Source organism: Erinaceus europaeus, chromosome 12, assembly GCF_950295315.1.
Source record: "Erinaceus europaeus chromosome 12, mEriEur2.1, whole genome shotgun sequence".
Classification (NCBI taxonomy): Eukaryota; Metazoa; Chordata; class Mammalia; order Eulipotyphla; family Erinaceidae; genus Erinaceus; species Erinaceus europaeus.
Window position 1 is genome coordinate 88,740,515 of NC_080173.1, and position 60,804 is coordinate 88,801,318.

Below are 60,804 nucleotides of genomic sequence, written 5' to 3' on the forward strand. Positions count from 1 at the left end.
GTTCTTGGTGGAGATAAGGCAGGAAGTATCTGTCCTGTTTATATAGGAACTAACATGCTGATGCTGCAGCTACCTCCTCTTTGTTAGGGCAAGATATTTGGCAACATGAATCCTCAGCATAATTTGTACTGACATTTGGCATGTTCGGATATAATTAGAAGTATTCATACCATTTTGAGTATGTGAACCAATCTCCTATAAATAATTTGACAAGGACCATTCTGCTGGCATGGAATACTTTCTAGTTTGCTGGGAAGGTAATTTTTGACACTGCTGGTAGGGCCTCAAAGCAAGTTCCTAACAGCTATATTCGATTTGGCAAGCTCTTTGTTGCATGCCTGTGGTAACCCTATGATCAGATACGCAGCAACACGCTGTTGTCAGGGCCCTGACCAACTTTTCTTTATTTGCTACCACGGGAACCCTCTACTTCAACCCCTTGGGTTGTTTCCAAGGCTCATCCTTGGAATCTGTGCTTGGGCACCAGAGCCAGTGTGCAAGGTTCTATACTGAGTCTCCACCACTGGACATGGACTGTCCACTTGTACTCAGCATTGAAGAAAGATTATTTCACTAGAAAATAATACTATGTAGGAAAGTAAGCAAGAGAAAAATATCCATGATTCTACTAGAGATAAAATACACAGGGACATATAAGTAAGGTCAAACTATATGTAGTGGTTGTATTCATTATGTCCTTATTCTTTAAACAAGTCATATTTTAGTCATTTTATTAATTAAAATCCTTTTTAAGGGTATGTATAAATGGTTGTAATTTTCATATGGTAAAAGCAACTTTCTTAAAAGGTAAAAATTGCATGGGAGGTTTTTTTTTCTTTCTTTTTCTTTTTTTTTCCACCAGGGTTATCACTTGGGGCTTGGTGCTGGCACTATGAATTCACTGCTCTTGGTAACCTTTTCTTTGCTTCTCTTTCTTTCTTTCTTTTTATTATTATTATTTTTTTTGCCTCTAGGGTTATTGCTGGGGCTTAGTACCAGCACTTCAAATCCACTGCTCCTGGTTCTCCCCCCTTTTTTCCCATTTATGTTGTTGTTGGATAGGACAGAGAGAAATTGAGAGAGGAGGGGGAGACAGAGAGGAAGAGAGAAAGACAGACACCTGCAGACCTGCTTCACCACCTGTGAAACGACCCCTCTGCAGGTGGTGGTGGGAAAGCTGGGGCCTCCAACCAGGATCCTTTCACAGGTCCTTGTGCTTCGTACTATATGCATTTAATCTGGAGTACATTTTTTACTACATAGGACAGAGAGAAACTGAGAAAGGGTGTGGAGATAGAGAAAGAAAGATAGACACTGCAGACCTGCTACTCTGCTCATGAAGACCTGCTGGGGTATGGGGGCTTGAACTCAGGTCCTCAACTTGGTAATATGTGTGCTTAACTAAGTGTACCCCCAACCACCCTGTTTTTACTTTTATTTATATATTTGATTTAGTTTATTGGAGGATAATGGTTTATAGTATTGCCTTTTGAAATACATTTTTATTTGTTCTAAATAGTTTGCTACAAGAATGTAAGATGACAACGTCTAGTCCCACACCACACCTGCCACCAAGGTTCTGTAACCTCACCCTACCAGCTCCTGAAGAGAACCACCAGAGTTCTCACAAGTCTTATAAGCAGTTTGCTTACTTCTGTTTTTTTTTTTTTTTTGGCAAATTTATGTAAATCAGATCTCTAGACTCCACATATGAGTGAGACCATATGGTAGTTGTCTTTCATTTCTTTACTTATTTTGCTAAGCATAATCACCTCCAGTTCTATCCATTTTGTCCCAAAGGATACAATGCCATCTTTACTGACTGCAGAGTAATATTCCATGGAATGAATATATATCTCCCATAACTTCTTTAGACAGTCATCTGATGATTGACACTTAGGCTGCTTCCATTCTTTGGCTACTGTGAATAATGCAGCTGTGAACATAGTTGTTATTGCTGTGTTCCTGGTTCTATTCTAAAACTATCATCTATCTCATTAAAAGTTGGAATTTCTTCACTTCTTTTCATGTGGGACTCCTCTCAATAATTTTTGCAAGACAGGTTTGGTAGTGGCAAATTCCTTCAGTTTCTGAATGTTTGGAAAAAAAATCTTCATTTTCCCCTTGTATTTGAATTATAATTTAGTAGGATACAGAATTCATGCCTAACAATTCTTATCTTTTAATACTTCGAATATGCCACCCCACTCCCTCCTTGCTTTCAGGATTTTCGATGAGAAATTGGCTCTGTCTTTGTATATGACTTTCTCTCTTTCTTTTTTTTTTTTTGCCCCCCCCCCCCCGGGAGCCTGAAATATTTTTTTTCTTATCTCTGGTTTGGACAGATTTATAATTATGTGTCTTGGTGGGTGTCATTTTGGATTTAAAAAAATAGGTGTGCATTTACCTTCTTGGATTTGTATATTTTGAACGTTGCTCAGGTATAGACATTTTTCTGTTAAAATTTCTTTCACTGTGTTCTCTACTCCTCTCTGCCTCTCTTCTTCTTCAAAGATCCCAATAATTTGTCTTTCTGATGGAGTCTGCTATTTCATAGAGAAGTGCTTCATTTTTCTTAAATCTTTCCTCACCAAGAGTTATAAATTCCGAGTGTTGAGATGACACTCTCTCCTCCACCTGATTGAGTCTATTTCTGAGGTCTCTTATGTCAACTTGAACTGCCTTCAAAGTGTCCTTTAGACCCTGCAGTTCTTTTTTTATATTTATCTACTTATTTATGTTCCCTTCTATTGCCCTTTTTATTGTTGTAGTTATTTTTTTATATTTATTTTATTTTCCCTTTTGTTGCCTTTGGTTTTTTATTGTTGTTGTAGTTATTAGATAAGACAGAGAGAAATGGAGAGAGGAGGGGAAGACAGAGAACAGTTATTGTGGCTACTAAGGAGAACAGTTTAATTATACCTTTTTTATATATACCTATACAAGATTTTTATATATACCTATACAAGATTAGTGATCTTTCCTTTGATATTAACTCTAACTGTATCTGATCTAACATTTTATCAAGTATAATATTTGTTGCATACCTAATAATGTACATTTTATTGATGGTTTTATCATAAAAATGAATTAAACTGACCCATTTTTAGATATTTGAACTGAAGTCATATACAAGAATTTGCACACAGATACTTATAGCAGTTAAATAGACAAAAATCTCCTTAGTATCCACAAAAGCCCAAATATCCATAATAGAGATGTATGGATAAACAAAAAACATATCCAAGCAATAAAATATTATTCAGTCATAAAAATGAATAAGCTGCAGTTATTTGTTACAAAGTGGGTGGTCTTTGAACATAAAATGCTAAGTAACAAAAGTCAGACATAAATGATTCCATTTACAAAAAACATATCAAGAATAGGAAAATCCATAGAGACAGAAAGTTGATTAATGATTGCCAGATGATGTTCTAGAGAGTGCAGAAGGAGAGAGCGAGAGAACTAGAGAAGACTCCATAGAACCAGAGCTTCCTTCTCTAGTTCTGATACTTCCAGGTGGTGCCAGGACTTGAACATGGGTCATGCACATGGCAAAGTCGGTGCCTACCATCTCTTGAAGCCCCCTTTTAGAAAATGTGTATTTTCTTAGAAAAATTGCACATTTAATGTGACTTTTTAGATGTTTTGATGTTCTTATTTCTATATGTAGTTTTTTTAAAAAAAAATTGTGACTCATATTTGCCAGTTTTGTCCTGGTCTTTAATTTTACCAGCCAACCTTTTCCCTATTCTATTACATTCTGCTTTTAAAAAAAATACTTACATAAGAATTTTCTGTTGTATTTGACAAGAGGAAAAATAAAAATAAATCATCTATCGATTAGACCTCCATCAGAGTTCAGCTCCTACCCTCCTAACCCCTTCCAGAAGCCTCATTTCTCTTGTCAAAATACATCTACTTATTTTTGTTTTCTCTGATCATTTGCTTTGCTTCTTTATGCACTGTGTGAGATTGTTTGATATTTGGTTTTTTTTTCCCCTCCTGGTTTATTTCATTTAGCATAATCCTTTGTAGCTTGGTTTTTTTTTTCCATTTTGCTGCATATAGTAAAATCTCATCTTTTCCTTACCATTGACTAATCTGCTAGTATGTAAATATACCCCAGCTTATTCTACTTATCTGTTCATGGGCATTTAAGCTGTTTCCACGTTTCAGTTATGTTAAGTTCCAGGATCTCACTACTCAGCCCCCTCCCAGGCCACTTGACTATTGTGAATAGTACTATAATAAACATAGGGGTGCATATGTCTCTTTGAGAAAATAACTTCATACTGTCTGGATAGATACTCAGAAGTGGGCTTTCTTGATCACATGCTAGTTCTATTTGTAGTTTCTCAAGAAACTTCCATGTAGTTCTCTAAAATGGTGATACCAATGTATTCCCTCTAAAAATGTATGAGTGTTCTTTCTCCACACCTTGTCAATACTCGTGGTTATTAGACTTTGTTGTATAGACCATTTCCACAGGTCTGATCTGCTATATCATTGTGGATTTGATTTGCACCCATTCTAATATAAATGACAGTAAACATTTTTGTGTATCAGACATTTATAAGCCCATGTGTTAGTAATCTTTCCTTGAGTTTGATAACTAATATGGGGAGGGAATAGAAATACTATGTGGGAAGACAATGTCAGAGTTGATAATAGAATTAGGAAGCAAGATTAGGGCAGAGAGTTGCTAGCAAACTTGAAGAAAATATGTAAATGTAATTAACTATTTACCACAGTGATCTAACCTGGAGCCCATATCTCTTCATATTTAGCACTGGAGCCTGTACAACCTCTGAGTTCCTGTCAGTGTGAGCTCATAGTTCATGGTCACAGCTGGGAACATTATTTTTTTTAAAAAAGATTTTTTAATATTTATTTATTCCCTTTTTTGTTGACCTTGTTTTTTATTGCTGTAGTTATTACTGTTGTTAATGATGATGTTGTTGGATAGGACAGAGAGAAATGGAGACAGGAGGGGAAGACAGAGAGCAAGAGAAAGATAGACATCTGCAGACCTGCTTCACCACCTGTGAAGTGACCCCTCTGCAGGTGGAGAGCCGGGGTCTTGAACTAGGATCCTTATGCCAGGTCCTTGTGCTTTGCGCCCCGTGTGCTTAACCCGCTGCGCTACCGCCGGACTCCCTTGCTGGGAATATTCTACGCTACACTCACTTGAGAATCAGTCTTCCGTGACTGGCAGAGTAGGATGGCCCAACTTTCCTTTGGAGAGTGGGGCAGTCCCTACCATTACTACTTCATAGTGAGGGTGTGGTCCTCAAGAAGCCTACAAAAAGGTTTATAATGATGTTCCCAATGGAAGTGATGGAGGAGAGAGGGGTCTATTAGAGATCTAGGTCCATATTATGCTTGGGAGAATGCAAGCAATCTCTGTCTAGGACCCCAGGTGATGAGGTGGCCTATTAGTGGCCAGAAAGACCATCATCAGTTGAGTCAGTTTCTTGCCCTTACCCAGCTTTTGTAGTCTCTTCTTTATTTGACAAGCTTAGACTTTCTCCCAGTTGGTAAAGTGTTGAGTGTCATTTGTTATATCCAAACCACTATTAGATTTATGGAGTCTGGCCTCAAGTTAGGGAGGAAATAGATCTAGGATTTTAGTGGGATTTTAGTTAGCCTCCAGTTTTTCTGCTTTTACTTCTTTCATAGTTCTAACAAAGAATATCATAGGGACAGTAATTGCCCTTGACTTGACATATAATTTTTGCCAGTGTATCTCTTGGCCAGTTGGATGCCGTGTTTCTTCCAAAGCTTCTCAAGGGGTGACAGTAATGCTGATGGTCTGTCAGAAGAGATTAAAGGATAGAACATCATATCTTACTTACTTTCTTTTGTATAGTGAATCGTGTAGATGAGTGATGACGAAAAATGAAATAGGAGGTAGAGAGAGGAAGGTGTCTAGGACTAAATAGTAAATACAAAATAAAGTCAGAGAATTCCTGAGGCCATTCTACTAGATTTTCAGGCTTATTAGGTCTAAGTCTAATCACAGAGGGCTAGTAAGGACTTTAACTTTGAGGTATATAATTGCCCCTTACTCGTGGATACTTGTTCTCTAGGCCCTAGACTGTATTTAGTATCTGTGACTGTGTTAGGAAATGTGCCATCTGAGAGGGAACAAGGTAGTCCCATGTGTTAGGAAAGATCTCTCCAGATTAAAGGAGTTGGGAGGCTTGGCATCTCTAGAGACAATCTGTAGTAACAAGGCTGTCACAGCATAATGTGGCCCATATGGTGGCACCAGTAGTATCGATTTAGCTGAGGTCAACAGAGGCAGTATAACAGGATAAGGGATTAAAGGGAAAAAAAACACATCAGGAAATACAAGCAAAGCCCCAGAGGCTCCAGGATGAGACAAAATGAGGATTTTAAAGAGAATGGGAAAGGTTCCTTATGTAGTCTTTGAAAGAGTTTGAAATAGCAATTAGTAATTATTATTAAAACCAAATTAGTTGGGAGTTTGTTTTTCTTCAGCAATTCAATAGTTAGGACTTACTGTCATCTACTTGACCTCACTATGCTTTATACTATTTAAGGACATCTGCTAGTAACATTATCTGGCAGGACCAAGGGATTTTGATCTATCTGGCATAAGGTTGTAGGTTATGTAGGCATTTTAGTGAAGCCATGACAATGACCAAAAATAAAGATATTGCCACAGAGATTGATATGGAGAAGGGAAATCCAGCAGCAATAATATACCAGGTTTGCTTGCAAGAGGCCTCAGGTTTGACCTCTAGTAACATTAATAGCCATTACTGTGTATTAATCTGGGGGTGTGTGTGTGAAGGGAAGAACAGAAAGGAAAAGAAAAATAAGAGAGAAGGAAAAGAAAAAAGACAGACATTTGCAGGCTTCATCGTCCTTGGCCCCACCCTATACCAAAGTCGAACAGTGCATTTCTTTTAGTCTTTCATGAAAAGAAATTGAATCTTATTTTTTTTTAAAGATAGAACAATATTCCTATTATGAGATATCATTAGAAACTTTTATGGAGTTATATTCTGAATATATAACATGTATTATAACTGTATATGGAGTATAAGTATATATACCAGGAGTACTGTATATTATTACAGCTTTATAACATATTAATATGTAATTATACATGATAATAGATCATGTATAATTACATAGATAATTGCAGATAGATACTACATTTGATATAATATTACACAATATTTTACCATATTATATTATACAATACTGCATGATATATTACAGTACACACCAGTGTAAAATATAATGTAGGTTATATCCCAAGCATATATATTTGAAGAAGACATATGTCTTCTCTAAGTCCAGAAGGAGATATGCAGCAAATAGAAAAAAAAATTTAACAAGATAAATAGACCTTTCTTGGAAGAGGCAATGCCAGTAACTATTAAATTTGAAAACAAACTCAACTTCAGGAGGTACAGGATCAAATTACAGTTGGCATCTTTCAACCATGAGGATAACAAAAACTTCATACAACACACAAGGCTCTAGAGAAGTGGATTCTCTTGTAAGCTGTGGGTACAGGCTGTAAATTCCGTGGAGATTTGTCGCATCTTTGCAACTTTAAAATTGTTGGATTTTGCCTACATTTAGCGTTTCTTATAATAACACATTTAGAAACAGCCTAAAATGCTCATTCAGTCACACTGAGATTTAAGCAGGCAGCCACCTGTTAAATGGTGGCGCTCTGACTATGTGGTCAGTGCTTGAAACTTGACACTCACGTTAAGCTGAGATTGGATTGACCAGTTGAGAACATTTTTCACTTTTTGATTGTTTTTTTTTTCCCCCTTTGAAGGGTAGCACTTGAAGTGAAAATTCTTACTGAAGGAAACTTAACTGTGGCATACATTTCACCACAGCCAGTTTATTGATGTGTCAAAACTCTTCTCCAATGTACAGATATTTCTTAACACACGTCTCATGTGACAACTCATTTCTTCTAATTTAGAATCAAAGCTCTTCCAAGATCTGGCTTATATGCCTTGACCTTGTTCTTCTTGCCAATACCTGCTTACAGTTAGGCCAAGGGTAAGCATTAAGTTACCATACCTAATGATCCTTCTGCTCTAAGAGATCTAGCCAAAATTAGCTTACCATTCCTAAAGTTCCCTTGTCCTAAGAATTTTTTTTCCTTGTTCATAGGGACTATCCAGACTATTGCCCTTTTTCTGTTTTCTTCGTCCATTGAATAATTACAAATTGTGGTAACTTAAGGCACTGTTGCCTTATTTAATACAAAATTCTCTAATTAACTCATCTTCAACTCACCTTTCAGAAGACTCAAGCCAAAGAGGGATTAATTTAAGTTCTTGTATGTAGTTCATGTATTTTTATTCTCTCTCTCTCCCTCTCTCTTTCTCTCTCTCTCTGTCTCTGTCTCTCTCTCTCTGATAGAGACAGCAAGAGATTAAGGAAGGGGGAAATAGAAAGGGAAAGAGAGACAACTGTAACACTGCTTCATAGCTCCTTTAACTTCTGCCTAGCAGGTGGGAGCTGGGGGTTTGAACCTCCCCACCTTGCTCTAGGTAATGTGTGCTCTTTTCCAGGTATGCCACTGCCCAGCCCCCTAGATACTTTTCTGTAGAGCCACAGAATCCTTGTGCTAATTCATCTCCTCATCCCCCCCATCCCTTGCTTCCCTGTTACTCAAATTGAGTTATTCCTATTGGTTTTTTTAAAAAAAATTTATATTATTTTTCCCTTTTTGTTGCCCTTTTTATTATTGTTGTAGTTATTGTTGTAGTTGATGTCGTTGTTGTTAGGACAGAGAGAAATGGAGAGAGGAGAGGAAGACAGAGGGGGGAGAGAAAGATAGACACCTGCAGACCTGCTTCACCACCTGTGAAGGGACTTCCCTGCTTGTGGGAAGCCAGGGGCTCGAACCGGGATTCTTAGCAGGTCCTTGCGCTTTGCACCACATGAGCTTAACCTGCTGCACTACCGCAGGACTCCCAATTCCTATTGTTTTATGCTCCATATCACTGGCTCTTTCCTTTGTCATTCCATTTTCCTTTTTCATTTCTAGAATTTCCATTTCTTTCCTAAGTTCACTCTTGCTTTTTCAAACTCAGACTTTGTGTTTTTCATTTGTTTCAAGCATGCTGAGAACTTCTTGAAATATGTATATTACGCTTTATAAATTTTGTCAGATAATTCTACCATTTCTGTCATCTTACTTTTGACTTTTTCCACTTATCCTTTTTCATCCAGTGTGAGATCCAGATATGATGAATGCTTTCCAGTTTTGTAGTATGTCCTGAACTCTGACTTGCTATAACAACGCTGCTCTGTCAAGGGAAGAAGGGTGGTGTCACTTTGCTAAGAAGAGGTGCAGATTCTTCTTCTAAAAGCCAAGAGGGGGGCTTCCTTATTATTCCTCAGTGTACCGAGCCTTCTGGGCCCCTGTTATCTCTCTTACACTATAATTGTGTGAATGGCAGCCTCTTTACCACTGGTGTGATGGTGAAAGTGTGGACTTTCCACTTGGGCTCATCTGAAAACTGAGGACAAATAGTGTATTGTTACTTCCACATAGTCAGGAATCATGCTTTTTAAATTTTTTTTTTTAAACTCAGAGCACTACTCATCTCCAGCTTTGATGCTTAAGAAATAAATGTCTAACCATTACGCTATCTCCCCAGTCCTCCTGCCATCTCTACTGACATCGTTACAAGAGCTCAGATGTGAAAGTCTCACTTTTCTGCTGGTCTCTCCTGATAACTACCCCCGTAGAGAACTGGGAGCACACAGTAACAGCCTCAAGAAGGCAGAAATGAAGGCTTTCCATTCGGTTTTTACTACAGCTAGCGCCAGACTACTGTTTTATCTATGTATGATTACTAGAATAAATCAGTACCCACCTAAAAGTTTGCATTTTGGCTAGCGAGAAGGCTTTTGGGAACTTTTTTATCTACAACCTCTTTATAATTTTGAGTTGCTACTTCTCTAACTTTTGCAAGTGAGGCAAAAGCCAAAACCAAAGAACTTGCCTAATTAGTCCATCTTTTCTCCACCTTTCAGAATTTCTTATGTTTTATGTATAATATCCAAGGGGTTTTGTTTGTATTTAATGGGAGAAATTGAGAAAAGTGGGTCAGTTTTATCTTTCCTTAAGTAGAAGCCTCCCTACTGATTTATTATTTTTTTTTAGTTCTGTCAACTCCTGAAAAAGATATGTGAAAATATCCTGTGCATTAAAATTCCTTTTTGACTCACTCTTGCTACTATAGTATAATCATCTACTTCTTTCCATGTCAAAAAATACTCTTTTTTTTTGTATAGTAAGAAAGTAAAACACCTAATATTAGACATGTCAAAGATGAAGTTCTCACTAACTTTATTTATCTGTTTATTTATTGTTGCTATGCTAGAGATGGATCCAAGGCCTTGCACATGTGCATTAACACATGTTATCTCCCTGGCCCAATTTTTAAGAAAATTCTCTATATTTTAAAGACTGAAGAAAAAAAAAAAAAAAGGAGGGCAGGCATGGTGCACCTGGTTCTGTGCACACATCCCCGTGCTCATACACCTAGATTGAAGTCCCTGCTCCCCACCTGCAGGGGGTGCACTTAACAAGTGGTGAAGCAGGTCTACAGGTGTCTATCCACCTCCCTCCCTCCCTCTCTCTCTCTCTCTCTCTCTGTGTTTCTTTTTTTCTGTCTGTCTCCCCAGCCCTCTCAATTTCTCTCTGTCCTGTCAAATAAAAAAGAAAGGGGAGAAAAAGTAAAAATTCTGCTGGGAGCCATGGATTCATTATGTATGCACCAAGCCCCAGTTATAACCCTGAAGAAGAAAGAGAGAAAGAGAGAAAGAGAGGTAGAGAGAAAGAAAGACAGAAAGAAAGAAAGAAATAGAGAGAAGGGAGGAAGAAAGGAAGGAAGGAAAGAAGGAAGTCAGGAAGGAAGGAAGAAGGGAAAGAAGAAAGAAGAGGCTGGGGTGGGGAGGAGGCTAGGGCTAGGGGAGACAACAAAGCCCCACCACGCTGTTCATGGAACTCCACCTATTTGGGTCCTTTGCGCTGGCCATGGTGCACTGTGTGGTGCCATAGGTGCAGCCCAGGAATTCATACGCAGAAGGCAGATATGTGCTTTACCCACTGAAACCCCTTGTGGGTTAAGTGCTTATTAACTTATTCATTAATTTAACAAAATTGTTTTGAGGTCTTGTTGAGTGCCACATTAGCTATGGTGAGATTTAAAGGTGTAAAATCTATCATTGGCAGGGCAAGGAGAAATGGTAACTTCTACTAAAGTATCATTTGACCAGAACCCTGCAGATTTGTAAGAGTAAACCATAAGGATATCCAAGTGCAAGAAAGGGGTCTTTGCTTCTTCTAGTGAAAGGACAGCATGTTGGTCTTGTTTCTAAAGGAAGAATGTCACAAAGCCTTTCACTGATATGATTAGGATGGAAGTCCAGGGCAGTGCATTGCATCTGGCATAAAGATTTAAAGATTTTTCCTTGAAGAAGTTTTCTGATTCCAGATTTCCTAATACTTGTTACTGGAAATTTTACTGTTACTTTTGCATCTATCTTTGCAAAATATATGTTTTTGCTTGTTATTTTTCTATAAGGTACATTCTTTTTTTATTTATTTAAGAAAGGAGTCATTAACAAAACCATAGAATAAGAGGGGTACAATTCCGCACAATTCCCATAACCCGATCTCCATATCCCACCCCCTCCCCTGATAGCCTTCCCATTCTCTATCTCTCTGGGAGTATGGATCCAGGGTCGTTGTGGGTTGCAGAGGGTGGAAGGTCTGGCTTCTGTAATTGCTTCCCCGCTGAACATGGGCGTTGACTGGTCGATCCATACTCCCAGTCTGCCTCTCTCTTTCCCTAGTAGGGTGGGGCTCTGAGGAAGTGTAGCGCCAGTACACATTGATGGGGTCATCTGTCCAGGGAAGTCTGGTCAGCATCTTGCTGGCATCAGGAACCTGGTGGCTGAAAAAAGAGTTAACATACAAAGCCAAACAAATTGTTGAACAATCATGGACCTAAAGACTGGAATAGTGCAGATGAGGTGTTGGGGGTATTCCCTGCATGCTCTTGTGTACTTCTGCTTTCAGGTATATATTTTTCCCCTAGTTTATGGGAACGTGTGAACCTATGCTCTATCTCAGGGGACCTGGACTATATCTAGGTTTGGGGACTTTATTGGGAAGTGAACCACCTGGAATGGATTCAGAGAATACTATGAAAGGAAAGGTCTCACCCAAGTGATGAAGCTGAAGGGTTGTCATTCCACACCTGAAGTCTCTGGTCACTGTTTTAAGTGAAGCATGCTGGGGTGGCACTCGTTGCATTGATTAGGTTGCGATCCACGGATGCAATATTATTTGATTTGAATTGAGAGCAGCATGCAGAAAAGAGGTACATTCTTTTGAATAATACACCATGAGGCCTGTTTCAGGCTCTGTCCCGTTATCACCAAATCTTACTCCAAGGTGAAGTCTAGATATTTCATAGATTTCTGCCCACGGGCGGTAGAGGGTTGTATTGCCACAATCAATCACCCATAACTCTGATGTATGGCTGCTGCTCTGAGGGCCTGGTGATTGTGCATAGGACAACTAGAATAAACTCAGTATCTTACGGTATCAAAGGAATGTACCTGACATAATGACATTTGATAATGTCAACTTTAAGCACCCTTACCTTGATGTTTTCTCCCTTAGAAATGTATTGTGATCTGTGTCTATGGGATGTATAACAATTTGTTATTTGCACCTTAATGAATAATCTTGAAAGCTTGGGATGAAGGGGTACACACTCGGCACTGTCCTACCTAGGGATGCATATGTGTCATACCTGACCTCTTCTGATCAACTTTATGGTGACTGGGATGACTAATCTCAGGGCCCTGGCAACTGGCTAAGGTTCTCTCCACCTGTGTATTCTCCAAAGATTTGGCTCTGAGTTTGAGGGCGTCATTTGTTAATGATACAACTTTTGACAAACTGCTATCCTCGTTGTATCTCAGGCCCCAAAGAAAAGGATGTGAGGTTCTGTCTATCTCACATCATTTTAAGTATCCAGGGATGGACAATTAGTATATGAAAGGATTTTGCAAGTAAAAAAAAGGTTTCTAGAAAGGCAATTTATTCTAGTTGTATTATCAATGACAGTGCTGTACAGCTTGGACTCAGTGACATTTTCGATGATATTTCAGTGACTGTATAGAGCAGCTTCTTTGTTTTAAGGGTGAATAAACTGAGATCCAGAGAAGCCTTGCTAACTAGGTGTAAACATGGGGTGGCAGGATGTCACATGCAATTCTTTGGTGAAAGATTGATACTAATCTAAAACTACAATTTTCAGGATATAGTCCCTGGATTAGTAACAGCAGCATCATCTTGGAACTGCTCAGATCTACAGGGGTGCAGAGGTCACATAGGCTCCTAAGCTGAATATGAGCCCCAGACCACAGCAAATTGATGGGGGTTACAGTCAACAATATTTATACACCTTTCCCGTATTTGGGAGCTACTCTCTTCCCTGATCCAGCTTTTGGTCCTTTTTCTAGCCATGACATCATCTCCCCTGACAATAACTTGGATCCACTTGCATATCAGATTTCAGGCTCAGGGGGAAAAAAAATCTAGTATAGCCACAGGCCCTTTGGAATATAACTAAAATATGCCTACTAGCTATCTACAGAACTGAGACCACACACACACCCCCAACTCTTCATCTGCACTATTCCAGCCTTTAGGTTCATGACTGGCCAACAGTTTGTTTGGCTTTGTATGTTAGCTCTCTTTGCAGCCACCAGGTTCCAGATGCTACCATGATGCCAACCAACCAGACTTCCCTGGACAGACAACCCCACCAATGTATCCTGGAGCTCCAATTCCCCAGAACCCTGCCCCACTAGGGAAAAAGAGAGACAGGCTGGGAGTATGGATCGAACTGTCAATGACTATATTCAGTGGGGAAGCAATTACAAAAGCCAGACCTTCCACCTTCTGCACTCCCACAGGGTTAAAGAGTAGAAAAGTTATCAAGGGAGGGGATGGGATATGAAATTCTGGTGGTGGGAATTCTGTGGAGTTGTACCCCCCTTATCCTATGGTTTTGTCAGTGTTTCCTTTTTATAAATAAAAAAAATAATAAAAATGAAAATGAAAACTTTAGGCCCCAACCTAGAGTTACTGAATTAGAAATCCTGGAGGTGGGGCCCAATAATCTAGTTAGCAAGATTTCCAGGTGATTCTGAAAAATGTTAAATTTGATTACCACTGGTGTGGTGATTCATATAACCTCAGGACTCGTAAGGAATGAATGATACTGGAAGTCTTAATACTCACACTTAGCTCTCAGCAACATTGTGAGTGAATGAATCACCCCTGCAGTGGTGGTTTGTCTTTGTTCCCTGTTCCTACTTGAGCTTTCCTTTCTGGATAGATCTCAAGAGACCTCTTTCTGAATATGTGTTCTTGATTGGTTAATTCTACCTAGTGTGTTAGTTGAAAATAGAATAACTTTAATAAGAGATTAAATAAAGTGAACACACTCCAGGATGCATCTTAGTCCCTAGCAGGAAGAGATTTAAATCTGAAAAATAGAGCAAGAAGCAGTGTTTTAGAGTGAAGTGATTCTGAGATTTCTTCTGTTTTGATGCATTACTGATTATTTGAATATATTTGACTTGAGGGAAAATAATTCATATTCCCCAGTATCAACCAGTATGTTGAGAGTCCCAGAATTCATGTTAGTAACGAGAGTCTTTCATGCTCTTGGGAACATAGGAAAATAATAAATTGACCTTATCAGATAGGGTTCTTTAAAGGTATTGTTAGTCTTAAAATGCTTAATTGGATACCAAAAACACTAGGGCCTGATTATCTTCGTCAAATTCCCTGTGTTTACATTTTAATACATTTATCTATTAGTTAAAGGAAAGTCCCTGGCCCTTGGTAGCATTTTATAATGTTCCAGTCTTTATTTGCTTTCATCACAGTAAGTCACAATACTTACTTATCATGGTGGAATCAAGCTCTAAGGATTGTTCTCAGAGACAGGCTCCTCCCTTTTCTTTGCATACACACTGTTTGGATTCTCAAATCCAGCATCGGTTGGCTAGAAACAGTTCTTAAATTTCAATGACAAAACAGTTAAAGAAAAGAAAAAGATATAAGCATATCTAGATCATTTGGTTGTAGGAGATAAGGAGGTAAATCCATTACCACCTGACCTGTAAGGTAAGAAAGACTATTAATTAAAAGAAGCTTGACTCTAAACCCTTGCTGCTCTAACCAGGAACTCCAGAATAATTGACCCATTAGAGTGAAATCCACATCCAGCACTCTTCATAAGCAATTGTTTAAATAGTTAGGAGACAGACTAATAAAGCAATTTCCCTGTGCTTTTGAGGTCAGTAAGTTAGCTCTACAGAGTTTAATTAAATTTTGATAATAAATACCTACCATAGGAAGAATCTTTCATTATTCTTCAGCATGGCCTAAGTGAACTATTCCTCATAATTACTTTCTACGCCTTTTTAAATCCTCGTCTCATGAAGCAGATGTCTCATTACTAATTAGAATACCCACTTTGGAGAAGGAGATTCCCTGAAACAGCTTCTTCATTAGAAACAAAAATCCTACACTATGAAAAAAAAAATGTTTTTTTTTTTTTAATCTATTACTATCTTACTCTTAAATGAAACCGAAGGCAAACTTTTGAAAAATTTCAGACCACAGGAAAACTGCTTTGGCATTGGTCATGATAAAATTTAAGTCACAAGACATTTCAGTCATATTCTTCTCACATTAAGGAATGCATTTCTTAAAATATGTATGGTACTCAGAAGCCTTAAATCCCTTGGTAATCAGAATTGTACTTAGAAATTAGAATGTCAACTGGAAGATTTAAAGAAATTCTGTCTGTTTCATGTCAGGGAGGAAGTTCAGAGGAAACAGGCAAGACTGAAATGCTGTTTGAAATTCTTCTGCCCTCAAGCCCTTCCTTTTAAAACATTCTTTTATTTCTTTTTTAAAAATTTTTATTGATAAAAGGGAAACACTGACAAAACCATAGGATAAGAGGGGTACTACTCCACAAAACTCCTACCACCAGAACTCTGTATCCCATCCCCTCCCCTCATAGCTTTCCTATTCTTTATCCCTCTGGAAGTATGGGCCAAGGGTCATTATGGGGTACAGAAGGTGGAAAGTCTGCCTTCTGTAATTGATTCCCCGCTGAACATGGGCATTGACAGTTTGATCCATACTCCAAGCCTGTCTCTCTATTTCCCTAGTGAGGGTGGGCTCTGGGGAAGCGGGGCTCCAGGACATATTGGTGGGGTCGTCTGCCCAGGGAAGTCCGGTTGACATCATGCTAGCATCTGGAACCTGGTGGCTGAAAGAAAAGTTAACATTTAAAGCCAAATAAATTGTTGTCTAATCATGAACTTAAAAGCTGGATTAGTGCAGATGAAGATTTGGGGTCTCTGTTTTGAAGATAGCTAGTAGGCCTATTTTAGTTATTTTTCAAAGGGCCCATGACTATACTAGTTTGTTTTTTTCTTTACACAACACTGAGGAAAGTATGTGTGATATCTTTGACTGACCTCTTTGACCCAATTTTTAAACATTTCATATCCCTTGGAGAGAGGAGAAAGGCAGAGACAGAGAGGAAAGTGAGAGAGAGAGAGAGAGAGAGAGAGAGATTGAGAGAGAGAGAGAGAGAGAGAGAGACTGGTTGACTAAGGCATCCTGCCACCATCCTCTCTGGTGCTACACATGATGTTCCCATGTGGTGCCAGGGGTCAAAATCAGACCACATATATGGTAAAGCATTTGTCTTACCTGCCTAATGATCTTATGACTTTTTATGGCTTCTGCTTTATACCCCTATTAAAACCCTCCTTTCGGCTGGGAGTGTGGATCGAACTGCCAACTGTTCAACAGGGAAGCAATTACGGAAGCCAGACCTCCCACCTTCTGCACCCCATAATGATTCTGGGTCCATACTCCCAGAGGGATAAAGAATAGGAAAGCTTTCAAGGGAGAGGATGGGACACGGAGTTGTGGTGGTGGGAACTATGTGGAGTTGTACCCCTCTTATCCTATGGTCTTGTCAATATTTCCACTTATTAAAAATTAATTAAAAAAACCTTTTTTCATTCTTATTCTGGTTCCTTTCAATCACAATTGTCTCTTATTTGGACTGTTTTCATATCCTTTTTAATAAATACCCTTTCCAGGCTCTCATCTTTCCTACCTTCTATCCTCCTGCCAGTATTGTGCCAACTCCCTGCCTCAGAAAATTCAACCATTGTTGTAATGTAAAAAAGAAAAAAAAAAACTAAATCATGATACATTGAAGATTTCAAACTGTTATTTTAGTGTTGTATTATATACAAAGCAGACCGTAAATAATGATAAACTAGAGTCTTTTGGAAATTTATGTATGACAACTATTTGCAGTCAATTTCATTCAGAAGGGCACCCATTACAAATATATATGTACATTCAAATTTAAGAAACTAAAAAGTAAAATTTAGAAGGATGATTATGGGATGATCTCACTCTTAGCCAGAAGTTGAAAAATAAAATCAGAAGAGAAAACACAAGTAGAACCTGAACTGGATTTGGCATATTGCACCAAAGTCAAAGACGCTGAGGTGGGTGGTGGTGTTGTGGGGGGGTGGGGTGGAGAATACAGGTTCAAGAAGGATGACAGAGGACCTAGTGGGGGTTGTATTGTTATATGGAAAACTGAGAAATGTTATGCATGTACAAACTATTGTATTTACTGTCAAATGTAAAGCATTAATTTCCCAATAAAGAAAATTAAAAAAATAAAGAGTAAAATTTAAGTACGCCATTTCAAACGCTCATAGAATATCAAGAGTATTCCTTTTTCTGTTTTTTTTTAAATAAAAAACTGAAATAACTTTTAAAAGATTTTTTGAAAATTCAGTCAGTTCAATGCATATCCCAATTCCTTTACCCTTTATGGGAGTCTGGTCCCTTCTAGTTAGCTCTTAACATCCATCTCTGGGCTCACCTGACACTTTTAGCTCTTGAAGCCCACATGGTTTTTTTGTGTGTTTTTTTCTCCTCTTACAATAACTGTTTCTTTTTCTTTCTCATGTGGCAACTATATTTCACTTTTAGAAATGAGTTCATAATTCCTTTCGAGAAGCCTTTCTGGATTCTCCAAGTTACTAGCTCATTCTTTTTTTTTATCACACGTTGTCTCCATAATTCCTTTAGAGACTGCGCAGTGTACTAGGATATGGTTGAACTACAGACTCTACCACTGACATGAGCTTCTTTAAAGCAAGGATGATTGCATTACTCTTGGCTTCCCGTTTCTGTGCACATGTGTACTTGGCACTTGGGAAAACTGAACTGGTTCAATGGAACTGTGGTGCATAAGCCACGTTTGAACTTCATTTCGTTTGCCTTCTATTAAAGTTAGCTCACTTACTGCCCAGATTCTATTTTTTCATAATCTTTATATATAGTAGGAATTAAATATTGAAAACAAATAATTTCTAAAGGTAAAATAGCTATATAGACCTTATAATGAGGAGACAGATGCATAGTTTTAGATTGCAAAATGGTTTAGATTTTATTATCTTGACATTACAGTGACAAAGAACTTCACATACTGTGCTTTTCACTGGTCACCTCTCAGTATTAGATGGGATCACTCTTCACTGATGATTTTAGTGTGAACCTCCCGGCTCTTCACCCGCAGCTTGTTGACCTGGGACTCCGCAATGTCAGCCCGTTCCTCGGCCTCCTCCAGCTCGTGCTGGATCTTGCGGAATTTGGCAAGGTTGACATTGGATTGTTCCTCCTGAGAAAAGAAGAGCATTTGAGCGATCAAGAAAGCACGCCATTTCCTGATTCTTTTTCTTTTCTGCCTTTGTTACTTTGCACGATTATAGAATTTGTTGCATGAATGAGACAGTCAATAGCAAATGACTTTAGTATTTGGTGACACACTATTTTGTGATTAGTAGATCACAGAGAGTAGATCCCATGGCCTTCTCTCAATGAATGGATGTGCTTACAAGCCCTCTTTAGTCTCCCTCACTTGACTCTCCCTGGAAAGCTTGACGTCAAAGATGTCAAAGCAGCAGGAATCAGAATCAAATTGTTTCCACGAAACTAATGTTAAAAGTAGCATTGGATAGAGAGTCTTAAAGGTTTCATTCATGGAATGAGCAAGACAACTGCAAACCAAATGAAAAAAAAAAAGTCCTGAAATGGATTTATTTGATACTCATATAAAAGTGATATATGAGGCACCATTTGCACTGCTCCCAATGAGAGCTCACTGGGAATTGTAGAGTGTTTTCTCTAGAGAAACAGATGGCTTGTAGCCAACAAGCACTTCTGTGTAAAAATGTCGGAAGATTGCTTAAAGAGGTCTCAGAAGAAATAAGCCCAGGTCTCTAAGTTTTCATCTGTTAGTGGTCAACTTTTCACAGTCAAAATAGCTATTTTCACACCTACCTTTGTATTCCCACTTTTCTATTCTTTGCCTCAAGAGGGCCTCTTAAATTCTACAAACTTCAGGCTCCACAAAATCTGACCCTGCTCCTGAACCTTTCTCTCACTCTGAAGATACTCACAGCCTCTTCCGCTTGTCTCTTGTAGGCTTTAACTTTGGCTTGTAACTTGTCTACCAAGTCCTGCAGCCTGAGAACATTCTTGCGGTCCTCCTCAGTCTGAAATGAAAGAGGCATCAAATAGATAGCATCCTTAACCTGAACACGGCTCGTTATTTCTGTTGGCTGAAAGCAGTAGGAGAGGCGACCATAGAAATACTAGTCACCTGGTACGTGAGTTCCTTCACTCTTCTTTCATGTTTGCGAAGACCCTTGACAGCTTCAATGTTGCGTTTCTGTTCATTTTCAACCTCGTTTTCAAGCTCCCTTACCTAGAAAAGAATACAGGTTTGTTTTCTTTTTTTCCGTTCTCTCTTTCTTTCTTCCTCTCTCTCTCTCTCTTTCTTAATTACTTTTTAAAACAATTAGCAGTCACTTGCTGCCTATATAGGTTGGGAATTGGTTGAAGTGGTAAAGACACACCCTGGCCTCCAGTTTCTGGATCTGCTTCTTCCCACCCTTCAGGGCCAGCTGCTCAGCCTCGTCCAGTCGGAGCTGCAGGTCCTTCACCGTCTGCTCCAGATTCTTCTTCATCCGCTCCAGGTGGGCGCTGGTGTCCTGCTCCTTCTTCAGCTCCTCAGCCATCATGGCTGCCTGGTGAGCAAATAAACCAAGTCGGTTAGGAGAGTGGAAATAGCACCTCAAGTTGACTACCCCCCCACCCCCCGCATCACCCTCTGCTCACATCGGTGATGGCCTTCTTGGCCTTCTCTTCTGCATTGCGGGCTTCCTGGACAATGTCCTCCATCTCTCCCTGGATTTGGGAAATGTCTGTCTCCAGCTTCTTCTTGGTGTTGATCAGGCTGGTGTTCTATTTTTAAATTAGCAAAAAAAAAAAAACCAACAAAAAAACGAGGAGGGGGAGAGACATTAAACTTAAGTATTTACATTGTCATTTACTAGTCTTTATAGGTATAAATTATTGACCTAAGAAATGTTCAGAATAAAAGCCAAATCAAACATTGACTCTAAATGTGTTGCTTCGCTTTATTTTGTCCATATTTCAACTGATAAAAAATAAAGTCTCAATTAGTTCCAGGTGAAATTGAATATGTTTTAGCAAATCTGGGGACCTTGTGGATTCATGTTTTCTCTGTTCCTATGATGACTTCTTTTCTTTTTTCTTTATTTTTCCCCTCTCATATTAATTAAATGGTGATTTATATGACTACAAGTTAATAGTAGTGAACATAAACATCATTCCCACCACCAAAAGACTGTCCCATCCTCTGCCCCTACCCTCTACCCCCCAGTAAAACTGAACATCTACTCTCACCCTCCACCCAGAGAGTTTTACTTTGGTGTCCTATTCCAAACTCAGTAAGATCCTGCTTTGAGTTTCCCTTTCTGTTATGACTTATTTTGTTCAGATAGAGAGAGAGAGGGAAAAGGAGAGACACCATAGCACTGGGGCCCACCCTGATCCCCCGGTATTCCACACTGTACAGGATTCAAACTTGGATCATGTGCATGGCAAGTACATGTCCTATCCTGTGAATGTACCTTTTGATATCAGAGATATTTGATTATTACCATGGTCTGCAAAGAACACAGCCACCACCACAAAATAAAATGCTGGGCCATGTAGATGTGTCACATGCTAATTGGATTATTAAATTTTACCAGTTCATTTGTGTGTGTTGCCTCTATATTTAAAGATGGCTCAGATATAGAGGCCTGAATCTCACCTGGGTGTGCAGGAGTTGTACACGCTCACTAGCATCCAGAAGTTCTTGTTCTGCTATCTTTCTGCTCCTTTCGGTCTGTTCGAGGGAAACCCTTAGTTCTTCAATCTCTGCTTGCATCAGATTAGCTCTGCGTTCTACCATTGCCAGTTGTTCTTTGAGGTCATCTTGGCCTCTGATGGCATCATCCAAATGTAGCTGAGTGTCCTGTACAGAAAGAGAAAATGATTATTTTTTTTCTTCTTTTTCTTATTATTGTAGTTATTATTGTTGTTATTGATGTCATCGTTGTTGGATAGGACAGAGAGAAATGGAGAGAGGAGGAGGAGACAGAGATGGGGAGAAAAAGATAGACACCCACAGACCTGCTTCACTGCTTGTGAAGCAACTCCCCTGCAGGTGGGGAGTTGGGGGCTCGAACCGGGATCCTTACTCCGATCCTTGCACTTTGCACCACGTACACTTAACCCACTGCGCTACCACCCGACTCCCAAGAGAAAATGCTTCTTACTCATGTTGTTATTAAAACAAATGTAAATTTAGGTCACATTCAGATTATGCCTAAATAGGAAAAAAATCTCTAAATTCCTTTAGTGGCCCATTCTCTATAACCGAGGGTAACTTTCTACATAAAAGAACATGATAAGTGTTACTTTAGATCATGGTTATTGACCATTACCAATGAAGCTATAAAATATTGGATTGCAAAGGTATCCTTTAGAATCAACTAAGGTAATAGTGTTATATATAGTGAAAAAGTGAATTCTACACATGAAGTGATCCATACAGTGCATGTGATTAGCTTATCACTTCCTCCTTCCTCCACACCTCTAGACTTTCATCCTCTCAGATGACTAAGTAAAGCGTACTAAGCTTTTCAGAGCTAAATTACTTTTTCTTCAGTTGTGTGCTTAAAATTTACAACTGATTCTGATTTTTATGGTTATAAAGTACATGATTTACTGTTAGATTATTATTTTGGTGGTTAGCTCAAATTAAGATTTGAGCTACACAGTGATAGTGACATCTTCATAGCCATGTGTGTTTATTCCAAAGTACCTTTAGTATGCCTTGTGTGTTTCTAAGGTTCCTTATTGCTTCTGTAGCCTGGCGGTTAGCATGGTTCAGCTGGATTTCCATTTCATTGAGATCTCCCTCCATCTTTTTCTTGATCCTCAGGGCATCATTTCTGCTCCTAATCTCAGCATCCAGGGTGCTCTGCATTGAGTCTACAACCCTGAGATGATTCCTCTTTAACTGGTCGATTTCTTCATCTTTTTCAGCAATTTTATGGTCAATCTCAGATTTCACCTGGTTTAACTCAAGTTGGATGCGAAGAATCTTGCCTTCTTCATGTTCAAGAGATCCCTGAAAGGAAGAAAGAGAGAAAGAAAGAAAGAAAGAAAGAAAGAAAGAAAGAAAGAAAGAAAGAAGGAAATAGAGAGAAAGAAACATCCACATTACTGAAAGTACTTTTTCTTTGCACATTAAGATTGTTTCTTCAAGAAGAGATTAAGAAATGCCACAAATCTTCATACATTTTAATTTAGCCTAGTAATTCTGCATTCACCAGATTAAATTCAGTATTTTTCACTGAATTACTTGAGTTGCTCCCTGAAGTTTTGCAACATGAGAGTTCTCAATTGCAATTAATTGTTCAATGTATGTATAAAGCATAAGTATGGGGAATACAAAATACATACCTCTGCTTCCTCCAGGGCAGCCTGGAGTTCACTCTTCTCTTGATCTATTTGTTTCTTTATTTTCTCCAGTTCATGAATGTGCTTTCCTCCCTCAGCAATCTGTTCTGTCAGGTCAGAAATCTCCTCTATAGTTGAATAATTAAATGTAAAATTCAGTTGAGATAGATGAAACATTGAAAAGTGAGCCACTTACCATTCTTGAAATCAAATTAATTCAGTCAAACTCACGTTGTAAGTTCTTGTTCTCTCTCTTGAGGGTTTCCAGATGATCTAAGGACTCCTCATAGGAATTCTTCACCTTGAATAGCTCAGTGCTGAGAGAACGGGACTCTTTCTGAGAAGCCTCAAGTTCAGCTTGAGTTTCCTCGTACTTCTGTTTCCATTCTGATAGGACCTAAAAGTACATAGGTATTAAGTCTCTGTAAGCATAAGGACCATGCCATTTTCCCTCTAGGGAGTGAGTCCCTGTGGGGCTACCTTGTCAAAGTTCCTCTGCTTCTTATCTAGAGCTGCACAGGCTGCATTTGTCCTCTCCACATCAAGCATGAGGTCCTCCACCTCATTCTGGAGCCGCTGCTTTGTCTTCTCAAGAGACGCACATTTGGCGTTCACTGCTTCCACGTGTTCCTCGGCGTCCTGCAGACGCTGGGCCAGCTTCTTCCTGAGCAGTTAGTTAGTGTTATAATACTGCTGATAAAAGGGGGAAAAAAAGCATGCTTTCCCTAAAATTTCTGCTCCTGTGTCCACAAGTTGTTAAAGCTTTCTTAAATATCTTTTCATTATCTAGCTGTGTCTTCTAGAATTCTGTCTTCCTACCTAAGTTCTTATCTTTGTCTTTGAGATTAATAGGAGGAGGCTATTGCTTTATGTTCATGTACTAGTAGGTGTGTGTGTCTAAGAGATAGAATGTTAATAAACGGGAGTCTGACGGTAGCGCAGCAGCTTAAACGCACGTGGCACAAAGCGCAAGGAGCGTTCTAAGGATCCCGGTTCAAGCCCCCGACTACCCTGGGGAGTCGCTTCACAGGCGGTGAAACAGGTCTACAGGTGTCTTTCTCTCCCCCCTCTGTCTTCCCCTCCTCTCTCCATTTCTCTCTGTCCTATCCAACAACGACATCAATAGCAACTACAACAATAAAACGACAAGGGCAAAGAAAGGGAATGAATAAATAAATATTTTTTAAAAAGAGTGTTAATAAGCAAGAAGCACTTTAGCCGATTAAGTAGTGTATGAATGTGAAGGTGAGGAAAAAGTGACAACTATGGATATAAAAAATATCATCAAAGGATGTTAATTTCTATTAGGATCCTTAAACTTTTTTTTTTTTTGCTACTATAGTTATTGTTGGGACTTGAATCCACTGTTTCCAGCAGCCATTTTTTTCTTTCTATTTTTCATTTGAGGTGACAGAGAGAAATTGAGAGGAGAAGGAGATAGAAAGGGGGAGAGAAAGAGAGACACCTGCAAACCTGCTTCACCATTCATGAAGCATTCCTTTTGCAGGTGGGGAGCAGGGGCTCGAACCAGGTTCCTTGCACTTGCTGATATGTGCACCCAACCAGGTGTGTCACCATCTGCCCCGCCCCTAAACATTTTCTAATGTGGTCCTCTTTGTAAGTGAAGAAGTTGACTCAGGTTATTCAGTTAATCAGTTTCTTTTGGGGTTTGGTACTTTAGGCCATTAATATACTTTCTAAATGCCCTCTCAAGTCTCCTTGTTCTCTTCTACAGTCCACCTAACTCATGACGTCTCAGAGCTTAAACGCTTATCTGAAAGACTCCCTCTGCAAACTCCTGCCAGTCCTTCTCATTCTGCTTAACTCTAGCATAGACTGAGATAAGTCAGATGTAGACTTTCCTTCACTAGGAATGTAATAACAATTTTTCTTCTATGTGCATTTCCCATGAATTTTATTCCAAGTGGGAATAATTAGCTTGTTAGATAAGTGATGACAGAGTAGCATAGTCTGGTCTTAACTTTCAGTATAATATTACTGTGGATATTATAATTAACAACAATCATATCAGCTTATCTGAACAATATACCAGGTTATTGGGGCCGACTGGTGGCGCACCTGGTTGATCGCACCTATTACAGTGCTCAAGGATCCGGGTTTAAGTCCCCGTCCCCATCTGTAGTGCTGCAGGTGTCTCTCTGTCTCTCCAGCTCTCTGTCTCCCCCTTCCTCTCAATTTATGTCTATCAAATAAAGTTAAATAAAAAATTAAAAATAAATAAATAAGTAAAACTATTAAAAAACAATATACCATATTATATCAATGTCTCCTTATATTGAAGGACACTAAGCCTAGTTAGTTAATAAAGTATATGCTGATAATTTATATTGGGTGAAAGAAACATAAGATCCTTTTGTAATAGTCCAGGAGAGAGGCTTCTAGTTCTGCTCAACGTTACAATGAGCGTATATCAAACTGTGAACAGAAAATATGGTGGAATTCACCACTGAAGAATCAAATAGGCCAAAATTCTTCTTCTCTCTCCAGGAATAGAATATTCTCTGCTTATATGCCAACTTTTCTCTACCGCCTATGTGCCCATACTTGGCCTCCTCCAGTTCTTCTGTGCGCTGAATAGCGTCTGTCTCGTATTTGGTCCTCCACTGGGCAACTTCACTATTGGCTTTGGACATCGCTCTCTGCAGCTCAGCTTTGGCTTCCTGCTCTTCTTCATACTGTTCCCGCAAAAGGTCACAGTCGTGACGGGCTGACTGCAGGGCATGGGCCAGGGCATTCTTGGCCTGGAATGAGCAACAAGTGTGCAATGTAAGTTTTCATGTTCTCATCAGTAATAGTTGGTCGCTGCTCAGCACTAAACCTTGCAGCCTGGTGCGCTCATGACAAGTGTTTGGAAACTTCGGTGGGAGAATTCTCACCTTAGTCTCTTCTTCTAGCTGCCTCTTTAACTCCTCAATCTGTTGTGTAAATGCTTGTTTGCCTCGTGATAGCTGAGAAACCATCGCATCTTTCTCATCTAGCTGTCGTGAAAGCTCCCCTATGGAGACAAAAAAAAAAAAAAGTTAGTTCTGTATTATAGATGAAGAATAAACTAAGAATGTAATGTCACTACAATTCCCTTATCTCGTATGATGAAAAAGACAAGCTCAGCCTGATTAAGAAGGTTATTTTTTTCAAAATTGTAAGAGGTTTAAGGATCTGGGCTTGAGCTGGTTTCTTTATCTTTTGTCAAAGTATTGTTGAGGTTAACAGGTCTCTCCTTACCCCAGTGTCACTAATTTTCTTCTATTCATAGTTTATTAATATTTATTTATTTATTTATTGGATAGAGATAGTCAGAAATTGAGAGGGATAGAGAGACAGAGAGACACCTACAGACCTACATCACCACTTATGAAGCTTTCCCTCTGTAGGTGGGGACTGGAGCCTCGAACCCCAGTCCTTGCGTTTTGTAACGTGTGCTCAACCAGGGGTGCAACCACCTGGCCTCTCTAGTCATAGTTTATAATCTTAACTTTTACCCTCTCACAGTGAAAAGATACAGTGGCAAATATATATATATAATTGTCTCCACCTGCAGGGGGAAAGCTTCACGAGTAGTGAAACAGGGCTGCAGGTGTCTCTCTTTTTATCTCTCTATCTCCCCCTTCTTTTTCAATTTCTCTCTGTCTCTATCCAATAATAAATATATAAATAAACATTTAAAAATATGTCATGAAGGGGGTACATAACCCAAGAATTGATCTGTGTTTGGTAGGTATAGAGTCAATGCATTACATAGCACTGCTTCTGTTAACGACAGTCTGTGTGCAAGTTGGTGGTCCTTTTGTATCTATCCTAAGCATATAGTTGTCTATACCACCTGTATGTGTATAGTACTGTTATAACACTTACACACAAAATTGCATAAGGAGGCATTTCTCAGAACTTCTTTCCGGAGTTACATAACACATGACCTTATTGTTATGTAACAGAAGTGACTTCTGTTCATTCCCAACTCTTTCCAAATTGCCATATTGATTTACTGACCTGATTCTGTATGTAAGCGTGCCTTCTGGGTTGACAATTCATTTATTAAGCGTTGTTGCTCTTCTTCCTTTGTTTTCACTTCACTCAGCTGGTCCTCTAGGGTTCGACACATTTTCTCAAGGTTTCCCTGGGGTTTAAAGTAGAGGACAGGAAAAGGTTATACATTTGTATTGACAAGTCTGAGATTTAGAAATCTGTAGCTATTCATGGGAACTGAGTCTTACTAAATGTTCTGTGTACTTCAAAGCACTGCACAGTGCTGTTGTAAGAGACACATAATTCTGGCTAGAAGAATGAATGAGTGATTGAAAAAAATGAGATCCTTTTTATTTCAATTTAAATTCTGCATAATGTAGAGTATGGAATCTTACATTTATTGTCTATAATTTCATTCTTTGTGGCACTAGTTTAATGTGTTATCTACAAATAAGATTTTAAGTATGGAGTGATTCAATTCTATGTATAATCTCTATTCAGAATGATTTTAAAATTTGAGGTGCCATTTTTAAAGTTTATTAGATATTATATTATTAGATATCATTATATCTAACCTTGACTGTTTTGAGTTACACATTTAGTAGTAATTACTGCATATAATTAATAATTATCAATGCTATAACAAAGGCCATAGTTATCAGTGCTACAGTATTATATGCTATTGCATACTATAATTTTTTTTTTAACCAGAGGGATTAGCCTCTGGCTTCTGGTGAGATCAGGGTTTGACCTTGAAGCCCTTCTGCCTCAGAGCCATTACACCAGGTCAGCACTCTGCACATACTATAATCTTAAGCTATTAATGTAATTAGATATTGGTACTAATATGCATTTTCAATCAATATATATTAAGGGTTAAAAGAGGACTAGTTCATGAAGACCTTGGCTTTGGAGACAGTCTCCATGTTACTAGCAAGGTCATCGATCTCCATCTTCATTTCGCTCTTCTCCTTCTCCAGCTTCTGCTTGACCCTCTGCAGGTTGTCAATCTGCTCCCCCAGCTCAGCCACACTGTCCGCGTGCTTCTTCCTCAGGGTGGCCGCTGTGGCTTCGTGCTGCAGGGTGGCCTCCTCCAGGTCCCTGCGCATCTTCTGGAACTCGGCCTCCCGCTTCTTGTTCATCTCAATCTGGGCCGAAGTCGCCCCACCGGCTTCTTCCAGCCTCTCACTGATCTCCTCCAGTTCCCGGGAGAGGTCGGAGCGCTGCTTCTCTGCTTTGGCCCTGGAGGCCCGCTCTGCTTCAATCTCTTCCTCCAGCTCCTCAATGCGGGCCTGTGAATGACAGGTCACAACATCCATGTGAATTCGTGGCAACTTTGATTCCTGTGGTGCTCAGAGAAGCTGAAGTTTATGATGTACCTGCAACTCCTTGATCTTTTTCTGTAGCTGCATCCCGAGGGCTTGTTCATCTTCAATCTTGCTTTGCAGATTGCTCATTTCAAACTCTTTCCTGTTAGAAGAGTAACACAGTAGCTCACAAGCATTTTTCTTAACATTGTTCTTTTTAAACATACAATTCAATGTCATTATGGTGCTGGCATTAAAGCCACCGATAGTTCATGTTTCACGATTCAATAATATAACATTTTTGTTAAGTAAGAAAGGTGTCATTATTTGGTTTTCTCATATGCCATGATGTAATGTTTTAGAGATTTTTTCTTTAAAAACTTGAGCCTGAATTAGCATACAACAGGCAAGTTACAACTGATTCATAGTATGCTTACTTTTTAAGTTTCTCATCAAGTTGCTGTTTGTCGTTTTCTATGTCCATTGTGGATTCTTGTGCCAGTTTAAGATCTCCCTCCAGTTTCCTCTTGGCTCTCTCTAAATCCATGCGGAGTTTCTTTTCTTGCTCCAGAGACCCTTCAAGCTAAATTTATAATGGGTTATTTATTTTCCTGTCTATTCCAGTTCTTTTGTTATACAGGAGATTTTTTTAATCTTTAAAAAAATATTTATTTATTTATTCCCTTTTGTTGCCCTTGTTGTTATATTGTTGTAGTTATTATTGCTGTCATTGTTGTTGGATAGGACAGAGAGAAATGGAGAGAGGAGGGGAAGACAGAGAGGGGGAGAGAAAGACAGACACTTGCAGACCTGTTTCACCACTTGTGAAGCGACTCCCCTGCAGGTGGGGAGCCGGGGGCTCGAACCTGGATTCTTAAGCCGGTCCTTGTGCTTCGCGCCACCTTCTCTTAACCCGCTGCACTATAGCCCAACTCCCAGGAGATTTTTTTAAAGAGATGTATTAAGTAGTATGAGAACTTTATTATTTCCAAATTAATAGTTAAAGACTGAATGTCACTGATGGTTGTACATCACAACTGTTTATCGCATCTTAAGGCACAACTCTTATGTTTATTTGTTTCACACTTACATCATCCACTTGTTGTTCCAACTTGGTTTTTGCTTTGGTCAGGGTGTTGACTTTGTCCTCCTCTGCCTGAAGGTCATCCAGGGTCTGCTGGTGGGCCTCCTGGAGGGCTTTCTTCTCTTTGGTCAGCTTGGCAATACTTTCATCCAGGCCTGCCATCTCTTCTGTGAGGTTTTTCACCTTTAGATTTAAACAAAGACTATTATTGGCATTTTATTCTCTTGATGAGAAATGTAACATCTAAAGGACAATGCCACTCTAAGATGGGAAATGAAACTAGAAACTAACTTGAGCCTATGTAGTTAAAAATATGGGCAGAACTGGTCAAGGTGGAAAGAAATAGCGAAGACTACAAAGATGGCATTGTTATTACAGAATTTTCCTTTTCCTTTTAGGATCAATAGCTTATTTAATTTTAATTGCAGCACTTCATTAGCAATTGTAAAGACTCTAAATTACTTCACGATTTATACCTTGTTCTCTGTGGCATGCTTCTCCTTTTCCACCTTGGCCAATGTCAACTCAAGGTCATCAATGTCTTTCTTGAGCTCTGAGCATTCATCCTCCAGTTTCCTCTTCTTGGCTGTCAGCTCAGCATTGATCTCTTCCTCATCCTCAGCTCTCTCAGTAACCTCTTTGATTTTGGCCTCCAGCTGGATTTTGGTTTTAATCAACTGATCACATCTTTCTTCTGCATCAGCCAAGCCATCTGCTTCCTAAAGCAATTAAGTAAATAGTTTTACTTTACAAGTTATCTCTGCAAATACACAGTCATCTAAAAGAAGTGGAACCTTCAGCAACATCCATTTGGTCAACATATATGGCAACTAGCTAACTTGCAAATTAAAAAAAAATCAAATATATAACTTATCTCAATCTCCTAAGTACTATAATAACAAAGATTATCTTCAGATATCTATTTCTAGGGAAATAAAGTCAGATAAACTAATTTTTTGAAGAAGAAATTTAACCTTTGCTTCTTTGGAATGATTATTTATTTCCCCCAATTTTCTCACATTTAAATAGGAATTAATTTAACCTTTTTCTCACATTTAAATAGGAATTAATTTAACCTTTTTCTTCACTGGTAAGAACAAAGTAAATTATATGTTATAAGCAAAACTAGGGAAAGACAAATGTAAGAACAGTGTCTATAAAGAAAGTGTAACTACTTTTCAGACTTTGCTTTTGATGATGAAACTATGTATGAATGTGCATATGTGAACACAATCATCATAATCTGTGACTTTTTAATACTGGTTCTTTATGTCTGAGTCTTAGTAATTTAGAAAGGTAGGCAGTTACAAGAAGTCTTTCGGTGGAAGACATTTCTTTATTCTTTATTTATTTATGTATTTATTTTTCCAGTTATTGCTGGGAATCAGTGCCTGCATGACAACTTCACTGTTCCTGGCAATCATTCCTACCCACCCTCCCCGTTTTGGTAAAGTGATATATATATATATATATATATATATATATATATATATATATGATAGAGACAGATAAAGAGAGAGAGAGAAAAAGGGGAGTATATATGGAGAGAGAGAGAGAGAGACTTAGAGCACTGTTTACTGCTCATGAAACTTCTCCTCTGCAAATGGGGACCAGAAACATGAACCTTAGTCTTCAAGCATGTGTATACTCTACTGAGTGCAGCACTACCCAGCCCCTCACTTCTTTATAAACTGTAAATTAAAAAGAATTCTCTTATCAGTCATATATTTATTGTAGAATGAGATGTGATTGTGCAATGTAATATATAATACTTACAGATTGGACTTGGAGTTGTAAGTCATTCTTCTCTTGCATCAGAGCTACCATTTTCTCTTCAAGTTCTTTCCTTTTTGCCTCTGACTTAGCCAACTCTTCTTTAGTCTTCTCAAAATCTTCCTTCATGTTGGCCATCTCCTTTTCTGTCTCTGCACTCTTAAGGAGGGGTTTGATCTTGAAGTATAGCTTCATCCAGGGCCAGTGCTTCACATTCATGAAGGCGCGGACATTGTATTGGATGCAGAAGACGGACTCTCTATAGGGAGGGAAGGAGGGAAGGAAGGAAGGAAGGAAGGAAGGAAGGAAGGAAGGAAGAAAGAAAGAAAGAAAGAAAGAAAGAAAGAAAGAAAGAAAGAAAGAAAGAAAGAAATATAGTGAACAATGGTTATTACTCATCAAAAGCAATTGCTGCCTTGGACAAAAGCGTGGGCATATAGAGAAAAGGGGCTTGTCTATAGTCCCTTACCTCCTCTCCATCATCTTCTTGAATTCCACCCTCATTAGGTAACCTCTGCACACAGCTTGAGTACGGGTGATGAGTTGAGCTAGCTTGTCATCTCGCATCTCCTCTAGAGTTCCCAGCAAGCCAGCTTTAAAGAAGACCTTGCAAATTAACAAGTCAGATATGTTACTTCCACTCATGAGAAGGTGATGAATTTATAATGAATGAAAATCTGAGTTGGTGGTACCTTGGTATGACCAAATTTGTACTGGGTGTGGTCAATGTCAATAGACCCTAGAAGTTTCTCAGAAGCCTTCTTGCTGTCAATGAACTGACCCTCTGGGATGGCACTTGCATTTAGAACCTTGTATCTGGGAGAAGGAGAAGGAGAAGGAGGAGGAGGAGGAGGATGGATGGATTATGGAGGAGGAAAAGAAGAATATTAAAATGTGCATTTTCTTCACTACAACATAAAGTAGAGCTCTTGGTGGCTATCAGTGAGGTAAACGTTAGATTCTGTTTTGGAGGGGGAAAGATCCACTAAGATAATCAGACGGTGCTGTGTGTAAATCTTGGTAAGTTATGATAAAAGAAAACATGACAGTTGTGAATCAAACCTTCTTTTTTTTACGATCACTTTCAGATTATTGCATTTCACTGTTAAGGCTTTAAAAGTGTTTGTACACTGGTTCTGATATCGCCTAACATTAAAAGAGAAAAATAATGAGCCACCAACCTCTGTTTGAAGTCTGCGTAAAGGATTCTGCTCGGGAAGCCTTTCCTGCAGATGCGGATGCCTTCCAGCACACCATTACACCTCAGCTGGTGCAGGACCAGTTCGTGCTCCATGGCCCCTAAACAAAGATACTTTTTCTACACCAGTCCAGTAAGAAATCACAAAGGAGTCTTTCTTGGCTATCAGAAATCTCTTACCAGGCGTTTTAGTTTCATTGGGAATGAGACAGCGTACAAAGTGGGGGTGAGTGCTCTTCAAGTTGGTCATCAGCTTATTTAAATTCTCCTATAAAACCATGTAAAGAATTTTATTTTATTTTTTCTTGTTATAGCTACACGAGTTTCTCTATCAGTGATCTGTAGTGAATGTGCTCACATTTCATGGTTTGTTTATTTAAAACTATGTGCTTGTGTGTGTGAGAGAGAGAGATGGGGGGAGGGCGGGGAGGGAGCTCTTTCAGACTGCTCACCTCTACCATATGACAGTGCCAGAGATTGAACCTAGGGTCTCTGGGGCTTCAGCAAACAGTGAACCTGCTGATCTCTCTACAGAATCTGCGCTGTGACACTGCACTGTCTCCCTGGACCTGTTTCCATGCTGTTGCGAGTAAAGAACTAATCATGACCCCACAGGGGAGGTGGCTCAGTGGCAGAGGGCAGAGCTTGCATGCACGAGGCCCCATTTCAACCCCAAGTACCTCTGTCTAGAGCAGAGCAGAGAGGCTATCTGTCCTCTCTTACTCATGAAACAAGAAAATCATATAAATAACATTAAAGAGGAAAGTATGATGGGACAGTCACAGGAAATAATCCAAATGGAGTATAGACAGGAAATTATGCATTATGGACTCATTGTTCTCAAACACTGCCAGTCAGAGAAAATTTGCCTTTAGACTTTGGACATACAGAATAGATATAACTAGTGGTTGCTTTTAAGAAAGAGTTTGATTTCGTGTGAAACATGTTTAATATCAGATATTTTAGATTTAGGGCTGAATAGGGGAATTCATGTATTATAAGATTTGATGTGAAGAAACAAACTTTTGATACTTTTTTAATTAAAACTTCCCCAAGGCATTTCAGGCTTTTTAAAAAAAGTATATCACTATTTGTTTTTTTTAGTTGTTCCTTAAAGCTCCTTGAAAAATACTTAAAATAATAAAAGTTATAATTATTTATAAAAGTAATCCTTTGGAATTCAAGAATATACTGTACCCTGAAAAGAGCTGACACTGTCTGGAAAGAAGAACCCTTCTTCTTGCCACCTTTCTTTCCACCGCCGCCACTTTCTGAAAAAATAACACAGATACATTCCAGACATTTATAACAGCCTCTCCACAGACATCCAGACTGCTGACATCTCCTGGGGGAGGCAAATTTTCACTCATTTGCTTTTGTCATTCACAGCATTTTAATTTTCCCCTTCCTTCAACTGTAGCTTAAGAAATGTAAGCACTGGGAGTCGGGCAGTAACACAGCGAGTTAAGCGCACATGGCACAAAGCACACATGGCATAAGGATCCCGGTTTGAACCCCTGGCTCCCCACCTGCAAGGGCGTCACTTCATAGGCAGTGAAGCAGGTCTGCAGGTGTCTATCTTTCTCTCCCCCTCTTTGTCTTCCCTTCCTCTCTCCATTTCTCTCTCTCCTATCCAACAACAATGACACCAATAACAACAAATAATAATAGCTACAACAATAAAACAAGGGCAACAAAAGGAAATAAATACATATTTTTAAAAAAATTTAAAAAGCAAATCTAGGCACTGACATACATTATATGCTTTTGAGAGCAATATTAGAAACAGCTGTGGGTGAAATGGGTAGACGTGGGGAAGATATGAATTGCTCTACTCCAAGTAACAATATCCAAGGTCTAAAGGGAGTTTAGACCTGTGAGATAGAAGAGTAAGGCATCTTCAGAGCATACATCCCCAGAGAAGACAGGCAAAATGTGTGACTGGTCCCAGCTAGGTGTTCCTCTGCTAATCTGCAGGGAAGTCCTACTTCCTATATTTGTTTATACTGTTACTTGCATAACTGGACTTAAGAGACCTAAGAAAGCAGAATTGCCAATTGCTCCAACATGAGTGTCCTAACATAACTTTTCCTTATCACCAATTTAACAGGATCGCCAATTTAACAGGATCCTGGACAGAGCCAATCCCATTACAATGGTTTAAGTGAACTGCCTAACCTTGAGCAAGTCATTTAGCCTCTTAGTCTCTTCTTGTAATTGGTGAAATAAGCCTGTTGGTCTAAATGATCCACAGTGCTAATTTTAACTTTGAAAGTCTATATGACTATAAGATGGTACCACATTTATTAAATGTATTTATTTTTTACTATACCTGTGTTGGCTAATATTCTCATGTTAGACTTTATATCTATGATAAATAGTCTATCTCTATTTTGTGACTATAGTCACTTATTAATGTTATTTAAAAATGACCTGCTTCAGCAGCTTGTCCTCCAGCGAAGAGGAATGCCAGAGTCTTCAGTCCAGACTTCTGGTAGAGCCCCACCACAGTCTCATTCAGGGGGTCCTTGTTCTTGTCCAGCCAGCCAGCAATGTTGTAGTCCACGGTGCCAGCGTAGTGCACCAGCGAGAAGTGGGCCTCAGCCTTGCCTTTGGCAGGTTTGGGCTTCTGGAAGTTGTTGGATTTTCCAAGATGTTGTTCATAAAGTTTGTTCTTGAAGGAGGTGTCTGTGGCCTTAGGGAACATGCACTCCTCCTCCAGGATGGAGAAGATGCCCATGGGCTGAAAGAGTGAAAGGAATGATAATGAGTCCATCAGGGAAAAACAAAACAATATAACAACAACAACAGCAACATCAAAACAGGCATACTCAAGTATCTTATGTACCTGTAGAAATCTAAACACACAGTGTTCCAAAAGACAGCTCAGGAAAAAAAAAAAAAAACTTAAACGGACATGATTCTACTCTGTTTCCTATTTATAGCTGTTCTGTGAAACTATTATGTACCTAGGACATCTGGGAATACTTTTGCTAGGAAGACATGGTTTAAAAAAAAAAAATACCCATCTGTGCTATTTGGCAAACTTTATATTCAGAATGTAGACTTTAATTCTGAAACTGTCATTTCAAATTGAGTTCTTTACATCTAACTACTGTTGTCCTCATAATGTAGCTTCCTCCACTTCAAATCTACAGATGACCAAAGTGTGAAGATAAGAGTCATTATGGATGATAACAAACAATGATCCATTTCCAATAGAAAAGTGCATAATGCCATGTTGTACCATTAAAACTTCCCATACTCTTTAAGTTGTCTTTCTCACCACTGTGGACCTAAGGGGATGGTAGTTTAATTCTGCTTTATAAGCAGATTAACTCATTTCAGTGGAAAATTTGATATGAAAAATTGAAAGAGAATCTAACATTGATGATTTTGCTTTAATCACAAACTATCTCCCCAACATCATTTGATGTTGCAGAAACTGAAGTGCTAGACAGGGAAATAAATGTCTTTTCTGAAAACAACATCATTGTTATAAAGAATAGATACTGTATCCCCAAGCTAAAAAGAATTTAAAAAAATAGTTGCCTAAAGTGGGCACACTGAATCTGCTTTGACACTCATCTTTAGTGCATTAACGAATTTTGACATGAGTATTTGAAGTTTTCCTGGATGGAAATTGCATTTACTTCTCCCTGTCAATTCCCCAAGCTGGGGACTTCATTGGCATTCACCGGTTCTTGATTGGTTCCCAAGATACTCTTGAAAATGTTTGAGATTGCTTTGAAGCGTTTTTAACATTATTCAGAACTGACACGTAAATACACCAATTGTTAATGGGGGATTCAAGGCTCATTTTCCAGGTAAGACCATAGAAAGACTTGCTGCTTGTTCAGTAGTCATCACAGTCTTACTACATAGTCTTGATAAGACTGTCTTGAGATTCAGGATGGCACTCCACAATACCACATCATGGGTTCACCAAGAATAAATACACAATTTGCGACTAACTGTACTTTGATTCCTTTATCTCATGTACTTGGAATCATCTAGTAACAAAAGTGAGGGAGAGGTGGTGCCAGGTGGTAGCGCAGTGGGTTAAGCGCACATGTCACTAAGAGCAAGGACCAGTAAAAGGATCCCGGTTCAAGCCCCTGGCTCCCCACCTGCAGGGGGGGGGCACCTCACAGGTGGTGAAGCAGGTCTGCAGGTGTCTATCTTTCTCTCCCCTTCTCTGTCTTTCCCTCCTCTCTCGATTTATCTCTGCCCTATCCAACAATAATACTAACAATAATAGCAACAACAATAAACAACAAGGGCAACAAAAGGGAAAAAAAGATTAATAAAATTATTTTTAAAAATGTAAAGCCTAAGTGAGGAAGAGTAAAGTCGCTAAACGAGTAACACTGACTTAGTATGTCTGTGTTTGTCTGTGTGGGGAGAGGGTACTTTTTCTACAAAGTGACACTTAATAACACATCATTTAAGCTCACCTCATAGCTGAGCTTTATTTTTTTAATGATATGCTATAAAACTTCACTGTTTACTTTGAGGACTGAAATGAAGTGTAAGGAAGTGCACAATGTTTTGAGTGCTTCCTAACTGATGCTGACCTTCTCAATGAGCTCGATGCAGGCAGCCAGGTCCATCCCGAAGTCGATGAACTCCCACTCGATGCCTTCCTTCTTGTACTCCTCCTGCTCCAGCACAAACATGTGGTGGTTGAAGAACTGTTGCAGTTTCTCATTGGTGAAGTTGATGCACAGCTGCTCCAGGCTGTTGAACTATAGGCAAGGATAGAGAGAGGAAATTACTTTTTATTGTTTGTATCTTTGGGGGAAACTACTACTATTTGCTTCCTGATTTAATAAAGGGAAAATGACTTTTTAAAACTTCATTTTCCATGTAACTGCATGAAATTGTGTGTTTTATTAAAAAATTTACTTTATAAAAAAATTTGAATATCCCTGCAAGTTACTTAAGAAAATGTTTCTAGGGGGTCGGGCGGTGGCGCAGTGGGTTAAGCGCATGTGGCGCAAATTGCAGGGACCAGCGTAAGGATCCCTGTTCGAGCCCCCGGCACCCCACCTGCAGGGGAGTTGCTTCACAGGCGGTGAAGCAGGTCTGCAGGTATCTGTCTTTCTCTCCCCCTCTCTGTCTTCCTCTCCTCTCTCCCATTTCTCTCTGTCCTATCCAACAATGAACAACACCAACAATGGCAATAATAATGGCCACAAGGAGGCTACAACAACAAGGGCAACAAAAAGGGGTGGAAAATGGCCTCCAGGAACAGTAGATTTATGGTGCAGGCACTGAGCCCAGCAATAACCCTGGAGGAAAAAAGAAAAGAAAAGAAAAGAAAAGAAAATGTTTCTAAGGGGCTGGGAGATAACACAGTGGCTATGCCCATGGCACCATAGATCCCAGGTTCAATCCCCAGCATAAGCACTAGCATAAGGCAGAGTTGAGCAGTGCCCTGGTGAAGTGAAGAAAAAAAAAAGTTTTTATATTTATAAAAAATATAGATTTGGACTTTAACCTTTCATGAATCATTCCTTGAGACTTAAAGACTTCTTCAAATAACTCTTTGTGTGTATAATCATTTATTTATTTCTGTATCCCTTCAAAGGTCTTTCTTTAATACAAATTTCATTTTGCACTTCTTGGGAAAATGATTTTGAATATTTTAACAAAGTGAATCAAATGACTAGAGGTCTGCATTTGCTGATTCTCTAGCAGTTCGTAACTCACATCAAAGATCTCAAAGCCAGCGATGTCCAGCACCCCGATGAAATACTGCCTGGGCTGCTTGGTGTCCAGCTGCTGGTTGATACGGGTCACCATCCACAGGAACATCTTCTCATAAATGGCTTTGGCCAAAGCTCCTACTGCGTTGTACACCTTTGAGAACAGTGATAGTTCAGTTTTTATTATTATTATTATTAACTGAAATAATGATGGACCCTTGAATCAGGGGGTTGTAACCACACTCACCTGCTGCACAGTTTGGCCTTTGGTGACATACTCATTGCCAACTTTGACCCTGGGGTAGCAGAGGGCTTTGAGCAGGTCAGCAGAGTTCAGACTTGTCAGGTAGGCAGCTTTGTCAGCAACTGCATGAACATGAACAGAATAGTGTGATTGACCACGACTCACACAGTTTCGAGTGTGACTAGTTAGTGATGATGACAAAGTAGTATGTGCTATGTGGCAAATGTCTATCAGAAAGATTGCCACATTGGGCACGAATTTTATTCTAACTTTATATGGTCACATTGAATTTGAGGAATTGATGATTTGTACAAGATATATATAAAAAAAGACATAGTGAAAATAGACCACAGGTAAAAGGAATTTAAGAGACCTAACTTATATCAGCAGTAACAAGAAAATTCAAATGTGTTATCTTCTTCAATGAATGTGAGTGAATTATTTTTTGCTGAAATTATGAAATACTTTAAGCAAATACAAGCTAGCAAAAAGCCAAAAAAAAAAAAAAAGTCTTAGTCAATAAAGCATAGGCAGCATTTAATCTCTTTTCCCATATGACACGATTCCCTGTCATCAGATAGTCAAAAGAAGTAAAAATGCAATTCCTGCCTCCAAGGGACTGGTTGCGTCAGTCTTGTCACCTGAGAGATAATAAGAATAGTACCTTCTGTGCCATCTGGTTCTGCTTGCTCTTCCCTTTGCTTTTGCTTGAACTTCATGTTCCCATAGTGCATCACAGCCCCTGTGAGCTTGTAAATGGCCACCTTTTCATCATTGCTGAAACCCAGGATATCCACAGCACTCTGTTGAGAGATTTGAATTTGACTCACCTCAATAATGACCATGGCAGACTCCCACAGGGCACTGGGATATGCCTTCTAACTCTTGCCTCATCATAGTCTGCCTTATATCTGACACATAGGCATTTTCAAAAGATACTCAGGCTCTTTTGCACTTTGATACACAAAGTACCACCAAAAACTATGTGCCAGTCTTCTCATTGAGTTATGCGGAGAGCAAAACTAGTAGGTGACACAGTCCCAGTGGTGTTAAAGTTAAGAAGCCTGCTTGTTGAAAAATTCTAAAGAAAATAACAGACATATAATGCCAAAGAATAATACTTACAAAATTAGCAGAAAAAAATTCTGTAGTTTCAGAGTAAATGTAAAAACTCATTGAGTTCCCCCAGAGAGTATTTTTGAAGTAGCTAATTTATTTTTTCTAGTTCTACATCAGGAGGGAAGACTGAGGCCAGGTGGTGGTAGAACGCACACATTAGCATTCACAGGGTTTGAGCCCCAAGTTCTCACCTGCTTCAGGGAGGAAGCTTCAGAAGTGGTGAGGCAGTTCTGTAAGTGTCTCTCTTTCTCTCCCACTCTTTCCCTCTCTCTGTTTCTCTATCTTTATCAGGAAAAATAAAATAAAATAAAAGGAAATGGCTGCTGACAGCAATGGATTCTTTACATGAACACTGAGCCCCAACAGGAGGGATTAATTATACTACTAGGCCATAGAGGTACATTCAGGACAAAGTTGACATATAAATACAATAATGAAGGAACTCCAGAGATTTCTTGTACCATCTTTTCTGAATCTTGGGTGTAGGGTGTGACATAAACTTGGACTATAAGTTTTGATGATGGCACATCTAGTGGAGAGCACATAATGATACCAGTTCAAGCCCCCGGTCCCTACTTGCAGGGGAGGAAGCTTCACGAGCAGTGAAACAATGCTGTAGGTGTCTCTTTCCATTCTCTATCTCCCCCTTTCTTCTTGATCTCTCTCTCTCTCTCTCTCTCTCTAACTGTCCAAAATAAGTACTTAAATAATAAAAAAATAAAAAATTTTTTAAAATATTGGGCTATAAAAGCTCACTTTAAAAAGACTAGTAAGATAAGGGAAAAAGAGCTAAATACCGAAGAAATACAAGAGACCTATCATTTCCAGATTTTTTTTTCTTTTCAAATTATTTTTTGTGGGGAGGGATAATGGTTAACAATACATTTGTTGATACAATGGGAACTGAAAACTTACTAATACTTAGGGGGCAGCACTGAAATATCTTGTAATTTCATTTTAGAGATAAGAAAGCTTGAAATGTACTAATGTTTGTGTGTAGCCTTTCTGCTAAAGCTATCCACTCTAACAGAAGAGAGTACTGTATATGAGAAAATGAATTTACTTTTCACTTCTTGGTACCTATTACTTACATCTGTGGCCATCAGCTCTTCCTGATCATCAATGCTGGGCACTGTAATTTCACCTTGACTGACAAAGGCAAAGTCATATGGGTTGGTGGTGATCAGAAGCATTTCTGTACACATGAAAAAAAAACAAATATAGACAATGACTTTGTTTGCTGAAAACATATCAGAGGGAGTTCTTAGAAGGATTTTATTCTTCCTTGGTAGAAATAAATCAAAGATTCTTCTTACCAATAAGCTCTGGTTTCTTGTTGGACATGATTTGGTAAAATATATGGTAGCTTCTTTCAGCCTTGAGCTGGAAAGTAACTCGAGACTTCTCTAGCAGATCTAAAAAGTTAGATTAAGCATCATGAAAAGATCACAGTGGGGTATTAGGCACCTTTAAAAGTTCACACAACACAAATAAATACAAGTTGTTTTTTTTAAATATATAACTCCTGAGAGAAAAGCCACCGTTACTAATATTTAATAACTTACATGTTTCAATATCTGCAGAAGCCAGTTTGCCTGTGGCACCAAAATGAATTCTGATGAATTTACCCTTAAGAAGGAAAAGGAGTGTTTATTACCCATGTTAGAAAGTAGCTTCCACTATGGCTCAAATGAATACACTGACACCACATATGCAGAAGTTCCAGTAGGGTTCCCTACATGAAGAGAAAAGGCAAAAACTTACAAATCTAGAGGAGTTGTCATTCCTCACAGTCTTGGCATTACCAAAGGCCTCCAGTAAGGGATTGGCACTGATGATTTGATCTTCCAGAGTCCCCTTAAGAGAGATGAATAAGATAGATAAAGAATCTCTGGAAAAGATGCATTATAGTCTGCTACAAGAATTTCCCATCAGCTTCCTTCCCCCCCCCCCTGCCCATAATATTACTTAGTTTTGAGGAGACCTTTTTCTGAGTGACAAAAAGTAGAAGTGACATGATCCCCATATCGAGTGACTGGGCTACGATTTCCATATTCTTCCGGCTCACTTCCTCACTCTACTGTGTGGTTGTTGTGAACTTATAGCTGTTAATACATCTCATTGTTACAAGTCCTTTTAAATGTATTTTCCAAACTCGGACAATTCATTGTCATTGTTTTGATTAGAAGCCTGTTATTTCTTCTACCTTGGGATGTACATCATACCCACCTGCATTTTGCCAGGAGTCGATTCTTCTTTTTTCTTCTCTCCAGTAACTGCAATTGTTGCAAAGTACTGGATGACACGTTTCGTGTTCACAGTCTTCCCTGCACCAGATTCTCCACTATCAAGTCCAAATAGAAGCAAAAGTTAGAATCTAAGGCCATTGTAACCACTACAAAACCATATGCAGAATGACATGGAATCTACTTACGTAATCAGGATTGACTGGTTCTCACGATCTGTGAAAGGTGTTTAAAAAAACATATCTCAGTATGTAGATTAACACAGTTCTTAACTCTAAATAATCTTTTCAAATTCATCCCTCACAAGAAAAGAGAACTTTGCCAATTGGTGCTTTGCTTTTTTCTTTTCTCCTCCTCCTCCTCCTCCTCCTTCTTCTTCTTCACAAAACTATTTAAAATCAGTAGTGAAATGTGCTAATCGACGGGTGTCTTACTTTCCTGCTATCATTAATGTGGTAAAATATGTAGTAAATTATATCACCATATTCTCCAAGACAATGATCTGATGAGTCCTCTGATGAATGAAAAATATCTGATGAATGATAATGTTGTATCTCATATAGTCACCTGGTTCATAGTTCAAAATCCTGTCATGTTATTAATACCAAATCAAACATTTTATATAGTAATTGTGATAATTTATGAGAACCAAGTGATTAATTTGTAGGAGATATATTAACTATAAATTGCAGAGTTGCCTAAATATGTTTAATTTTGAGGTAGAATAAGTATTAATTTGGATTTTAACATAGAAATATAAGCAAATGTTTCTACGTTTTAAGACCTTCTAAATACATTTGCCCAGTTCTATTATTATTATAGTACTATTTATAGGCACTGTCAGTAGTGTTATATATTATATACGGCATATATTATTACGCTATAGTTGTCATTACTATTATTGTGTGTGCTGAAAGTATATGCTACTATCTCCATGTTTTCTGTTATCAGTACACAAATATTTATAAGTGATTTAAAGCAATTGTCATTGTGGACTCACCAGTCAGCATGAACTGATAGGCGTTGTCAGAGATGGAGAAGATGTGGGGCGGGGCCTCCTGGCGCTTTTTGCCTCTGTAGGCGGCCACCACCTCGGGGTTATACACCGGCAGCCACTTGTAGGGGTTGACGGTGACACAGAAGAGGCCCGAGTAGGTCTGTGGGGAATGACAAATTGCTCCATCAGGAGTCACCTCATTTTGTTTTTCAGTTATGTTATTGATGCACTATTGATTCTGTTGTCTCAGAAGTATAATTTCACATTTCCCCAAGATAGGTGTCAGTGATGAGAAAAAATTAAAAAAAGAAGAAGAAGCCCTAAAATTAATTTCCCAACTATGTGAACTGACTCACAAACCAGTGGGTCTGAACCTAAAGAATAACCTAGCCTGTGGGGCCAGGTGGTGGCGCACCTGGTTGAGCACACACGTTACTATGCACAAAGACCGAGGTTCCAGCTCCTGGTCCCCACCTGCAGGGGGAAAACTTACACGCACGGTGAAGCAGGGCTGCAGGTGTCTCTCTGCATCTCTTCCTCTCTATCTCCCCCTTCCCCCTAGAAATTTCTGGCTGTCTGTATCCAATAAATACATAATTTTTTTAAAAAGAAAGAATTACCTAGCCTGATACACACTTCTGCCTGGGGAAACACATGGCCCCTAAGACAAAAATGCGTACATGACTCGAAGTGGCTGGCAACCCCCTTCCTCTAACTGATAACACTTTTTTTTTTTGTACTTCCTGCTTTTTGCTTCTGATCCTGCCCTGGAAATCACCTGCCTTGAGGCAAATAAAAGTCCCTGTGCAACCTTCTCCAAGCCCAGACCTAGAGCACGTGCTCCTGGGACCACGCCAGCATAACAAAGGTGCGTTCTCCTGATCTCTGAAGGATGCTTGGTTCTTGCCGGCCTGTAATTTCTGCAGCTTCAGAATTATACCAAATTCTGTCCTGGGTCACTGGGCCTAAATCTTTTTTTTTTTTTAACTAGAAATACTGTTCTAAGTGCAAAGAAAAGTACCTGGGTATACCCTTAGCTCTCCTTTTCATGCGTTTGCTGCCTCCCACCTTCTCCCACCCTTGCACAAAATGCTTTAGCTATCCAATGAATTCAGCTTTCATTGTATTTTCAAACCCATCTGAATTTTCAACACTAATCATATGGTCTTAAGATAACGTATTCAGTAGGAAAATCTGAAAGCGAAGTCTCTGGTCAGTTTTTTCTGACACACACAGCGCATGGCGCTAGTGAGCAGTTATGCCGAAAAGTGTCCTCACGTAGATCATCCAGGCTGCGTAACGCTCTTTGAGGTTGTACAGCACAGCGGGCTCGTGCAGATGGGTCATCATGGCCATGTCCTCGATCTTGTCATATTTGGGAGGGTTCATGGAGAAGATTTGATCTTCCTTAACTGTGACAGTCTGTTAAGAAAAGGAGGAATCAGTGCTACTATTTCGTAGTGACTAAATAGAAAAAGATTATATCTTACACCCCCCTCACCCCCCGCTTATTTTTCACTTACTGTGCCAGCTTCAGTCTTCACTGTCACTTTCCCCGATTCCCTGCTCTGAACTGTACTTTTCACATAGGACTCCTTGGTGTCCACCACAAATACAGAACTCTTGGCATCAAAGGGCTTGTTCTGGGCCTCAATGCGCTCCTTTTCAGATTTTCGGAGGTAAGGAGCAGCCTCCCCAAAAGCGGCCATCTCGGCATCCGAACTCATAGCTGCAAGTTATTTATGGCAACACAGCGCCAGGTGTACTTAAGAGAGAAGAAACAGAACGGGAGCATAACTTGGGGTGCCATGCTTCTCACTGGTCATGTTTATATACTCACCCCTACCTTCGGAGATGATATCTTGATTCTATGTAAAGGTGCTGAGAAGTAGTTAGTTCATTTAAAGTCTCTGTGTTAGCAGTTTAACATTTGTGATTTTTAAATTATTTTTAAAATTTTTTTTAAAATCTTTTTATTTTATTTATTTATTATTGGATAGAGACATAGAGAAATTGAGAGGGGAGAGGAAGGTAGAGAGGGAGAGAGACAGAGACACCTACAGTCCTGCTTCAGAGCTACTTGTGAAGCTTTCCCCCTGCAGGTGGGGACCAGGGGCTTGAACCTGGGTTCTTGTGCACTGTAATGTTTGTGCTTAACCAGGTGTGTCACCACCTGACCCCTATTTGTGATGTTTTAAGCCTCCATTCTATCCTTGGTATTATAAACCTTTGCTTAAAATGTGGAGGAATGGAGTGGGGCCAGCTGGGTGGTGCACCTGGCTGAGTGCACATTTTGCAATGTGCAAGGTCCCGGGTTCAAGCCATCTGGTCCCCACCTGCAGAGTGAAAGCTTCACAAGTGGTGAAGCAGGGCTGCAGGTGTCTCTTGATCTCCCTCTTTGTCTCTACCTTCCTCTCAATTTCTGGCTGTCTCTATCCAATAAATAAAGAAGATTAAAAAATTTTTAAAATTTTAAAAAATTTTTAAAAAATTAAAAAATATTCTTAAAAAATGTGGAGGAACTGATGTTTCTTTTTTTTTTTTTTTTTTTTTTTTTACCAAAGCACTGCTCAGCTCTGGCTTATGGTGGTGCAGGGGATTGAACCTGGGACTTTGGAGCCTCAGGCATGAGAGTCTGTTTGCATAACCATTATGCTATCTACCCCTGCCCTGGAACTGATGTTTCAATCACCAACATTTTGCTTTTCTTTCTTTACTTTTTTTTTTAACCCTGACAGTTTTGATAGTGATACAAAGAAAATGAAAAAGAACTTTCCAATTGCCTTATAATATAATGAGCTTTTCTAAAAGTTTAAATATGTAGACAAAATTTGTTTAGATATAAAAGAACATTAAAAATTGGGTGTATGAAAAAGTACATTATCTTAAGACATTGTCCAAATTGAGAACACCACCTAAGTGTCTAGTTAACTGACAGTTGCTAGGCAATTATAGGAAAGTAAGTGCAAAAACCTGGCAATCCAACACATAAATAAATGGTTTTGTTCTTAGAATGAAGCCTCTCAGTAAATCTTTAAATTATGTGTAAATTAGGCTGAGGAGACAGTATAATGGTTATGGAAAAAGACTTTCATGCCTGAGGCACCAAACATCCCAAGTACAATCCTCAACACCACTATAAGTCAATATTGATGTCGCTCTGTAAAATAAATAATAAATAAATAAATAAATAAATAAAATGTAAATCAACAGTATTATCAAGACAAAAGGATGCCTTTAAAAGTTTAGTGGGGGAAATGCAGTGTCTTGGTTGCCAACAGCATAACAACAGCCTCAGCCTACTCTATACTTTCCCGAAAGAGTCCTGGTATTCTCTCAATGCAGTTAAAGTATCAGATATGGAATTTGTTGCATATACTGCCTTTAAAATCAATTTAGTTCATAGCTGTAAAAGTCTTTTGAGGATACAATGAAATTTAAACATGTTGGGGTCAAATATGGACATATTGACTGACTATCAGTGTCTTATCTTCAAAGGAGAAATTATATTTGATCATGTTCCTTTTTGTTTATCTGTTTGAACACATATAAACATACTACTATAGGGGGATTACTATAATATATTATAGCTTGTCCACAAGACATCCATCTCACTTAGGAGATCATGGATTGCCAACTTGTGTTTCACTAGTGCCCTGAACCTCCTCAGGGTTGGTATAGGGAATCATTGAATTCACCTTCCCATATAATTGCCTCAGATTTGAGCAAACATCTCTACACAATGATTTCTGTTTGTTTCTAAGTGAATATAACTGCTGTATTAAATATAAACTTATTAGAAAAATTATATAGACTAGACAGATGCTCTCTCTATATATTTGTAAAATACTAGAAATACAATTCTCAGTAAGTAGAGTTGAGGAAGATCTTGGAACATCTGGATTCTATGGAGGAGAACTTGAAAACCACAAATTTAGATCATAGGTGGCAAGAGACAGGGGGCCTTACCAGTCAACTAGAATTCACCCCCCTCATTTTACTAATGAGGAAACTAATGTCCCGAAAGGCAAAGGGTTATTCAGTGTCACAGAGGTGTAAAAGGTGGTGTTGGGACATGAGCCCTGTTCAGGTTTGGTGCTAATTCCACAGTATACTGCATTTCAAGATACATGAAATCCAGTTGGCTTGACCCAGGCAACTAGAGTCAGTGAAAATCTGGGATTGGCATCTAGAAAGTTCCACTACCAGATCAACACATTGTTGGTTTTACCATTGACGTCTCCAATATATATCCTGATTGGTTAGGTTGAAGTGATAATTCACATTCAATGTTACCTGTGATCACTATGGGTTTTCTGAAGTTCTAAAAGCTTGTTTAAGATGAATAATTAAATTTTACTTGACTAAATGATTTTAAAGTCAAAATTTTATGAAAAGAAGCATTTCTCAAAAAAGCTTATTTCTATCCTATTTCCAACCCTAAAGGAGGAGATAAAGCAGTAACTCCTAGAGATGTAACATCCCAGAGATGCTTTTGCTCTTCAGAGTGTAATAAATAATTGCTCTTACCTTTTGTGTTACCAGATGAAGAAGGTGGCAGGCTCAAAGCAGACAACTACTGTCAAAAGAAAAAAAGAGAACACAGAATTGATTTATTTTTTACATTTAATCACCAAATACTAGTAACTTTTGTGTATAGTGTCACCCTTAGGGATGTTGGAAAGAAAAATTTGGGCAGTAGTAGTCTTCTCCCTTAAGGAAATAATCACTGTCATTAGGAACGTAAAACTAGCAAAGTGTTCTTCCATATACATACGTACCTTAAAATTTTGAGGAAGGACAGGACAGAGGCACCTCAACCCCACTTTTATAGAGACCATTCTGCAAACACAGCAGCCACCTCAGCTGTCCTAGCTGGGAACCTAGTTGGCAAAATCAGTTTTGGAAATCTCTTTGCACAATATTCACTGACTGGCTGTGAATGGATATAATTAGAAATATTTCTTGTCACCTATAAATAATTTGACGAAGGATGATCTAGGGTTCTTTGTAGGCATTTGATAGGGGATAGGGACTCAGCTTCTGAGGCTGTTTTTCCAGCTTTGCTGTTCCATCATTCACCATAGAATTCAAAGCCAGGTTTCTCTTTAATCTCCTGTCTATAAAAGTGGTCCAACAGAATGAGCCTGACATGAGGAGTTTAGGACTAATTGATTTGTTAGCTTTTATAACAATTAGAGAGCGAGGTTGAATTTTACATCTTACAAAGTGATTAGAAGCAGTGAGTGATGGATATTAAAGGCACATCAGGATTTTTTTTTTTTTTAAGCCTGGGTCCAGAGTTTAGAAATACTGGTGACAGATTCTTTCAGTGTCTGAAAGTCTAAACTTGAAGAAGAAAGTAAATTCTGAATTAAGTAGTGGTGATGGACCAATGAGGGAATAGATAGATGTAAAGGAGGTATAGATAGATGTATAGGGGGTATAGAATAGATGTAAATACTTGTGTTCTTTTATTGGAGGACTTGTGTGGATATCTCTAGCTCATTTTGTTTTTTCAGTGAAGGAACAACAGGATACTGTCTGATGTTCCAGTGCATGTTTTCACTGCATAATGGAAGGAGGCACAAACTTGCATTTCTAGTTCTGAGTAAATCCTCATGATTAACTGTACCTCTAATGAGGTGGGTACTACATATTTTTATTGAAGGTGGGAGGAAAGACATAGCACCCACAATATTCATTTTATGAATTGAGAAGATGAGTGGGCTGTCACATATGTCCATGGTATTTGTAAATTGGGTTTTGGTGGCTTTGCCACATTCACAGCTGTTGCTGAGTGTTAACAGTATTCTAAGTATGTTCCTAAGATCTGGTGTGTTATTTCTGACTATTATCTTCTAGCTTAAGTTACTGGTTATAAAGTGATCACCATTTTTATGCATCCTGTTGATTTAAAATTTCTCTTTAACGTATTAACAGATTGAATCCTTTATAGTTTTTTTTTTACTTATTATTTTAGCAAAATACTGTGGGATAGATGGTCAGACATTTTTTTTTCATGTTTCCATGGAAATAACTCACAGAAATCCTATGACTTCTCTAAAGTACTAGGCTTTAAGCCAGAAAGATGAAATATCTTCTATTTTTTTCTAATTTAAGATTTTTCACAACTCATCTTTGTTATATATTTTCCAACTTAATTTCTAAATTGTAGAAATATGGTGGCTATCTTTAGGGGAGAACAGAACTTTATCAGTGGCTATAGCATGGAACTATAGCCCTAGAATCATAGGATCTAGTAAAAACATTATTAAATCACTAGTAAAATGAAATGTAGAGGTTAAAATAGATCTTCCCAAAATACATGTAGTACTTTTAGAACTGTAAGATTAAAGAAGAAATTATGGATGGGGTGAACATATCCAAACTAAACTATTTACATGTATATTTGATATGCTCTGCCTAAAAGTCAGAAGATTGACCAGTGACAGACAGACTGATAATTCAGATCTAGAAAACTCTAAAACTAGAGATTCTAGTAGAGAAGAATTGGGCCCACTAGGAGTTAAGTCAAAGAACCAAAGGAGAGAAAAGCAACAACACCGAATGAAGGTGAAATGTATTCTTAGCTCTTTTGGCTTATTGAAGTTATGTTGCATTATAACATTATTGAAGGTTCAGATGTGTCTCAGTGAAATTCACCATCTGTGTGTCGGATGTTGAATTCAGCAGTAGAAATTCAGTTTTAACCTTTACCGTATAGTGTCCCCAGCTCCCTTCCTCTTTTTTTTTTTTTTTTTTTTGGTAACCAAAAACTTCTCTTAGAGTCTACAGTTTCTATTTGTTGTACTTCATTCATTCATTTGGTTTCCCTATGTACTAACTGAGTGTCTTTCTCTACCTGACTGACTAAAGTTAATATCATCTAGGTCCACTGATGACTTTTTTTTCTTTAATAGTTGAATAGTATCCCACTGTGTATCCCTACCACATCTTATTTATCCATTTGCCTGTTGATCGGCACTTAAGTTGTTTCTGGCTTTTGGCTATTATAAATCATGTTGTAGTAAGCATGAGAATCCATCTTTGTGCCTAGAAATGGGGTAACTGGATCATATGGACTTTTACTTTTTAGATATTTTTGTATCTGAGCCAATTTATATCCCCACCAACAATATACAGTTCACTCTACATCTTCTGTATCACTTGTTGTTTCTTGTTTTTTACAGAGGTATGTTGACATGTCACTATTTTGAGTTGTAGTTTCCCAACAGCATAATAAGATGATAACAGTATGGAAAGATGATAAGCATCTTTTCTGTGCATTAAGCCTATGTATGAGTTCTCTGGAGATAAACTTGATTCTCTAAGGACTATCTAGATATATAGGAAATTAACACTTTCTTGTATTTGTGTGGTTCTTTCTGATTAGATCTAGGTGGGAAAGTTTACTGTATAGTAAGTTTGGAGAGGGATTTTGGGTGCTCTATTAAGCAGGTTGGGGGGAAATACTTTCTAGCACCCCGTTTCATTATACTACAGAATTTGGAGATAGATACTATAGAATATGGCTTGTCTATCTGCATGACTATGTTTTCTCTTCCACCCTTGAACTTTTTTTTTTTTAAGATTTATGAGACAGAAATAACAAAGCTATTGTCATCTCTGGCGTATGATTGTATGAGGGATTGAACTTGGGCCCTCTAGTTCCTCAAGCATGCAAACCCTGTGATTTAATACTTTTAACTATCTCCCTGAACCTGAACTTATTTTTTTTAAGCAGTGCTAAGGGATGAACTCAGGGCTTCCTACTTGTGCAAAAGGAGAGAAGGAAGGTAGAAGGAAGGGAGAGGGAGAAAGAGACACCAAAGCACTGCTTCATTACCCACTGACTTCCCCTGCCTAGTACTGACCTTGGTGATCCATGCAATGCCTGAGGTCAAGCCCAAGGCCGAGTGCTTGGCATGAAATTTACCTGCTGACCTTGGGCTCAAACGTTGAATTGCATTCTCTACTAAAAACTAAATTCGATGAGAGCCTAGTATTCCTGCTACCTCATATAGTTGTATGGATTATCGCAGAGTAAATAAATAGTTTGTATTATAAACTACTTTGCGCCGCCCCGTCACGACCACCAGAGAGACTGACAAAGTCATCTCCTCTGGACCTGCATTCAGACTTCAAAGAAGCTGGGCAGAAGGACGGGAATGGGTCGACGCATTCTCCCCCCGTTATTGCTACAAACAATTATACTGTCACAATTGATTAATAATGCTTTGGCAGTGCCTGGTGGAAATGGAGAGTCAGAAGCACCCCCTCTCCCTTACACAGAAGCATATTTGAAAGTTACATTATGAAAGTGGAGAAGGTGGGTCAGCGTAGACGGACAAAACAAGTCATGTTATGACTTGCCCCTCATAGAAAGAATACAGAGATTGAGGCCTCCCAGGTACAAGTTGACATATTGAAACAAAGAAAGATTAATAGTTAAACTGTACCAGACCTAGATGAGCAGTGGTCCACGACTAGTCAAAGATCTGTATGCCCCCACAGAAGATTAATGGTAGAGATAGCCCTCAGCAAAAGTCTAAAACAATTCTGGGTATGACCTCCCCTGGGAACAGAACGATACAAAGTATTGTACCCATTCTTTACAGTTATGGGGGAATAACATGTAGCCTGCCAAAGTCACAAGACTATTGTTACTTCTTTATGAGCTGGTTGCTTAGACAACCTGAATGTAACCTGAAAAAAGTATAAAAGCTAATGCAGTTTCACTATTAAAACGAGTCCAGATTCACCCTCCAATAGAGTGTGGTGTCTATCTGTTCTCCCTCGCCGACTCCTGACCCACCTGGGAGGTTGCCTTCAAGACCCCTGACCCTCCTGCTGTTCATCCACTGAGTGGTCTGCGGCACTACTTGTAATAATAATAATATATATTGTACTTTTCACATCATTCTGACATATTGTATCATAGAGGGTAGAGCCATCAGGATTTGAACAGAGAACAGTGTCACAGGGGGCTGCTAACTCAGATATTGCTTAATCAGAGGCAAAAGTAACAATTCTGTGCTGATAGTCCTTCTCAATATACCCAAGAGGATATTACCCAGTATACCCAAGTGGTAGTACAGCGGCTGAAATATAAGGCTGTTAGGAAATGTCAATGAACATGATTCCTTTTATTGTTGTTTTTCATTCATACATTTTGATCAGAAGTACACTTGGGAAGACTGAGGTCACCACTAATGAAAAAAAAAGTTGTATGTTCATTTTTTAAGTCAATTACTTATTTTACTCTACAGAATTCTCATTCCAATATGTGGGCTTAAGAGTTTACTTACTCAGCTACTGTATATGTATGCACTTCTTTTTCTTTTCTCTTTTCTTTTTGTATTTCTTACTGTGTTGCCACATTTAACATCATGGACATGACCCTCTACCTTGTAGCCCTCATTCTATTAAAATTATTCACTGAGTAAATTTAAGGACACTGTATATTTAAATCTCAAATATACAGAAAAGGGCAATGAGCTGCTGGTTTTGAAGTAGAAACTTACAAGTAAGTGATGGATTTAAACAACAGTGACAAAGTAAACAGCAAAATAATTCACCTCAAATGACTTGCTAATATAATTGCTAGGGAAGGACCAGGGATGATGTCAGTCCATCCACCTTTTAACATTTCTTTATTGCCTGGTTAATGGTTTACTGTAAAATATAATAGTTTGTACATGTGTAACATTTCCCAGTTATGCAACCCCCACTAGGGCTCCTTTTTTCCCCTCCCCTCCCGTCCCTTCCCCTCCCCTACCTTCCCCTCCCCTCCCCTCCTCTCCTCTCCTCTCCTCTTCCCTTCCCTCCCCTCCCCTCCCCTTTTCTTTTCTTTTCTTTTCTTTTCTCTTCACCTTTCACCTCCAGTCACTAGAGCTCAGTGCCAACATTATGAACCTACCACTCCTAGCAGTTATTTCCCCATTTTTCTTCCATTATTTTATTCGATGAGACAGAGATAAATTGAGAGAGGAAAAGGAGATAGAGAGGGAGCGAGAAAGATATACACCTGCAGACCTGCTTCACCACTCGTGAAACATCCCCGCTGCAGGTGGGGTAGCAGAAGCTTGAACTTGGATCTTTGCACATAGTACTATGTGTGCTTAACCTGGCCCCTACATACACATTTCTTTAATGGCCAGTATGTGTCAGTCACTGCCCTAAATAGAGGCTACTACCCAAACTGGTGAAATGCATGTGTTTTTGGCAATATATGCAAATAATGATGGATATACACGAACAGGTAAACAAGTCAAAATGTAATATACCACGTGGTATCAAATGCTGAAAGCAATAATAACGCAGAGTAAGAAGTAAAGGCAGTATTGCGCCAAAGCGGAGATCTGAGAAGCTTTCCATAATATGGTGACATATAAGTAGAAGTTTGAGGGAAGCATTCTCTGGAAGAGTATTTCAGACAGGGAACAGTAATGCAAAGTCCATGGCCTGAGTGGTGGTTCACCTGGTTGAAGTCACATGTTATAGGGTACAAGGAGCCACGTTGAAACCCTTGGTCCCCACATACAAGGGGAAAGCTTCACAAGCTCTCTCCCTCTCCATTTACCTTTTCCCTCTCAATTTCTCTTTGTCTTTATGCAATAATACCTACATACATAAATAAAATATTTTGAAAAAGGAAATGCACAGTGCCTGAGGCAGGGTACACCTCAGGTATGCAAGGAGTATTAAAGAAGTTCTGAACAGTGGGCCGGGTGGTGACACACCTGGTTGAGCGCACATGTTACAGTGCACAAGGACTCAGGTTTGAGCCCCCAGGCCCCACCTGCAAGGGGAATGCTTTGCAAGTGGTGAAGCAGTGTTGCAGGTGTCTCTCTGTTTCTCCTTCTCTGTCACCCCCTACCCTCTCAATTTATGGCAGTCTCTATGGCAGTAAATAAAAAATAAATATAATACAATATTTTTCTTAGAAGTTCTGAACAGAAGTAAAATGGACGAGGGACAGGTGGTGGTGGGGAGCTAAGGAAGGTCAGATACTCTATGACCCTGTTGGACAACGTGGGGACCTGGAGGATATTAATATCATTGTTGTTGCTACTGTTATGACTTAGTTATAGAGATGCAGAGAGAGAAGGCAAGAAACCACAGCGCCAAAGCTTCCTTCCGTGTGCTGGGGAGCAGGCTCAAAACTGACAGGAAAACAGCGCACTATCGCACTGTCCGAGTTAGCTGTGTTGCTCAGCTAGAACTTTGGTTCTAATTTAAATGAGAGAGAGAGAGAGCCAGAGGAAAAAAAATTTTGAATGTCGGAAAATGTTCCCTCTGCTTTGATTTTTTTTTTTTTCCTGACATTTTGGACAATAGATATATCTCAAGTGTTGTGTAGAGTTTATCAATGAGATCATCTGGACCCGGTGCTTTTACTTTGGGAAGTTTGTTAATTATCCTGATTTTTTTAAATCATTTATTTATTCCGTTTTGTTGTCCTTGTTGATTTATTATTGTAGTTATTATTGTTGTTGATGTTGTCATTGTTGGATAGGACAGAGAAATGGAGAGAGGAGGGGAAGACAGAGAGGGGGAGAGAGAGACACCTCCAGACCTGCTTCACCACCTGTGAAGCGATTCCCCTGCAGGTGGGGAGCCGGAAGCTCCAACCGGGATCCTTATGCCGGTCCTCATGCTTGGTGCCACCTGTGCTTAACCTGCTGCGCTACCACCCGACTCCCAATTATCCTGATTTTTAAATTGGTCTGGGTCTGTTCCGATTATCTGTTTTCTTCTGTATGCTTGGTTTAGAGACTTAAAGGGGTCCTTGAAATTAAGACTCTTGTGAAGGCACAAATCTTGGTAATGGCGCGGCTGTTGATGACTGTATGTTAGCTTACCTCAGACTACTCCCAGGTTTGCTGTTCATGCCTGCAAGCATGTTTCTATGCAGGCATACATGATGCCTATAGTTATATAGCTTGGATCACATTGTGGTGAAGTTCTTAAATCTTTTTTTTTCTCACCAGAATGTATCTGAGCACTTTCCATATCAGTATTCAGTCATTCAACTGGTATTTGGGGGCAGACATACTATAGTTTGACACGGTCTCTGCTACCATAGTACTGACATTTTTCTTTTTTTTTTCTAAAGTAATTATTTTTATTTTTATTTATTTTAATATTTATTTATTGGATAGAGACAGCCAGAAACCAAAGAGGGAAGGGGGTGATCGAGAGGGAGAGAGATAGAGAGACACCTGCCACACTGCTTCACCACTTGCAAAGCTTTCCTCCTGCAGGTGGAGTCTAGGGGCTCGAACCTGGGTCTTTGTGCATTGTGATGTGTGCTCAACCAAGTGCACCACCACCCAGTCCCTCTGACATTTTTCTAGGAGGGAGTAGTGGAGATGGTTAATGCATATAAAATTTTAAATAAGGATCCCTTATTCTAAGCTATATGCTTTGGACAATATAAACTGAAGTGTAGACGTAGATATTGATGTGGACAGAAATCCACATTTGGTTAGGCAAACAGAGTAGGCTTCTTCTAGTTATGGCTTGACTAATTCAAAAGAGTTACTTTTGCAGAAATCTGAATGAAGAACAACCTTTTGTATATTGTGGGGACAGGTATATGGAAATTATTGAGAAAAATATATCTATATTTCAAGTATCTACTGTAAGTTATGTGTATAGTCTAATTCTTTGGTGTACATTTTTTTACTTTATTTATAAAATGGAAATATTGACAAGACCATAGGATAAGAGGGGTACAGTTCCACATAATTCCCACCATCAGATCTCCGTATTCCATCCCCTCTCTCAAAAACTTTCCTATTCTTTATCCCTCTGGGAGCATGGAGCCAGGATCATTATGGGGAGCAGAAGGTGGAAGGGCTGACTTCTGTAATTGCTTCTCTGCTGAACATGGGTGTTAGCAGGTCGATCCATACTCCCAGCCTGTCTCTCTCTTTCCTTAGTGGGGCAGGGCTCTGGAGAGATGGGATTCCAAGACTGGTGTACATTTTTGTTTGTTTGTTTCATTCTCATGTAATCCTAAAGAGTAGAAAGCATTATTACATATATATATGAAACTGATATGCCACAGTCCGATTAAAACTGCTCTCAAGACTACATATCTGGTGTATTATGAAGCAGTACTCCCATGGACATTATTGTCTAGCTCCTTGCTGTGCAACCTCTAATGCCCTTTTTCACATGGAGTCTCTGAATTTAGCTAATGATTTTACTAATATAATAAAAATCATGTCAGAAGAAAAACCTTACAGAATGTTAGTTGAAATAGCACCCACAGGGCCTGGGTGGTGGTGTAACCAGTAAAGTGCACAGGTAACGATGCACAGAAGCCCTGGTCCCATCCCTTGGTGCCCACCTGCAGTATGGGAGCTTTATTTCTTCTTTTTCTCCCTGATTCACCTTCATCAATTTCTTCCTGTCTTCTTCACCAATTTCTTCCTGTCTCTATCATTAAAAAAAAAAGAGGGGGGCAAGGTGGTAGTGCAGTGGGTTAAGCGCAGGTGGTGCAAAGCACAAGGATTAGCATGAGGATCCTGGTTGGAGCCCCTGGCTCCCCACCTGCAGGGGAGTCGTTTCACAGGCGGTGAAGCAGGTCTGCAGGTGTCTATCTTTCTCTCTCTCTCTCTGTCTTCCCCTCCTCTCTCAATTTCTCTGTGTCCTATCCAGCGACAATGACAGCGATAACAACAGCAATTATAAACAACAAGAGCAACAAAAATGGGAAAAATAGCCTCCAGGAGCAGTGGATTCATAGTGCAGGAACCAAGCCCCAGCGATAACTCTGGAGATCAAAAAAAATCAAATTGCTGTGCTCTTGTGGGAATTTGATGTGGTGTCACAGTGCTATGAAACATGCCACAATGCGTACCTGCCGGAACTTCACATCTTCCAAACCAGGACACTGTACATAAACTATTCCCATGAGTCACATAATGGAAAGTACATGAGTTAAAGATAGATACATGCAACATGCAGTGACTCATGTTTCCTTGCTACAAGGTCAAAATGAAGTTTTGGAAAGGTTACTGGGAAGTTCTATCTTGGTAGCATATCCATCATTGGTCCCTAAACACATGTAACGGTTGCGCTCACTCAATACCCTTTCTAGCTGTCTCTACTTTTTCTCCTGCTTGTACTGAATGAAAAGAAGCATCTATACTAGAATAGCTGATTAAAACTTGGAGGCTTGTAGATTGCTGGGAAAGCAAGCTTAAATGGAAAGGGAATAGGGAAACAGAATTATTGAATGCTGAGAACAGAATATTGAATAATGAGAACAGAATTCAATAATTCTGTTTGATTCTTTAAGACCTCCTTGATTCCTTGGGATTCGTATTCATCTGTATGGCTGTATGATTTTTCTCTTGCTTTCCTCTCTGTGTTTAGTTTCTTTTAAAAATATTTTATTTATTTATTTATTTTCCTTTTTGTTGCCCTTGTTGTTTTTTAAATCATTTTTGTGGTTATCATTGTTGTTGTTATTGATGACGTTGTTTGCTGGATAGGACAGAGAGAAATGGAGAAAGGAGGGGACAGAGAGGGAGATATGTGACTCCCAGACAGACTTTTTCATTTATTAAAAAAAAAAAAATTCAGATAAAGATGGAGAGGAATCTTAGCATTGCTGCACCATCCCTGGAGGTTCCTATGTTGCCTTAGTGCTCTCTTGTGGTGCTGGGACTCGAACCCGCCTCACCCATGGCAAGGAGGATGCTCTACCAGGAGAACTTTCTTCTGGTCCTACCTGTTAGTTTTGAAGAGTGGAAATTAAATGAAAATATTTTAGAATTATTTTCCTTATGTTTATGTTCTTTAAATGCAACTATCTTTCTTTAAATGAGTAGAACAAACTAATAGAATCTGGACTTGCTTTGAATAACGAAAGAAATACAACAAGGGGAGTCGGGCGGTAGTACAGCGGGCTAAACGCAGGTGGCACAAAGCACAAAGACCGGCATAAGGATCCCGGTTCGAGCCCCGGCTCCCCACCTGCAGGGGAGTCGCTTCACAGGCGGTGAAGCAGGTCTGCAGGTGTCTATCTTTCTCTCCTCCTCTCTGTCTTCCTCTCCCTCTCTCCATTTCTCTCTGTCCTATCCAACAACGACAACAACAATAAAACAACAAGGGCAACAAAAGGGAATAAATAAAATAAACATTAAAAAAAAGAAATACAACAAGATCTAGTCATTGGAAAAGGAGAGCTAAAACTGGAGGAGAATTAACTGCACAAGAGATAATGATCAGATGGAATTAGCTGACAGAAGTGATAAAAGGCAGTGCAATAAGCCGGAGGAGAAGTAATGCATGCAGTAAATGAAGAAAAGACAGAAAAGATGGAATGAAGTAGCTTAATAATAAAGACAAGAACTGGTCTTATAACTGAAGTGAAGTAAGGAACCATTCAATAAATGAAAGATAGGAGGGGATTGGAAAAGAAAAGAGAGAAGGGGGCTGGGCAGTGGTGCACCGGGTTAAATGTACATAATATGAAGACCAAGAAATCACGCCAGGTTCCCCCGGTTCGAGTCCCGGGCTACCTATCTGCAGGGGTGTGTGTGTGTGGGGGGGGCGCCTCACAAGTGGTGAAACAGGTCTGTAAATGGCTATCTCTCTCCCCCCCCCTCTATTTTCCCCTCCCTTCTAAATTTCTCTCTGTCCTAGCCAAAAAAAAAAGTGGCTACAGGAGCCGTGGATTCATAGTGCAGGCACTCACTCGCAGCAATAACCCTGGAGACAAATAAAGAAAAAAGTAGAGTAAAAGAGAAAAGTGATACCATACAATAAAGTAACATAGAAGATAAGACAGGAAATAATATCTAAACTTATAGAGAAGATAGAATACAGGGACTGGGTGGTAGCACTGGTTGAGTGCATATGTTACAATGCACAAGGACCTGGGTTTGAGTCCCTGGTTCCCACCTGTGTAGGGAAAGCTTTGTGAGTAGTAAAGCAGGTCTACAGGTATCTCTCTGTCTCTCTCTCTCTCCTTTCCCTCTCAATTTCTGGCTATCCCTATCTGTTGGTATGCTTCTAATTCTGCTTCTAAAACCTTCTGTTTCATTGGTTTAATCCCCCCTGCTTAACACTGTATTCTATTTACATAACCACTGTTAATTAAGTACCGACCTGCCTGCAGGACATTGGTTTAAAGCTAGCCTGGCATAATGGCACCCGAACAGGGACTGGTATATTATTATGCCAGGCTAGTTTCACTGGCAGGAGAGAGAGACGACCAGAGACTCATGGCTGAGTGGTAGGCAGTTCAGTCTTTATTCATGTGGAACACAGTGCAATCTAAGCTATCTCTAATCACAATCTTGTCCTTATATAGACTCACCAAGTAGGGTGGAAACAGGATGAGACATAGAGAGGGTGGAACAAAAAGACTGGTGGAAATCAAGGTGTACTAGGAGAGGGGGTGGAGCAAAAAGACATCATGAACCAGTGGGGATTAAACCAATGTCCTGCAGGCAGGTCGGTACTTAATTAACAGTGGTTATATAAATAGAATACAGTGTTAAGCAGGGGCGATTAAACCAATGAAACAGAAGGGGTTTTAGAAGCAGAATTAGAAGCATACCAACACCTATCCAATAAATAAATAAAGATAATAACAACATTGAAAAAAAAGATAGGATACAGTAAATGAGCAGGCAAGATAATATAAGGAGCAAAAATGAAGGGGAAGATAAAATAGGGAATAATAACTTGGAGAAATAAGGATGTGATATTTGAGGAGGGGAAATAAGATGATATAAAATGAGAAGGAGAAGTAAGATAGGATGCAGTGACTAAGTGAGAAAGGTAAGATCTAACTAGACAGAAGAAATAAGACAATACAACAAATCAAACAACCATAAGCTACAGTAAATGAACAGAAGAAAGAATGCAACCATGGGAAATATGACAAAATTCAGTAAATGAGCAAGAGGCATGGGCGTCACCACATCAATAAAAGCAAAATGAAAAACCACATGATTATCTCAATAGCTGCAGAGGAAGCTTTTGACAAAATCCAACACCCATTCATGCTCAAAACACTACAAAAAAATGGAAACAGGTGGGAAATTTCTTAAGATAATGGAGTCCATATACAGCAAACCTACAGCCAACATCAAACTCAATGAGCAGAAGCTGAAAGCATTCCCTTCTCAGTTCAGAGACCAGACAGGGCTGTGCTCTAACACCATTACTCTTCAACATAGTATTGGAAGTTCTCATCATAGACATCAGACAAGAGAAAGGAATCAAAGGAATACAGATTGGAGGGGAAGAAGTCAAACTCTCACTCTTTGCAGATGATATGATAGTAAACATAGAAAAACCTAAAGAATCCAGCAGAAAACTTCTGGAAATCATTAGGCACTATAGCAGGGTGCCAGTCTACAAAATCAACGTACAAAAATCACTGGCAAGGCTTTGGGCAGTAGCGCAGCGGATTAAGCACACGTGGCACAAAGCACAAGGACAGGCACAAGGATTCTGGTTCCAGACCCTGGCTCCCCACCTGCAGGGGGGTCACTTCACAGGTGGTGAAGCAGGTCTGCAGGTGTCTGTCTTTCTCTCCCTCTCTCTGTCTTCCCCCTCCTCTCTCCATATCTCTCTGTCCTAGTCAACAACAATGATATCAATAACAACAACAATAGTAATCACAACAGTGATAAAAAGAGTAGTCTTAAAAAAAATAAAATAACCAAAACTCAGTGGCATTCCTTTATGCAAACACTAAGTCAGAAGAGGAAGATATTCAGAAATCACTCCCATTCACTGTCACAGCAAAATCAATAGAACATCTAGGAATAAATCTGACCAAAGAAGTAAAAGATTTGTATGCTGAAAACTATGAGGCACTATTCAATGAAATAGAAAATGATACAAAGAAATGGAAAGATATCCCATGCTTATGGATCGGAAGAATTAATATCATCAAAATGAATATTCTACCCAGAGTCATATACAAATTTAATGCAATACCCATTAAGGTCCCACCGATTTTCTTTAAGAGAATAGAACAAAAATTACAATCATTTATGTGGAGCTAGAAAACACATAGACTCTCCAAAATAATCTTGAG

The 60,804-nt window shown here is 39.1% G+C and overlaps 1 protein-coding gene across 1 annotated transcript; it reads right to left on the reverse strand.

Moving 5' to 3' along the window:
* Window positions 1-18,649: 18,649 nt before the first annotated feature.
* On the reverse strand, window positions 18,650-44,464 carry LOC103113171 (myosin-4). The gene is made up of 38 exons (XM_007522694.2): window positions 44,246-44,464; window positions 44,001-44,144; window positions 42,726-42,882; window positions 41,914-41,941; window positions 41,709-41,823; window positions 41,244-41,336; window positions 41,045-41,108; window positions 40,796-40,894; window positions 40,571-40,674; window positions 39,025-39,163; window positions 38,364-38,482; window positions 38,121-38,270; window positions 36,983-37,153; window positions 34,839-35,148; window positions 33,603-33,676; window positions 32,586-32,673; window positions 32,389-32,506; window positions 31,900-32,023; window positions 31,677-31,813; window positions 31,211-31,466; window positions 29,911-30,153; window positions 29,441-29,617; window positions 28,788-28,933; window positions 28,423-28,513; window positions 27,946-28,335; window positions 27,068-27,194; window positions 25,957-26,075; window positions 25,625-25,821; window positions 23,540-23,723; window positions 23,291-23,456; window positions 23,063-23,187; window positions 22,419-22,727; window positions 21,363-21,566; window positions 20,360-20,485; window positions 20,098-20,268; window positions 19,842-19,946; window positions 19,639-19,734; window positions 18,650-18,857 (listed from the first exon to the last, which is right to left on the reverse strand). The coding sequence occupies exons 1-38, from the start codon at window positions 44,447-44,449 to the stop codon at window positions 18,705-18,707; spliced, it is 5,823 nt and encodes a 1,940-aa protein (XP_007522756.2). The 5' UTR covers window positions 44,450-44,464; the 3' UTR covers window positions 18,650-18,704.
* Window positions 44,465-60,804: the final 16,340 nt, after the last annotated feature.

Coding starts and splice junctions, on each gene's coding strand:
- LOC103113171 (XM_007522694.2), bottom strand. CDS start 44,449: ATGAGTTCGGATGCCGAGATGGCCGCTTTTGGGGAGGCTGCTCCTTAC. Junction 29,618..29,910: donor AGCATGCCACAGAGAACAAG/GTATAAATCGTG, acceptor TTAAATCTAAAG/GTGAAAAACCTCACAGAAGA. Junction 26,076..27,067: donor ACGCTTACATACAGAATCAG/GTCAGTAAATCA, acceptor TTGTCTCCATAG/GGGAGCTTTCACGACAGCTA.